Source organism: Cibotium barometz, chromosome 28 (genome assembly GCF_041138505.1).
Source record: "Cibotium barometz isolate CiBa-2024 chromosome 28, ASM4113850v1, whole genome shotgun sequence".
Lineage (NCBI taxonomy): Eukaryota > Viridiplantae > Streptophyta > Polypodiopsida > Cyatheales > Cibotiaceae > Cibotium > Cibotium barometz.
The window spans coordinates 53,677,933-53,750,021 of record NC_141073.1 but is presented as its reverse complement, the minus strand read 5'-3'; the positions used below and the strand labels follow the sequence as shown (position 1 = coordinate 53,750,021).

General features: G+C 42.2%; 1 protein-coding gene across 2 annotated transcripts; it reads right to left on the bottom strand.

Annotated features, from left to right (window-relative positions):
* Nucleotides 1-19,437: 19,437 nt before the first annotated feature.
* Nucleotides 19,438-51,149, bottom strand: LOC147622948 (beta-1,2-xylosyltransferase RCN11-like). Of its 2 annotated transcripts, XR_015269557.1 has the most exons (4): nucleotides 50,353-51,149; nucleotides 36,983-37,132; nucleotides 19,792-20,889; nucleotides 19,438-19,707 (listed from the first exon to the last, which is right to left on the bottom strand). XR_015269557.1 is itself a non-coding variant. In XM_086822558.1 (3 exons), the coding sequence occupies exons 1-3, from the start codon at nucleotides 51,124-51,126 to the stop codon at nucleotides 20,161-20,163; spliced, it is 1,653 nt and encodes a 550-aa protein (XP_086678684.1). In that variant the 5' UTR covers nucleotides 51,127-51,149; the 3' UTR covers nucleotides 19,438-20,160. The 2 variants fall into 2 exon arrangements, 1 of the variants encoding a protein (XP_086678684.1); XM_086822558.1 differs by having other exon boundaries at nucleotides 19,438-20,889.
* Nucleotides 51,150-72,089: the final 20,940 nt, after the last annotated feature.

The window sequence follows — 72,089 nt, the reverse complement described above, 5'->3', positions numbered from 1 at the left end:
AAATTAAAGAGAGTAAACAATAAGAAGAGTTTAATTAATCCTTTAGTTAATCTTTCTAAGATTGAGAAAGGTTGGAATGTAAAGAGGAGAAGGGGGTGGCCTTTTTTATCAAAGGCATAGCATTTGAATTTAATTCAACATCTGTAAAATATAAAAATTAAGAAAACCATAGATTCTTCATTAAACAAGCAAGAAAATTAGCTTACATAGAGCTTGTAAGCCCTCCTTTGGCTTGAGGGATTGAGGGTTCTACTCTTGTTGGAAGCAAGAGTGGCCACCAATTCACTTTGGAGAGGATTAGGCAAAAAACAATTGAATTATTAAAAATTTCAATGTAGACAGCTCAGAACAGGAGAGCAGAGTAACAGTGCATAAACACCATTAAGCTTTTCTTAAGGGGAAGGCTTCTATTTATAGGAAAAAGTGAGCCTCTAACCAAGGAAACTGATTCTAGAATTTTTCAGACCATTTTGGTCAATTTTTGACCATTTTTGGGTCAGTTCAGCTTACTTTTTGGATCTAGTTTTGAAATAGGAGAGAGGAGAAATGAAAATATCTCATTTTATTGATAAAGAATTAAGATAATGATGAGAAAAAGGTGCCTACTTCATGAGGGGATATTCCCACACTGAGGTGTCAAAATTTAGTTTTTTCATTCTTTTCTTTGGTCCTTAGTCCTCTCTTCATCTTATGTGAGCATTTACTCATTTTTGGGAGGTTTTTCGTTTATTCTTCAATTTATCTCCTCCATACATTTGGATTAATCTAATTGATCCATAGGAACCTTAATTAGACCATAATCTAAAAATTTCTGAAAATCTGGACCCTTAGTCTAAGGTCCTTAATACCTATTTTTAATTAATTCCAATTGCACATTGAAAAGTTCTTTTTGAATTTCTATTTCAAGGGAAACCATTTTAGACACTAGGAGGATTTTTATATCCAAAAATATCTTAATTTTGAATTATCTCTCTAGATATTTTCTCTCTCCAGGCCAAAAAAATGGTAAACAGGATCTTTCTTTTATTTCAGAGAGGAAAATAATTATAAGATCAGAAGGGGAGGTTCTTACACCTGCACACCTCAAAATCTGGAGGGAGGAATCTTACATCCTACCCCACTTAAAAAACGCGAGATGTTCTCATCTCCTCGCAAACTAGAGGACAACTCTTTCCCTTAAGATCCAGCTGATTCTGGGGTTCCTTATAGTCTGGTGAACCCAACAGAATCGTGGGATAAAGATCCCTTATATAGAACTCATCATCAGATAACAATTCATTCAGATCATATTATTCATATCCTTAACACAATAATGGTCCATTAGACCGAAATTTCCATCTGAGCATTCCTCCATGGGAATTTCAATTATATAGGTTTTTAATTTGTCATCCCTTAACTTGATCCACTGGGTCAAGTGTTAACAGTAGCAATCTGTCAGCACAATCCACTAATCTCATAGTGATTTGCTGAAGTCATTTTCGTCATTCCAACATCATCATAGGGACTCGTCCCATTCATCCTCATTGTGGTTTTGCTCAGCTTATCGCTTTTCAACCAAATTTCAAGAATCATCATTTTTTCAATCAGAATCCAATTCATCAGTTCTCAAAACCAGAATTTTAAAATCATATCAACCATATTCGAATTCATCATCTAGATAGCATTTTTGCTTATAATTTCAAGGTCTTAGATTTACTCGTATATACTGCCCGTATATACTGCCAGTAAAGAGCTGCAGTTATACCCTCGATATATACGGGTAGTCACGGTCCTTGGAATTATAAGGTAAATACCATCATGTCTAGGCCTCAAGCAAGTCAGGGATTCCATGCAATTGCGGTACTTCCATCTAAAGACCCAATTACTAATTTATGAATTTCAGTCTGAATATCAATTTGTATGAATTTCATCACACAATTACAATCTTTTACTGCTACTTCTTACTGCTACTTCATAAATTTTTGACATTTTTGGCTTCTCGGTTGATCCACTTTAGCTAATTTGCTCTGATACCAGCTGAAAGATCCCTGTCCCCCTCTGCGCAACGAATTCAGGGGTGCTAGCAGTGGAAGTAGTACTTCTGCGCAGGGCAGGGTCCCTCACTCGGGGCCTCGCCCACGGATATCCGAACAAGAGACTAATCCCTCGGTTCTTCCAAAACCGAACCCGAAAAAACTTCCCTCGCCTGGAAAGCACGGGCGATTCCTCCAGGATATTTTTACTCTAACGTATTCAAGAGCCTTAACTAACAGAACTGATCTGACTGAGTATCATAGTTAGATCAAGGAAAAGACTTGCACTTGGATCATAGAGACCAATGCTTTTTTCCTCATTGGCACAGTGGTTGATTCTTTTTCATAGAATAATTTTTATCTGGGATTTACTTCATCTATCGTACCATAACAAAATTAAGTCTCATTTTAGGAATCCATCAGTCCAGCCTAACCCCATCCAGTCCCTGGGGTTAGCCAACCGCCCAACCACTAGTGATGGGATCCATTTAAGAATTTGGTTAGGTTTTATCCCGGGTACCAAAGAAAAGAGTTCCCAGGTCCCCTAGCCAAATATTCATGCAAACTTAAAACTAGTTACACCACTTACACACCCAATATGAAATTGCCTTTTTCATAGATTCAACTGTCTTTAAAACAATCATTTAATGAAACTATAGTATCACTTATCATAATCCTCCAAAATTAATCTGGTTGAATCCTAATTTCTAATTTTTCCTTCATCGGTGTATCTATGGCATCATTGGTAACCAGAACGCTCACCACCTGTCCACTCAGGGGCCTTTTCCTAGCTCATAGTACCCGGCAATATATTCACTTATAAGAATCAAAATGGAATCTCCGTTGAAGATCACAGATCCATATAAAAGAGCCATGGACTACCGTTGAGAACCAGCAAGGTCAATCGACCAGATCCATGTCCGAATTCAGAAAACAACTCTTACTCCTTGTTCCAATATCTTCCACGATGTACGTGTGGGTATCTTCGGTGACCCAGAGCCCGAGCACCGTGTGGTTAGCACCCTCTAGGATCCTTCGTCGCGCAGGTCACCTAACGCTTCACTCATAGGCCGCTTCCTTGGTCCCTCATCCATCATACCCGGAAGCTCACTCCGTTGACTTTCCGTTAGCTGTTGCAACTTTATCAGTTAGGTCTCCACCACGACCTCATTCACAAGACGGTCAAAATGCTTCCCCAGTATTTTTGACATAAAATAGTCATTTAAAAACAGGCCATAAATATAGTTTCTATAACGAACTCTCGTCTTTCCATATTGTTCCACATCAATCCTCATTTATTTCATATGTATTCCCATTCTCATCACATTTATTTCATATGTATTCCCATTCTCATCACATCATTTTTCATCTCATCACATCTTTCCTCATTTATCCACATCAGATCTCATCCGCTCGCATCTACACATATCCACATCTCATCACATCATATTCATTCACATCACATATCACATCTATCTCTATTTACATCTCATCCATTCACATCGCATATCACATCTATCCCTATTTACATCTCATCCATTCACATCACATCTCATTCATTCACATCTATCCCGATTCATATCACATCACATCTATTCACGTCCATCCCATTCATTTACATCACATCCATTTACATCCATCACATCACATTCATTCATATCCATCACATTCATTCATTCATATCCACCACATTCATTTACATTCATTCATATCCATCACATTCATTCATTCATATCCACCACATTCATTCTCATAACCATCCCATCACATGCATTCTCATAACCATTCCATCACATGCATTCTATCCACATTATATCACATCACTTCTATCCACATCATATCTCGTTCATACACATCTGATCTCATTCATCCACATCTATCCAATCGTTCACATGTATGACTACTCACATCTATCCAATCGTTCACATGTATTACTACTCACATCTATCCATACATTCATATCTATCACTTCATATCCACATATTTTCATGTCACATCACATCTCTTTACATCACATCACCTTCTTTCACATACACATCCACATCCATTCATTCACATACACATTCACATCTATCCATTCACATACACATTCACATCTATCCATTCTTCACATTCACATCCACATCCATTCTTCACATACACATTCACATCTATCCATTCATTCACATCTATATGATTCACATCACATCTCATCACATCTACTTACATCACATTACATCCATCCACATACACATCCACATCCATTCTTCACATACACATTCACATCTATCCATTCATTCACATCTATATGATTCATATCACATCTCATCACATCTACTCACATCACATTACATCCATCCATTCATTCACATCTATATGATTCAAATCACATCTCATCACATCTATTCACATCACATCTCATTCCTATGCAAGTTTTCAGTTTGATTTTCCTTTGAATATACAAGGAGTATTTCTTGAATCAGTATCTCCAAAACTTCTTGATCAGAATTTTGAATTTCATACTAGAATCCCTCGAATTCTATAAACTTGATCCACATATTAATTCGAAGGGTCTCACACTTAGTTTCAGATTTGGCGGGAGTTTTGAGTGTATTTTTCTAAAGTGGTCACACCTTCTTTTCTCAAAACTGACAAAAGAGTTTGGTCTTGGTCATAGTCTGATTCAACGTTCGAGTCGGATAAGATTTTTCCTTATTTATCTTTCTCGAAAAGGTAATTCAGTTACTATTTTACTTTATTTCTTTCTTTGAATGTTCACTTAACTAATTTCTAAATTAGTTAGAAATTTCAATGAGAAATAGATTAATCATTTATCTGAATATTTCAATCTCGACAGATTTCTTGAATTCTCTTTTTACAATCCGTGTGAATATAAAACGATAGAAATTTCTCTCTTAGTATTCATTTATCAAATACTCATAGAATTTAAACATACAATTTAAGAGAATTCTAATTTTGATATAAAAATTCTTTATGCATCTATTTATGCATAAAAATCAACTTCAGTGAGAATAACTCTTTTATAAAAAAAATCCTTTTATGCATCTATTTATCCATAAAATCAAATTTAATGAGAATAACACTTTTGTAATAAAAAAATCCTTTATGCATCTTTCTAGGCATAAAAATCAAATTTAATGAGAATAATACTTTTGTAATTAAAAAAAATCTTTATGCATATTTCTATGCATCACCATAACCTCCTTTGTATGGCTGACCATTTCTCATTTTTATCATTCTTTATTTAACTTAAATTAACCCAATTTAGATTTATAGAACTCTAATCTATATAATTTTCTAAATTAAAGAGAGTAAACAATTAGAAGAGTTTAATTAATCCTTTAGTTAATCTTTCTAAAATTAAGAAAGGTTGGAATGTAAAGAGGAGAAGGGGGTGGCCTTTTTTATCAAAGGCATAACATTTGAATTTAATTCAACATCTGCAAAACATAAAAATTAAGAAAACCGCAGATTCTTCATTAAACAAGTAAGAAAATTAGCTTACATGGAGCTTGTAAGCTCTCCTTTGGCTTGAGGGATTAAGGGTTCTACTCTTGTTTGAAGCAAGAGTGGCCACCAATTCACTTTGGAGAGGATTAGGCCAAAAAATTTGAATTATTAAAAATTTCGATGTAGATGGCTCAGGACAGGAGCAGAGTCACAGTGCATAAACACCATTAAGCTTTTACAAAGGGGAAGGCTTCTATTTATAGGAAAAAGTGAGCCTCCAACCAAGCAAACTGATTCTAGAATTTTCCAGATCATTTTGGTCAATTTTTGACCATTTTTGGGTCAGTTCAGCTTACTTTTTGGATCTAGTTTTGAAATAGGAGAGAGGTCAAAATTTAGTTTTTTAATCCTTTTCTTTGGTCCTTAGTCCACTCTTCATCTTATGTGAGCATTTACTCATTTTTGGGGGGTTTTTCTTTTATTCTTCAATTTATCTCCTCCTTACATTTGGATTAATCTAATTGGTCCATAGGAACCTTAATTGGACCATAAGCCAAAAATTTCTGAAAATCTAGACCCTTAAGCTAAGGTCCTTTATAACTATTTTTAATTAATTCCAATTGCACATTGGAAAGTTCTTTTTCAATTTTTGTTTAGGGGAAACCATTTTAGACACTAGGAGGATTTTTATATTCAAAAATATCTTAATTTTGAATTACCTCCCTCTAGACATTTTCTCTCTCCATGCCAAAACAGGGTAAATCAGGATCTTTCTTTTATTTTAGAGAGGGGAATAATTATAAGATCAGAAGGGGAGGTTCTTACACCTGCACACCTCAAAAGCTGGAGGGAGGAATCTTACATGAAGTCAAGTCTGTTTAACCAAAGGCGTCAAAGCATTTCAGATCTCAATACGACCCATAATTCCATAGAACACCCAATGCTTTCCCCTAGAATCAGGTTTTTCCAGCCTAGGGATTGGCCATTCCAAGTATGTATACGCTTTGCTAGAGAATGAAAGAAATTTTTGGCTTGTGGATAGTGGATGAAGATGTGCAGGTCATCCTCTATCTCATGATATCTATAACATTTACCATCCCCAATGTTTATTCTAAGAGCTCTCTGATGGGTCCAAATAGCTCTGTACTACATAATCAACCAAGCCAGGCAGGCTTTTTTGGGCTCAACATACTTATTCCACAGCTTACCAAAGAGGAAATACCAATGTGATCTGTCCAATATAAAGCCCCATCTCTTGTTTAGTTTGCAGTGCATAGGGGGTCCTCAGTTTTTGGCTAGTATGGGTAGCAGGTTAGTTTGAGCCATCCACACTGGAAGGCTTTAGGGTATTGAAGATCTCTAATAGAGAGTAACCAGCAGCCTGTGTGGCTCCACAAGCTAATCCTCTCACCAATGAGATCTAGCTATGCATTAGGCACATTGTAGGTCCTTATTAATTCTGCTCTGGAAAGCCAAGCGTTATTATGAGTATCCCATACATCCCACTAACTGCAAATACCTTTCTTATGCATCATAAGAGCACTCTCAGCCTGAGTTTCATCCATTGGGGGAAGGGGCATACAAGGCCACCACATAGTCTCTACCATGGAGGCCCCACATGTTGCTAGGTTTTTTTCACATCACTAAGTTCCCTTTAACAACATTCCAAGCAGACCAAAAGGATGAGACCAGATGGTTGCTGCCAAACAGGTCTGATTTGGAAATGACTTACCATAATTGTAAGGGGGAGAAGATTCTTCCATTTGGGGATTTTTTTGAGTTGGAAATGGTTAGTATTCCTATTAATCAGCCAGGTGCCCATTCTTAAGAAGGGTGGAGAAAACTTCTCAAGATCCAACCTTGCCTTTTGACAGCTTCTATCCAACCTTGCCTTTCGACAAGCTCCCCGTGGGCATAGTTCTGCTATGTGAAATCCCCAGTGTTCCCCAGGTCACACAACCCAAATTGGTTTGATGTAATTTGCTAGGATTGCTTCTCTGCCCCTTTGATGGTTTTGTCCCAAGCCTTTGTACATATCTTCTCTAGATTCCACCATATTAAAATCTCCCATTAAGATGATTGGTTTAGGAACTACTCTCAAAGTCTTCCATGTTCTGGCTCTATTTGACTGGGCACCTACATCATAGATGCCAATAAAGGAAAATGTAGACAACTCAAAAGCTACTCACTGGTCATATAGATCAGCTTATACATTCTTCAACTCATTCTAGTGGTCAATGTGCATCCCTATTACTACTCCACCAGAGCCTTAAGTGTGGGCTGTGAAAATCTAGATATAATCTTTAGAGATGGTATTAAGCCTTCTCTCCAACTTAGTACCACTGACTTTGACTTCAGTTAATGCAATGAAGTCAAGTTTGCCTTGTTTTTTGTCCACTGTCTCACACACTAACTGGGCTTTGGAGGGGTCGGTTAGTTCCTTCACATTCAAAGTAGTGCATTTCATCTATAATGGGTTTGTCAAGATCCACTTCCACTAGAATTTGAGGATGCCAGGTAGGATTGTAGTCATTCTTGGGTCTCATGCCTAGGACTTTACCTATGGGGGAGAAAATCCTTTTCATCATCCAAGGGTAGAGGTAAAAGGGGAGTTGGGGAGTTCCACCCACACCAGGTAGCAGAGGGTTTGGGACCATTAGGATTGAAATATTTGGACCAACTGAAAAAACAAAAGGGGATGTTTCTGTACATCCATTGGCCAAAGCCCATGACTTTGAGGGCCATGTCAAAGTCCTTAAATAGAAATATGTAGTATCCATTGGGAGGGCATGGATGATTTCTACTTCAATACCAATAGGGTGTTGCCCTAAGCAGAGTGGGGGTACCCCTCCACTCGGTGCCCATGCACCCAAGGGGCATTGGGGGCACTATTGCACCTATGCAGTATGAAGGCCTTGAGAAACTACTTCAATACCAATAGGGTGTTGCCCTAAGCAGAGTGGGGGTACCCCTCCACTCGGTGCCCATGCACCCAAGGGGCATTGGGGGGGCGCTATTGCACCTATGCAGTATGAAGGCCTTGAGAAACTAAGGAGAGAGAGGAGAGGAGACAGACCCAGTTAAACCCTAGGTCCTTGCATGCATGCAAGATCTTGAACTCTGGTATGACTGCAGGCTAGGTTTCCTTTGTGTAAGGCCTTTAGGCTTTCTGACCCTCTAATTAAGGCTCCCAATTTTTCACGTTCAATTCTAGCATTGCTCAGTTATGTAAAGGACACACACATCGATTTAAGCACGATGAAAATCATGAAATCACTCTCTGAGCTCTCTCTTGAGTATTGACCACATATTAAAAATAGGAACACACATTTCAAAGGCCCTTTGGTCGTGTAATTAATCCAATTGGTTCATAATAATGCGCATTACGTCCTCTTTGTCGATACCTCTCTTGTCAGATTTCTCTCTATCAAGATCTCCCTGGCTCTCTCTACCCATCTCATCTCGTAGAAGGTGATGGTTGAACAAATTGTCCATTTACATCATTTTCTTACATATAAAATGTCCCCATACAAAGAAGACCATTCACATTCAATGCCTAAATGGACTTATTTACTCTTGTGCTGCTGACTCTTTTTGGTATTCACAGTACCTCAATGAAGATCTAGGTCACCTTTGCAACTTGTCCATTTATCGACATTCACATTTTTTGATGCCATGAACTATGTGTTCCTACGTGGTTGTATAACCTTGTCCATGAGTTAGACGTGGCATCACATTACACCTCCCTTGGAAACAAGGGTCTACTCATCGGGCTCGTACTTTGAGGATGGATGTGTCTTGAGCTCCTTTGCCACATCTTTGACTCAACCCCAACTCTTGAGGTTGATGCCTTAATGTTGATGTTCGCACACATCCCAAAATCACATGTAGTCTCCATCCAATCAAGTGCCACATTCTCTATGGAACTAACTCACAAGCTCTTCGCATCCTCTTTTATCTGAAGAAAAGTCCATTCTCTCTCTATAACAAAGCTATTTTCCACTAGCACATGTACACATTGGGGTTTCAGCACATAATAGGCTTTGGGCATGGGATAGTGTAGACACATTTTAGGATAAGTGGCTATATAAGTCACTTGGTGGACAATCATTATACCTTTTGATTATATTTTATGACCTTTATGACATTACACACTAGATCTTTAGCTTTCTTTCTATAATCCAAGCTAATCCAGGCTAATCTAGACTAAGCTAGGCTAATCTAGACTAATCTAGACTAACGTAGGCTAATCAAGGCTCATCTAGGTTAACTTCCTTTCAGTGGTATCAAATCTTTACTTTGATCTTGGTAGCTTTGATTTGATCTTAGTAGTTAGGCTTTGATCTTGGTAGTGATAAGACTTAATCATTTTTAGATTAAGTTTTACACAGTTTTTAAAGATTGTTGTTATCTTGATTTATGTGGATTAACATTGAGATTAGTGTTAATCATTTTTGAATCTATGCTGATCACTATTTTCAAAAATCCTATTCTTTGAGTTTAGTGACTTTCTGTGATTAAATATCCCTAGTTTTCTTCCACATTTGTCTAGTTTCTAGGGAATCTTGACAGTTTAGAGAGAACTGTTGGTTGTTGTGCAAATCTTGGTACAAAGTTTATCAAGAAAGTGTGATAATTACAGTTTTGTTATAAATTTGAGAAGATTTATGTGAAGATTGTATCTCTATAGAGAAAATTTAGCAGATCTATGTGAAGATTGCAATTATGTTGAAGATTTTGTGCAAACTTATTCCAGAAAGGAAGTGCATTTTCTGCTATGGCAAGCTTTGATGAAGAGAGAACAAAAACTTCGGAACAAAGAGTACCAGGTAGTCCTTCGAGGGCGGCAAACATGAGTGTGCATGACATGTTCCAGACGATGATGCAAGCAACGCATACCAACGCACCATATTGGAAGAGCAGAAGGCACAGATCTTGGCCCTGGAAGAAAGAACCCATTTTCCAGCCCCTTTTTCTTTGTCTCCTCCTCTTTCTCCTTCACACACACACAAAAGTAGACAAGCGCACAAGAGAGATGGATGGCTGAATTTTCTTCTATTCTCTTCTCTTATGCTCTCTACAACCATAACATAAAGAGATAAGAGTACATAATATAAGGGAAAGTACTCTCTTACTATTTGGTCCATAGTGTGAACTCGATTATATGAGTTGGTGCTATAACTATGCCATACTCTACTAATCCTCCAAATGTGGTTGTCACACAACCTATAACCACCATTGGCACATATCACCCATAATGTCACTAACCATGCTAGTGGCATACATACGGAGCTCTTATCATGGCATGTCACCAATGTCCATACTAGTTGAGCTCGATACAACTCTTGACCCAAGCAAAAAATAATAATTAGGAATTGACTTATGGTTATCACACTCACACAATCTGAATCACAATATTCAGTTAAAGACTTACCCATGGTGTAGGTAAACTTGCATCCTTGCCTTCCAGTGGTTGGGGTTGATTTGAGAACCTGCTTGATACACATTAGTAATGTTCGGCCATGTAGTCTGATAGCTGCACAAGAAGATTGATCTCTCCACCAACCTCTTATACACAAGTGGAGAAGTGTCTTCTGCTAATAACTTCACATCAACCTCCATCCCAACTGACTTGCAATTGGCCATTATACCAAATGCCTTCAGTATTCTTTTACATAGTTTTGGTAAAAAATGAAGATGTCATCCAGATCTTGCTAGACCTTAATTCCCAAACAAAAATACATAAGTCCAAGGTCTGTCATTTCAAACTTTGAACCTAGCATCTCATTAGTGTTCTAGATCTTCATCTCATGGTTCTTTCTCATGGTCCCCCATCTAAATGAGGTCATCCCCATAAAAGGTTGTGATCATGTACTTGCCATGTTCAGAGAAAATGTATAAAATTTGCATTTGTGACGACCGACAGGGGAGATTTGTCCATACCAGGCTCTAGGGGCTTGTTTCAGCCCATACAATGGCTTACAAGAAGGAGTTAATCTCAATGGAAAACAATTCTATTCCAAGAAGGAAATGATCTTAATGGAAAATAATCTATGAAAACAATCCGTGATAACCCTTAACATCCACAGCACAAAGATGTACCATTCTGTGAGATGAAGAGGATCCAACACTAAATTATCCCTATGCTCAACACAAAAGGCTAATGGCCTCTCTGAAGATGTGCCTTCTCCATCAAAACCCCTATCTGATAAAACCTCTATTCGTTAAACTCCACCCTCACTATCCATCTCCAACTTCACAACCCCATAATCGTTCGATAGGTATTCATGAAGATGTAACCTAATTGACACCAACAACGACTACCAAATCTTCCTTTGGCAAGGGTAACCCCAAACCTTGTAATGAGAACCCCTCTTGAAAATATCCATAAGTCGTCTCGCGATGACAATATTAAAGGTTGTCTCTACAATTGGCAAAGGTAAATTGATTGAAGTGACCTTGATGTTGACTTGGTATTTGGCCGCCCATATCATCCAATGGTCATATTTTCCCAAGTTTAGCACATAGACTTTACTTAGCATAACAAAGCATGGGGCTATGTCATTAGCTATAGAATTTACAAGATGTCACATCAAGAAGTGGTTTAGGAATAACATGTGTGAGGGTTACATGAGAGTGAAGATAAGAGGCCATGGAATCTGAAAGGTCACATCGACAAGGCTATTTAAAGGCCCTTTGTATGGAATGGAGAAGAGAATGAATACATTTTTTTTTCTCGTACCCCTACATGTGTGTTTTGTAATGAGATTCCCTTATTATGTGTTTCATTTAGTTCTTTAGCACCTTGTTTATGGGCTTAGCTAGTAAGCTATAAATATTTGGCGATCATATTAGGGACATAGTCTAATGAGAGTTATGGTGTGCCATGGAGGGAGCACAAGGAAGGTAGGGAGTGAGTGTAAGAGCACAAGGAAGGTAGGGAGTTATGGTGTGCCATGGAGGGAGCACAAGGAAGGTAGGGAGTGAGTGTAAGAGCAAGATGCCACATGAGCAAGCTAGAGTTATCCCACATGAGCTCTCAAAGCCAATATATACTCACCTCATATAAAAGGGGTCACCTCATATAAAAGGGGTCACTATCAAAGCAATCAAATCAAGCAAGCTCTCAAGTCTTTCTATGAGTACAAGTCTCAATCTTGTAACCTAGCTGAACTTGAGTCTTAGCTTTATTAGTGTTAATCTTTTATCATTATGTGTGTGCTTTGATTGCATCCACCTTAGATTAATGTTTCGCATCACCACATCATTCCATAGCTTGAGGTACTCATGTCTTTTAACTTGGTATCAGAGCTCCCCCTTTCTCCTTTTAAGCTTCACTAAATCACTCTATAGATATCCCACATCAAATTCCTCTCTGCATATTACAATCTCACCCTCATTAACACTAATCACCTTGTTAAACATCCTTATCTATAAGCTTATCCATACTTCCCTCTTATGGCTAAAATTGCAAAGCTTGGTTCTCCCAATCCTCTTCACCATTGGATAAACCCTTTTGGGAGGACATTTCTCTCACCTACATGCTCTAACCCACCACAGGAAATCAACAAAATTCAAAGAGCGCATTTTTAAAAATTCTACTAGTAGTTGCAAAGTGCCATTCTCCTTTTGTGGTTACAATTGGCCTAATCCCTTCTAGGGGAGGTTAGTATATGCCCTAAGCTACTTGCATATAAAAGCATCTTCCATTTTGTGTGGCAAAGAGATAGGGAGAAGTACATAACTAGTTGTAATTTTCAGGCGATTTGTGCAAAATTTGGGGGATCTTGAGCTGAATTTTTGGCTTGGGACACTCCTCCTCATCAAAGGCAATAAGTCTGCAAAAATACCCATCCAAAACCTACTTGATTTTCTCAATTAAACCCTCCAAGTTTGTAGGTTACTAATCTTTGTTTATAGCTCCTAATCACCATCATTAATGAGTAATTAGTAGAATTAAGCTAATTAAAGGTCAAACATAGAATCTTTGGGCTGCATTAGCCTTGTATGAGCATCAAATCTTATCATTTGGCATTTGAGTTATAGTCGAGATGCATTTGAGCTTATTTCATCAAAAATTTTTACCGTCGCATTGTAAGTGACTAGAGATTGCCCAAGTATAAACTTGGGTAAGACCTTTACAAACAGCATCAAAATCATAACAAGTCACATTGAGTTCACTGGGGAAGGTTTCCACACCTAGGCTACATAATTGAAGTACCTATTAATGCACAAAAGGCTATGGAAGATGGTTAAGGAAACTGCACCTATTAACAAAACTGATGAGTGGGTAGAGAAAGTCGAGCAAGCACTGTCACTTATTAGGTTTACATCTGGAGCCTAATCTCATTCACCGCAAGGATAATGCCAAAGATGTATGGAAAGAGTTAAACTCGGTGTTTGGAGCTAAAGCAAAAAGTCAAGAAATTCATCTCAAAATTGAATTCTATGGGCTAGAAATGAATTTTAGAGAATCACTAGTACAATTTTCTAGCAAGATAAAAAGCACAATGACACAACTAGATGGAATAGATGCGAATATAGGAGATAAAGATGCATTATCCATTCTCTTAAAAAGCATGCCAAAAGAGTACAATGCATTGGTGACTACACAAAAAATTGCCAAAACCAACCTTTGAGGGATGTGTCTCCTCTCTTCTTGAAGAAGAAAAAGAGCTAAAGCAAGGAAGAACAACTGTGTAACATGCGTTCTTCAACAAAACGACAAAGAAGTACTTTCACTATGGAAGGATGGGACATTACCAAAGTGAATTCAAACTCAAGCATAAGCCAAAGTGTGACCATTGCAAAGAAGCTGACCCACAAAGAAGAGGAATGCAGATTCAAGTACCAAGAAGCCAACTACATGGAGTCTTCATCGAGCAAAGAGGAGATTCTCAATGATAGACTCTTCTAAGGGCTACATCAACAAACCTCACTACCCAAGCCTACATTTTTGCCTACACGTTGTAAAAGGAGTCAACATATGATTAGACACCCATCTCATCTCATTTATGTTGTTTTCACCACACCTTACCACCTTAAGTAGCTATGTTGGCACTAGGTGGGGTGATGGCATGTTGTAACCAAACCTTACCATGTGAGAGTAGCAATCATATTGGAGTTATAAACCTCACATCCAACCACCTTGCAATAGCCTAAGAATATGGCACCAAGGGGGGGTGTTGAGAGATATGGTGCCATGGAGCACAAGGAAGGTATGCAGAAGAGAAGGTGGGAGTGAATGGTGAAGTTTTGAAGGCATTGATAAGTAAAGACCAAACAAAGAAACAATATCACTACTTCAAGCTATAAGCTACCAAGGGGTGGAGTTTAATAAATGCATGGGTTGCGGATAGGGAGAAATGACACAATGAAAGAAAAGTATCCCATGCTACTACGAGTGGCAGGAATTGCTATGATTCAATGTTGTAGCACCACTTCATGTGAGAGGGGATTTAGTGTTTAGAATCTCATCAAGACTAAGTTGAGAAATCACCTTCCCATCCTCGGTGGATTTGCAGAGCCTTCTATAAGCTAACCCCATGCTTGATATCCTTGATGGCACCCTCCCCCTACTGGGGGGGTAGCTCCATTGGTTTTATGATGATGATGGTCCAACTTTGTATCATATGGCTTGGATTTGACATTCCCAGCTCATAGCTCTACTCTTTGTTTTCTTTTGTACCATGATGAGATTACATGGACACTATTGTAGCACTTTTGGTCTCATAGGCCCACTAGGTCTTTTGAAGACGTTTAATATAACTCTCTCTCTCTCTCTCTCTCTCTCTCTCTCTCTCTCTCTCTCTCTCTCTCTCTCTCTCTCTCTCTCTCTCTCTCTCTCTCTCTAGCTTTTCAACTTTTATCATTTAGCTTTTACACTTTGTCTTTTTTATTTCTTCATTTAAGTTGCCTTTTCTGTACATTTGAAGTATTCTATACTATTTTTTAATTTTTTGTTTGCCACTACTGGTTTGTAGAGTGTCTTGCAGTAGTATTGTTTCTATATTATGTATGTATTCTTTATTTTCAATCTTTGTATTGGTATCTTATGAGTCTCCAAACCAATAATAGTGGTTGATGCAAATTGAGAAAGCTGGCCTATTGGGACGATATGTATTCTTTATTTTCAATCTTTGTATTGGTATCTTTATGATGTTGAATAAAAGAGTCTCCAAACCAATATTAGTGGTTGATATACAAGTTGAGAAAGCTGGCCTACTGGGACCATATTCTAAGTTGTTTATGTTTACTTTTCAGTTATGGAATCTATTTAGTTATATAGATGGTGACAATGAAGCCATGATAACGATAGAAGGCTCAACCAAGGGAGCTTAGCTTAGATAGGTAGAAAAGGAAGCCCTGATGAGGTTAAAATTAAAGATATTATTGGTCCCAATTCATAATTATTGATACATACCTTATAGTGCTTAGTTTATGCATATATACACACCACGCTCTCATCATGTACATGAATGTGTACATTAATGATGACAAGCAAATATAGGCTCTAGGCAGCTTGGATAGGAATCGGACAGCCATGATGGAGGTCACAAGGAAGCTTTGATCAGGTTAGAATTTAAGGTATTTTACTCTCAATATATAGTTAGGCCCACATGCATTGTTAAGTTTATACATGCATACACACCAAGCTCTCATTTATGAGAAAGCTTCTTTTATTTTGTACATAAGTAAACTTTATTTATGCTCTATCTCCTTGTATCAGGAGTTGGGCATGCCTTGGGAAAAGCTATTAATAGTATGATTATGTAAGCAACATCAACGCGATGGACTAAAGCAAACATTTCCACAACCAAGTAACCCAAATTTGGCTAGTCTCTGTCATCTTGTACATCGTATGATCTATCAATAAATATAATGGCTTTTTTGTGATTAGATGCAAAATCGATTGAGAATTCGTATAGTCTTGTGAAAATTAACTAACAAAATTTGTAGTCTTTAAAAACCAACTAAAGACTTTTGTAGTTAATCGATTTTCTAAAAAACTGGCTGAAATTGGGAGGAGGTTTTTCACTAGTTTTCAAAAAAAAGGTTTTTCTTTTACACTGCATCCCACCACTAGCCGCTTTTAGCCTCTCCTCTTTCTGCCACGTAGGCGCCAGGCACATATCCACATACTCAAGGTCAGCTGGATCTAATGTGTTATGCCTTCTCTTGCCATCCTAAGTGTGCTTTGCCATCTTACCCATGTGAATGATATTTCCCTAAAGTTGGCACATAGACTACTTAGATAATAAAGCATGTGATTATGTCATTAGCCATAGGAGTTACAAAAGGTGTCACATTAAGAAGTGGTTAGAAGTTACATGAGAGTGGAGATATGGGGCAAGATGTTGTTATGGAAGTTGAAAGGTCACATTCACAAGGCTATTTAAAGCTCCTTTGTATGGAATGGAGAAAGGAATGAAAATAATGTTTTTTTCTTACCCCTATAGGTGTGTTTTGTAATAAGAGTACCTTATTATGTGTTCCATTTAGTCCTTTAGCACCTTGTTTATGGTCTTAGCTAGTAGTAAGCCACCATAAACACTCAATATCAACAATCCTTTGTTGAAGACCTACTAAAGACCACTACCTAAACCTAGAAAACTAAGCGCTTCCTTGCAAGATATGCCAAGAAGGGTACCAAACCATTAGATCCACCAAAGAAGGTAAATCCACAATAAAAATCATTTTCAGACATTTACAAAGTTTCAAAGATAAAAGAGGTTGTTGGTAGCTAAAACCTCCTATGAGGGTAGCAATCCAATTTGGCTACCTCACCAAAGTAGGCATGATGTAGATATCAAAAGTTTAGAAACAAGTAACCTACCACCTCAAAAGTTATGGGCTCCACAGTACTTGTTGCAAGCTCATGTATACAATGAAGGTAATGTTAAGGTGTGGATTCTGAGAAACCTCTTCTAACTCAAAAGTTATGGGTTCCACAATACTTGTTGCAAGCTCATGGATACAATTAAGGTAATGTTAAGGTGTGGATTCCAAGAAAACCCACCTTCTAAGCTTACATAGCATAAGAAACCTCGATAGTAAAAGCGCCAATCCCCAATCTACAAGGTTCAAAAAAGATGGTGCCTATGCACCTACTGTATGCTCAAGAGTATTATGATGACAATTCTAACATATGGGTGCCTAAAGATATTAGAAAAAGTGAAGCCTTACCACCAACCTTAGTTACAAAAAGTTCACCACCAAAGTCTCAAATGGTGTGAAGGCCAAAGAAGCAGCAAGTAGACCATAGATCTCCCTCCTAAAAAAGGAGAAGCCAAAAGTACATGCTTTTTGTACAATCAATAAAGGTAAGCAACAAGTAACGTTGCTTGCTTCCTCAATTCATGAAAAGCTTTAAACCAAAGTTTCACTATCCACTTTAACAACAAAATCATTTGAGCACATAATGGCATGACTTGAAATTTGTGAAAGCTTAGTGGTAGACATAAGAACTTGCTCTTGCAAAAAGGAGGACATACACAAGAACATAATACACACAAGGAGGTAAAAATAACAACTAGGGAGACACAAGAACAATCTAACTAAAAAAAGGACCATCCTTTACAACAATCTACAAAGCCCTTAAACCATCTACAGTCAACCATATTAATGGGTAAGTTCATTTACTTACTATTCTTTTTTCAACTAACTAACTATTGTAGTAAACACAAATATTTAAGCATCCCGACTATCAAAAAATAAATGCAAAGTTTGTAGGCACCATAGCCTTGTAACATCCTCCAAGTGCATCTCTGGATTGGGGGGAAGGGGGGTAGGCATAGTGGGTGAAAGCCTAGTCCATGGTATGATCCATCGCTTGGATTTCCCTTGAAAGGTGCAAACCTAACAAGTTATCCTCTAACACCATTAAGCTATACCTATGACAACCCAAACCTCTAGCAACAACGAGGACCCGTCAACAAAACCCTCTCAATCATCCAATTTGGTTTGTGAGAAATTAACTTTTTGGTGGGAGCGCCAAATCTACCTGTCAAAAAGGGAAAAAAGTGGCTCTTTCTGCGGTTCACCAAATCTACCCTATCAAAAAGGGAAGAACGTGGCTCTTTTTGGGGCTTTCTCTAGCTTTGTTTGCGCACCTCACCCGATTTGGTGCAATAGTTTGCGGCTACGTATGAAAAGAAGATGCTATTACTTTTCATGCTTTTAGAGTAGTATATTTTTAATGATAGTTTTTGCTAATCAAGTGATGCCACATGGTTCAATGTGCTTGCAATAATCTAAAAAATGTTCTTATGCTACCTGACTAAAGACAATATTCCCAAAGCTCTCATGCTACTAAATCTTTTTAAAGACTACCTCTAGCACTAGAATATCTTCTATACTAGTACATGGTTGCTTTTCGACAGGTGCGGCGCATTTTCACCGTAAAACACTTGGAAAATTAGGAGATTGCCATAAAAAATTACACTAAAATAACCCCCCAAAAAAAAAATCACCAACCCTGTCAATTTTTAAGGATAAGGGTGCCCATCAAAATTCAAGGCTGCTAGTATGTATACTTGAGAGTCTACGTGCATGTAAGGGACCTTTTTTTTTCGACTTAGATGGACGTCGATAGAATTCAAAGTTTTTCACAACCTTCTTCAAAGTAAAACAAGCAGTAGACCCCCTTCTCACAACCTTCTTCAAGGTAAAACAAGCAGTAGACCCCCTACTCCTCCCTCAACTTGAGTATGAATGAAATTTATAAATTGCCAAAAACTGAGAGGAGTAAGCACTTGTACAAAGAGGTGGACATGGAACGATCTATGCATGCAATAACTAAACATGGCATCCAAATTTGCTGCAATTCAACCTGCCTCGTGTTTGGTACTTGTACATCTAGGCAAGTTCATGAAAGCTACTACCAAACAATTAGCATTAGAACCAATAATTTATACATAGGCCTTCCTGACCAGTATCCAATCGAGTTTATCATTAAGATGAAACTCGTATCTTCGAGAAATGAAGTTTTTATATTGCACAATTTACATGTCAAAGTGTTATAAACATCAAGAAACTGACCTTGATGTTTCAACTCTGATTTGTAATTACAACAAATGTATTGGATTAGCTCATAACCTACTTCATGACTCATGAACCACCTTAACTGAGCTAATGCTTATTAGCTTGAAGCATGCGGGGCCTAGAGAATGCCCAAGGGTTTCTCCATGGTTCTGAAACCTTCTAACCTTTCAAGCCTTCGCTTGTTGACCTACATGTTGCATATCTGCATGGCAGACAAAATTTAACGAATAGCATAGCTAATCCCAGAGAAAACATAGCCTTCAAGGAAACTTTGGCACAAACTTACTATTTCAGGACTAAGATCACCGTCTTCTTGAACTTATGGGAGAAGGTGCTGACTGATAAGGCTCGAGGGCATTGAGATGCCCTCTGTTTTTCCTCCATTCGCACATCTACTCAAGCCACATTCATTCTCATTCACACAAGTGGCATTGGTTCTCATTCACACATGCTACGAATTACCTTCAATTCTTGTATAATGCATTTCTTGCTTGACCTGCCAAGATAGCAATGCTACACCAGCCTGTCAATTCATTTTATTATTTTCCTATATAGCTTTTGCCAAAGCTGCAAGCGTTTGATTCACCTCGTAGGTTCCCCCAGTTTTCATGAAACCATGAACAACTTTGACATCGATTTCATTAAGAGGAGAAAATCACAAAAGGCTATCCAAAATGGTTGAGAGGTGCTCCAACACCTGTGTGCAGTCTGCCTCTGTACCTGCCATGTTAATTGAATGATACTCCAAACCCATCCATTGTGAAATATGGGCATAATGGGGCCGCAGAAAAAGTGGGCCCAGCAACTCTAAGATAACGGTCCCTGGCCGTGCAAACAGAATGTGAGTGAGACCTGCTCCATGGACTCCTATGATTATTGATGCATCATTCACCGCTTGAACCTGCTCTTTCATTTTCATATGGGCAAGTGTCCCATTGATGATCTGAACACTCCTTTTCTTGCTCCGACCATTATATTTTTTAGATTGAACCTGTGCCCACGTCTCCATTGAGTTGAAAAGTTCTTGCTCATTCTGCAGTCTAATTTCAGGCTTGCCAGTATGCCGGGGGTGAGCTAGGTAGCTTTCACGACGAACAAAGAGAATTTTGATGTCACTGCTGGTCCTCCTATTCAAGATCCCAAATGCAGCTTTAAACATCTCACCAAATTCCCGAAGCCTTGCAATCTTGGTGTTATCCTCTGCCTGCCTCAACTCACTTGCCGGACAACCTTTGCATGGTAATCCTGAGTTCAACCCTTTGAAGAGGGCTGTCTCATAGCCAAGCGGTGTAAAGATGACATGATCAAAGCAAACAGAGGTAGCGTAGTTCTTAACATACTTCACATTGCTAAACAGAGCTTCCCAGCCATCATCCATTGGAGACTGTTAATGAGGAAACATAGGCCATGTCAAAAACAAAACTTAGTAGCTATGTAGAAACACGAGGGTGATTATCTCTAAGTAAACATATGTTGTAAAGACATGCAACAGCAAATCAAAAGAAAACTCCACGAAACTTTAAGAAGATTGAACATTCAAATACGCAGAGTGCTAATGAAGCATGTCCTTCTCCTAGAAAACAAAAGATAACAAAGAAGAACAAGGAAAATTTCCAAAAAAGATGCCCTATGAGAACAAAGTACACTTCTCTCGGAGCAAATAGATGGTTTGAATGCCACTATAGTAGAGATGGAGGTGAAACTTCCACCTACACAAAAGTCATCAGCAGGTAGAGAGTAATAACAGGTTGATCCACACTATCATGATATGGGGTCACAGGTACTTCTGTGGCTACTATTTACTTGTATAGGTTGTGTCTTCCTATTGGAGTCAGAGATTGGGAATGCCTTTCAAAGCATCAAAGGTCTTCATATTATGCTGGGCTTTAGAGTCCCTAGGTCAGATGGCGTTGTGGAGATGGGTTTCAGGATGATGCTCCCAGGCAGGAGGTGTGGGTTCCTCACTCTTTTCATCTCCTGGTTCATATGTAATAAGTTTTTGTAGTAATATTTATATGTCAAGAAAAAAAAATGGAGAGAGACTGCGATGCCCCCTAGAGACCAGGACCCACACGCAAACTAAAATTTGTACTTTATATTCACTTCCTGATGTATTGCTATAATGTTCTCTAGCCCAGCCCTGGTCTGATGCAGAGCAGCTGCCATCGCTTATTTGAGGGTTTTTCTCCCTTTGTTCCACCATTCAGCATTCCAACACTAAGTAAAGACTTAGACACACAGTTGCAAGCTGCCAGCTGGGGATTTTAGCATCCTGCATTCCTCGAAAGCAAGAGGTTTGCTTTTTTTCATCAATTTCAGCATGAGTATAATTTGAAGCCAAGTGAACTCTCTGTAGATCTTTGGTTCATTTATATCAGCACTATATACACGGTACTGTAGATTGATTTATGTGTTTTGAGTGAGTTTGCAAGTATTACATTGTGTCCTCTGCTCTCACAAAGCTAGAGTGACAGTAGTCTTGCATTTCATATCAGAGCATAAGCGTCTCCTCAAGTTTTTCGTTTTTTGGCCACCAGTGAGCTGCCAAGCCCCGTGGCTTAAATGGGGTTGCAATGCAACCTTGCTTCTGCACAACTTTCTAGCAGACTACCTCCCTCAAGGATCAGCTATCCATGACCTCTCACCATTGTCATCCGAAAGGTCTGGGCCTTCTGCCCAAAACTCAGAGCAGCAACAGGCTGCAACCAACGAGGCATACTGCACAGACCACCTGGTTTTAAAGGCTCTCCCCACCATAATCATGACCATAACTCACCACATTCAATTCCAAGCAAGGCGGGCAGCTTCGTTGTTGACACCAAAAATAACATTCCCAAAGGCACTGCCCCAAGGCTTCTCTGCAGATGGGTAGAAGATAGTTGATCAGCAGAAAACCCTAAAACGCGGACAGAAACCCTAAAATGCAGGAAATCAGAAAAACAGCATCAAGCATATGAGCGGGCTCTGATACCATGTTGGTATCCACAGGATCTGAAGCTCAAGCTATGGAGGGTGGAAGATTTTCATGATGTGAGTGTAGGAGAGAGAGGAGGGTTCAAGGAGAGAGATGAAGTTCAATCCACGACAATGGTGAAGAAAGAAAGAAAGATATATTAAGCGTCTACTAAAGACCCAATGGGCCTATGAGACCAAAGTGATACAATAACGTCCATGGCATATTTCATCATGGAATGGAAAATAAAACAGAAAGAAAACATAACCATAGCTATCTCACTGGGGTGATACAAAACTGTCCATGGAAACTCATCATGGAATACTAAAAACATAGAAACATGAGAGCAACATCAGCTCCGAGTAGATGGTATACCACTCTCCAAAATATCAAGCATGGGGCTAATGAGTATGGCCGAGAGGTCTCCCTCACCTATGTCACGTGGAAAGGTAGCTCGATGGCGGTGGAGCATGTCCTGGATCTGGAGCTGATGAGGTGATCGTGGCTGACCGGGGGGTGGGGTGTTGGGGGGGGGGCACGCTGGAGTGCACAGAGGCTCGGTCCGAGGTAACTCCTCTCAGGCAAGGTAGGTCCATAGCTGCTCATGGAGGGTCCACAAGATCCACTATGTCAGTGTCCTCCACCTCCTGGGTCCGAAAGAAACTGGTGATAGTTGGCTGGCGAGGGAGGGGGCGGGGTGGCTAGAGCCGAAGCTCTCTCAAGAAGGTCTCCATGTGTCTGTAGAGCTCAAGCAGGAAGAGGCCTAGGCAACGCTAGTCCTGGAAGTCAATGATCCTAGAGAGTGGACCAAATCCCTCACGAAATAGACAGTGAAACCTCCTGCGGATCTCATAGTATACCATATGTAATGCTCTTCCGTCTCAACCTCTGTGTGGCATAGTCGGCAGATCCTCTCCTCTCTGGGTACTGAGAGTAACACTAAAAGAATATATCCATTAAAAAAAACAAACAAAGAGCCTCACGCTCTCGCATCAGCCAAGAATATCTTGCATAGGGCACTACAACATGGTACCCAATGTAGTGAGGCTGACAGGGTGGTCTTGGGGTGGTGGGAAATGATGGCTCCAATCCTCCTAAATGATGTGAGCGTGGGTAGTGGCCACTATGTCAGGGGCATCGGGCTTTGCATAGCTCGATGGCTCTGTCTAATGTCACTCCTCTCGGCCGGGCTCTTGCATCAGCCTGGAAGTCGGGGGGAGTGGGTAGATCTGCTGTCCGGGCTCTAGTCTGGAAGAAGTCAATGAGAGCTGTCTATGTTGGTCCTCAGGCCGGTGCAACTCATTTGGTATACCACAAGAGAGATGTGATATACCACAAGAGACGCAAGAGAGCGATGTATCATGTTGCACAACTCAAATGATATTCTTATTGTAATAAGAACCTCCCAAGTACATGCTTTTATAGGCTGGGACTCTTCCTACTAGAGCTTCATCGCCACAGAGACTTAATGATTAGGGAGTCCAGACCCCATGGGAGACATCCACCTCGGCCCCAAGCGACCATCACTCAGTTCTTCCGACCACGAGAGGACGCCCCACCAGCCATGGATGACATACCCACAGCCTCATCGAGCCACACATTCTTGAGTGCCCGACCCCCCGCCAGACCCCACTCTGGTGTGAATCTAGACCGGGCCACGGCACTCCAACGAGCCCAACTCCCTGGACCTCACCAGCAACACAGACATCATCCCGAGCTTGAGGAGATCTTAGAGAGGCATAGAGCCACCTTCCCACACTCGGCGGATCTGCAAAGCCTTCTACAAGCTAACCCCATGCTCAATATCCTCGATGGCCCCCTCCCCCTACCAAGGGTTAGCTCCATAGGTTGTATCATGATGATGGTCCCACTTTGTATCATTTGGCTCGGATTTGACATTCCCAGCTCATAGCTTTAGTCTTGGTTTTTCTTGTACCATGATGAGATTACATGGACACTTTTGTATCACTTATGGTCTCATAGACCCACTAGATCTTTTGAAGATGTTTAATATAACTTTCTTTCTTTCTCTACATCGAGTTGTGTGACATTAGACAGAGCCACTGAGCTGTGCGGAGCCTGATGCCCCCGAAATAGTGGCCCACCCACGCTCAGGTCACCTCAGGAGGATCAGAGCCATCATTTTCCACCACCGCAAGACTTTCTCCCGCCCTGTCAGCCTCACTGCCTTGGGTCCCATGTTGCAGCGCCCTATGCGAGATATTCTTGGCTGATGAGGATCTTTGTTCTTTTCATGGATATTTTCTTTTAGTTTTACTTTCAGTACCATGATGATGTATTCCATGGACATGATGTAACATTTTGGTCTCATAGGTCATTTTTGTTGGGTTTTATGCTGTGTATGCACCCAGAGGAGTGCTAGTGATCATCAGTAGATTACTGGGGCACTTTTTTCCCCCAGTTTAGCTTAGGTTCACTTATAAGCAATTTATAAGTGTTTTGGTCCACCCGGCACATTTTATGGCCGGACATGTGAACACATCTCTTTAGGTCACTTATTATGTGGCTATTGTACTTCACATTTTGATCATCTGGATATACAGCAGTCGTGTTCTCTCTCTGTTGCTCTCCACGCCTGTTTGCAGCATCTCCAAACCCTAACCCTAACACTCCATAGGCCTTCATTTGGTATCAGAGCCAAGTAGGCCTGCCTTAGCCCAGCCAGTACACGGTCGCCTTCAGTTTCTGTTGAGCCCGTACATCAGTACTTGTCCGTACCAGTTCGCCGACAGCAGCCATCAGTGCCGTACTGCAGCTTCTGTTCCTGTCAGCGCCGCCGTACTACAGCTTCCGTACCTGACAGCGCTGCCGTACTGCAGCTTCCGTACCTGACAGCGCCGTCGTACTGCAACTTCCGTACCTGTCAGCGCCGCCTTCCTCTGGTATCATACTGTACCAGCCCGTACACTGTCAGCGCTGACTGCACCTGTCAGCGCACGTCAACTGGCCTCGTACTGTACCTGCCTTCCTGCATACAGTCAACTGCACCAACTGTACCTGGTCGCCCTGCCCCGTACTGTGCTCAGTACAGTAAACGTACCTGCACACAGTAAACGTCTGCAGTCGCCTTCTGTTCCGTACAAGTCGACTGTACCTGCACAATACAGTCAACTGTACTTGTTCTTTTGGTGGACTGTACCTGCATATGTTCATTTGGTACCACAACCTACTCAGTCAACTTGTGGTAAGCATTACAAAGATGGTGGTTCTTCTCAGGATACCAAGAAAGGTGATGGACAGCCCAAGAAGAAAGGCAAATGTCATTACTGTAAGAAGCCAGGTCACTACATCACTGAATGTAGGAAGAGGATTGCCAAAGAGAAGGCAAAGGAAGCTGGGATGTCTATTAATGATGCTTCTAAAGCTCCTCCAGAGACTGCTTCTTTTGTTGAGGACAGGGATTACTGTTTTTATACATGCAGCTATGATGCCTCTTGGTCTTCACAGGCACTCAGTATGACAGAGCATGCATGTACTTGGTATTTTGATAGTGGTGCCTCAAAGCATATCACATCTCGCAGGGATTTGTTTTGTCATGTTGGCCCTGCCCCTGTTGGCAAAACTGTTCAGTGTGCCAACAATGCTTCATATCCAGTTCGTGGCATTGGGGAGATTCAGCTCACAGCCATTGATGGCTCTCTTCTCCGCCTTACAGATGCCTTATATGTACCAGGGATAAAGAAGAATTTGTTGTCCATTTCTTCTTTAGCACATTGTGGTATGCAAGTCCACTTTGATGATGATAAATGCATGGTCAGAGACAAAGCTAATGCTTTGACCTTGATGCTTACTGGTACATTATGTCATGGACTTTATTAGTTGGATGCATTTCAGCCAGTGGATCAGTCTGCTTATAATGCATTCACTCTTACTCCAGCTATGGTTGATGCGGAGTTATGGCATGCTCGCATGGGGCATGTAAATTTTGGTAGTCTTATGCTTATGCAGCGACATAACATGTTTAAAGAACTACCTCTCATGGAGAAGCCTCCAGATCACATTTGTGAAGGATGTATTTTGGAAAAAATGCATAGGTTTTCCTTCCCACGTGATCAGGCTCTACGAGCAACTGCAAAGTTGCAGCTTATACACAGTGATCTTTGTGGTCCCATGCAGACGAAGTCATTAGGTGGTTGCTTCTATTTTGCAACATTTATTGATGACTTCTCTCGTATATGCTGGGTCTATCCTTTGACACAGAAATACAGGTATATGATGCATTTTTGGGCTTTGTAGCACTTGCTGAGACAAAGTCAGGATGCAAGGTTAAGACTCTCCGTTCTGACCGAGGGGGGGAATATATGTCACACATGTTGAATTCCTTTCTTGAGAGTAGAGGTATAAAAAATCAGTATACTACTCCTTATACTCCACAGCAGAATGGGGTTGCAGAAAGGAAGAATCGGTCACTCATGGAAATGGCCAGATGTATGCTAAAGGCAAAGAGGCTACCACATATCTTTTGGGTGGAAGCTGTCATGTGTGCTTGTCATATTTTGAATCGATGTCCCACAAAGGCATTGGTTTCCATTACTCCTTTTGAGGCTTGGCATGGCCGCAAGCCTTCGGTATCACATTTTCGTATCTTTGGGTGTCTTGCATATGCCAAAGAGTTGAGGAGGAAGTTGGATGATAAAGCCACAAAATGCATTTTTGTTGGGTATAGCCGTGAGAGCAAGGGCTACCAGTTATATGACCCACTATCCAAGAAGATATTCACTAGTCGGGATGTGATTTTTGATGAAAGATCAGAAATATCCATGGCTGGTTCTATGGAGTTTCATTCCACAGTTGGTGATCCAACTCATGAGGGTACAGGACAGCCAGCAAATGATGAAGGTGGTGCAGAAATTCAGCAGCAAATTGAGCCAGAAGCTGAACCAAATATGGGGCAGCAGGCACCACAGGTTAGACACATACCTAGATGGTATTTGAGGACATTACAGGACAGCCATTTAGAGGGTCCTCTTGCTGGTCGTACTCGTAGGGAGACACGGACCAATGAGCATGCACACATCATGGATTTGAATCTGGTTATGGCAGCCAGTTTACAGGATGATGATGAGCCTGATTCATTTGTGGATGCACGAGATAATGTGCATTGGAACAAAGCCATGCAGGATGAGCTTGATTCTATTAAAAGGAATCAAACATGGGATTTGGTTGATCTGCCCAAAGGCAAGAAAGCAATTGGTACTAAATGGGTCTATAAGTTGAAAAGACATGCAGATGGATCCATTAACAGGTACAAAGCCCGTCTAGTTGCAAAGGGCTATGCACAGAAAAAGGGCATTGATTATGAGGAGACATTTGCTCCTACATCCCGTATGTCGACACAGGTGTGTCATTGCATTGGCTGCACATCGTGGTTGGGTTGTTCACCAGTTAGACATAAAGACTGCATTCCTACATGGGGACCTCGAGGAGGAAGTTTATGTATATCAGCCCATGGGTTTTGCAGAACATGGTCATGAGGGGAAAGTATGCAGGCTGAAAAAGGCCTTGCATGGTTTGAAACAAGCTCCACGAGCTTGGTATGCAAAAATAGATGCTTTCCTACTCACTCAGGGATTTGTGAACAGTCCATCAGAAGCCACTCTGTATGTAAAGAAAGAAGAGATAGATCTGCTGGTCATCAGTCTTTATGTGGATGATCTCTTGCTCATGGGATCAAATGATGACAAAATTGCAGCTTTTAAAAAGATACTGCAACAGACATTTGACATGTCTGACTTGGGGCTTGTACACTACTATTTGGGCATACAGTTTGTGCAGGATAACAAAGGCATTGGGTTGTTGCAATCACGGTATGTTGCTAAACTTCTGGAGAAGTTTAAATTTCAGGATTGCAAGCCTATTAGTACTCCTATGGAGCCTGGGATGAAACTGTCACTACAAGATGACAGTATTTCCTTTGATGCCACTACATATGCTCAGGCTGTTGGGTGCCTTATTTACTTGTGTAATACAAGGCCAGATATTCAGTATGCAGTCTCTCAGTTGAGCAGATTCATGCACAGCCCGCGGTTGTTACATTGGCAAGCTGTGAAGCGTGTATTCCGTTATTTGCAGGGTACCTTGTCTCTTGGATTGCTTTATCCTGAGGGGGGTGACATGCAGTTATACGCTTACAGTGATTCAGATTGGGCTGGTGATTTTGATACCAGACATTCCACTAGTGGAAATTGTTTCTTTCTTGGCTCTTCATGCATTTCTTGGCTAAGCAAGAAACAGACCATAGTGGCCACTTCGTCTTGTGAGGCAGAGTACAGAGCAACCTACACTACTACTGTTGAGTGTGTTTGGCTGCGTCGTCTCATGACTGATATGGATCTTTCAGTGGAGGAGCCTACACCTATCTATACTGATAGTCAAAGTGCCATTGCTGTGGCCAGGAATCCTGTGTTTCATGCTCGCACGAAACACATTGAGATTCACTATCATTTTGTTCGGGAGAGACTCCAGGCACGAGGTATCAGTCTGAGATCTACTGTCCTACAGATCAGAATATGGCAGACATCTTCACCAAGGCATTACCACGTCCGAAATTCGAAGCATTCCGCATTGCTTTGAATTTGTTTCCTTTTGGTGGATGATGTACAGTGATCACATATCACTCCAGGGGGGTTTGTTGGGTTTTATGCTGTGTATGCACCCAGAGGAGTGCTAGTGATCATCAGTAGATTACTGGGGCACTTTTTACTTCAGTTAGTGGAGGTTTTTTCCCCCAGTTTAGCTTAGGTTCACTTATAAGCAGTTTATAAGTGTTTTTTTTTCACCCGACACATTTTATGGCCGGACATGTGAACACATCTCTTTAGGTCACTTATTATGTGGCTATTGTACTTCACATTTTGATCATCTGGATATACAGCAGTCGTGTTCTCTCTCTGTTGCTCTCCACGCCTGTTTGCAGCATCTCCAAACCCTAACCCTAACACTCCATAGGCCTTCAATTTTGGCCTTCGGAAGACGTTAATACAACTCTCTCTCTCTCTCTCTCTCTCTCTCTCTCTCTCTCTCTCTCTCTCTCTCTCTCTCTCTCTCTCTCTCTCTCTCTCTCTCTCTACCCCATTGGGATGACAGAGGATACCCCAAACAGGTACACTGATTTGACTCATAGGCCGAGTTCAGTCTTTTGGAAGACGTTAATAAAATCTCTCTCTCTCTCTCTCTCTCTCTCTCTCTCTCTCTCTCTCTCTCTCTCGGAGCTGAGGTTGCTCCCATGTTTTTATGTTCTCAGTATTCCAAGACGAGTTTCCATAGACAGTTTTGTATCACCCCAGTGAGATATTTATGTTTTCATTCTGTTTTATTTTCCATTCCATGATGAGATATGCCATGGACATTATTGTATCACTTTGGTCTCATAGGCCCCTTGGATCTTTAGTAGACGCTTAATATATCTTTCTTTCTTTCTCTCTCTCTCTCTCCATCAAGAGTGTGTGTCTTACTTAGCTGGTCGAAGAGCCCTGTCTATTGCTGGTCGTACTGCCCTGGCTGCCCAGCGTAGGCAGCGAAAAGAGCACGCAGCTGAGCCAGTCGTGCCCAACCACAGCGTGGGCTGCTCAGCTGCTGCCTAGCAGCAGCCACGCTACCCAACCAGGCAGCCAACAGCTGCTGCTCAGCCAGGCGCACCACAGCGCAGCAGCAGCATCATAGCGCAGCCAGCTCCCAGCCTGCACAGCAGCAGCTCTCAGCTCGCAGCACCAAGTCCAGCAGCAGCTCCCTTCAACAGCCGTACAGCACACAGCAGCATCCGTACCTACACAGCAGCAGCAGCAGCAGCAGCACACGAGTCAGCAAATACGACGCCCCCCTTCCTGCAACAGAAATCAAGAAATTCAGTCTGCAAATCGCAAGAAATCAGAAATTTCAGAGGTATTTGCTTCAATTTTGGGATTTGCATGTCCATTATCATCAATTGAGCAGGTACAGGTCCTAATGGCTCAGATTTGAGCACAATTGGCAACATTGGGTGACATTGGTCACATTCCGGGTCAATTAGCAGAAAATTGGGCGTTAACATTTGGGGCTTTTGATGTAATTGTGCCATTGGGCATTCATACATGTTGTATGATGTGAGCAATCTCACATTCGGGGCTAAATTGCAGGAAATTGGAGTGCAAATCAAAGGGCTTTTGTGCCAATTGGGTTGATTTGCATGTAGGCACTGGCATTTGATGCTTTGGGCAATGTGTTGATGCCTGTCAAGCACTCAATGTGCCAGTAAATCAAGGGGCTTTTATGTATTGGATGTATATGTGGCCAGGGGGAAGCATTGTGAAGACTCTGGATGCCTTCATGTGCATTAATGTACCATTCATGATCAAAAATTGATCTTGAATCAAGGGGCTTTTCAAGATTTTGTGCTTGTTGAGCTTGGCAAAGCAGCAGGGAAGACTTTTATGCCTTGAACCCTCAGTAATCCATTGCAGTCAAGGGGCTTTTGCCCAATTTCTGTCCGGGACTGTTGTATGCAGTGGTGGGGATTGTCAAGGTCTGATTTTCACTCATTTGGACAGCCAAGAGAGCATTTATTGCTACTGTACTTGCTGGTACAGATTTGGTACAACTTTGTACAAGTTTTGGCATGGCTGTACATTGATTTGAGTGAGGAAAAGGCTCATTTTCAGTTGCTGTACTTGCCGGTACAGATTTGGTACATCATTGGTGAGCACTTAGTACTGTTGTACAGTATTTTGGAAGGGGAACAGAGCACATCTAAGGTGCTGTCATAAATCTGCAGCAACCAGATTTTGGTGATTTTATCACATTCAGTGGGAGGAGAGTTGCATTCGTGCTTCCGCAGTGGGAGATAAACTTTGGGAGAACAACTGTGAGCACTTTGTGTGCTTTGGTGCAGTGTTTGCACATCTTGCAGGGAGTCAGGCATTGACTGTGTCAAAGGTTGCATATTGCTATGGCAACCACAGGTGAGAGCTCTTCATTGCTTCACATCAAGAAGCTTGAAGGCTCACATAATTATGACATTTGGCAAACCCAGTGCTATAATGTGTTGCTCCAGAAGAAGCAGCACAAGCCCATCAAAGAAAGGGGTGTAATGCCTGCTTCTCTTACTGCTGAAGAATGGGAAGATATGGATGAGCTGGCAAGATCCACCATCACGTTGTCTGTGTCAGACTCTTTACTTTTCAGCATACGTGAAGAGAAGACAGCTTGGGGAATGTGGCAAAGATTGCAGGACTTGTATGCCCAGCAAAGTGCCTCAAGCAAAGTGTATTGGTTGAAGAAACTCATAGGTCTTCAAATGAAGGAAGGGGCGTCTATGACAGCCCATCTAAATGAGTTTAATGGTGTTGTCAGCCAAGTCATCAATCAAAAGTTGGCAATGGACGATGAGTTCAAAGCCACCTTTCTCTTATGCACTTTGCCAGAGAGTTGGAACACATTCAGGACAGCCACTAGCAATTCAAATGCTATGCTGTCATATGCAGATGTAGAGGGTGCTCTCCTTCAAGAGGAGATGAACAGGAAGAACAACTCTGTTGGAAAGTCCAATGCAATGAATGCACGTGGGAGATCCCAGCAAAGGGGTAAAAGCCAAGAACGGGGAAGGAGCAAGTCCCGCTCCAAAAAGGACTTGGAATGCCATTATTGTGGCAAGAAGGGACATTTCAAAAAGCAATGCTACAAATGGAAGAATGATCAAAAGGAAAAGGGCAAAGGCAAAGACAGACAAAGATGAAGCCAAAGATGCAAAGCCAAAGGGCAAAAGTGGAGTCAAGATTGAAGAAGTCAATGAGTCACATGCAGGTGACAGTGAGGATGAAGTCCTATTCATGTCTTCACTTGATGCCCATTCACTGCATGCAGGAGATGGTCATGGTATGCACTCATGGATCATTGATTCAGGCGCCTCCTTTCATGTCACAAGTTGCAAAGACTTGTTTGTCAGGTATACTGCTGGCAATGAAGGAGTAGTTTATTTGGGTGACAACCATGCATGCCAGATTCTTGGCAGAGGTGATGTGAGGCTTGTGTTTTCAGATGGCTCACAGCTTATGCTCCATGATGTCAGGCATGTGCCTGAGATCAAGAAGAACCTGCTTTCTACTGGACAGCTTGATGATGCTGGTTATGTTACCACATTTGGTAGCGGAAAGTGGAAGATTAGTAAGGGCTCACTGGTTGTTGCCAGAGGCTCTAAGGTGGACACTCTTTACTTCATGCATGCTGGTGTTTGTCACCATGCTAATGTAAATGCAACCGAGCTGCCGGAAATCTCTATGTGGCATAGCCGGTTGGGACACATGAGTGTCAAAGGAATGGAGCAATTGTCTCGTTTTGGTTACTTGCCTTCTCTAAAGTTCTCAAGTTTTCAGTTTTGTGAGCATTGTATATATGGCAGGCAACTCCAGTGCCCCCACAAGAAAGCTCTTGGACAGAAAGATGCTCAGTTAGAGCTTGTGCATACAGATGTATGTGAGATGCCTCAGCTTTCTTTGGGAGGGGCAAAATATTTTGTGTCTTTTATTGATGATGCCACATGCAAGGTGTGGGTTTATCCTCTCGTTTGAAGAGTGATACATTCTCAGTGTTTGAGAAGTTTGTTGCTCATGTTGAGAATCAAACTGGCAAAACACTGAAGGCTTTGCGTTCCGACAATGGTGGAGAGTATATGTCCAAACAGTTTCAAGACTTTTGTGATGCTAAAGGCATCAAGAGGGAGCTCTCTGCTCCTTATGATCCTCCACAAAACGGGACAGCAGAGAGGATGAACAGGACCATTCAGGAGAAGGTCCGTTCTATGTTGTCACATGCTGCGTTACCTCATGGTTTTTGGGCTGAAGCTGTTATGACAGCCGTTCATCTTATAAACAGGTCACCTAACACGAGGCTTGGTGGGAAAGTGCCAGAGGAAGTATGGACAGGGAAGCCTCCGTCCTACAAGCACTTGAGAATGTTTGGTTGCGTTGCGTACCTGCACATACGCAGGGAAATACGCACCAAACTTGATCCTAAGTCACACAAATGCATATTCCTAGGATATGGTGACAGAGGTGAAATGGGGTATAGACTTTGGGATCTAGTGAATAGAAAGATTATACGCAGCAATGATGTCATTTTTTGATGAAACATGCATGTATAAGGAGTCTGCCAGGCAACAGGAGCCTGGCAGAGTCATCTTTGATGATGATGGACATCATGGACAACAACCAAGGGCTGTAAATCAGCCATTACAGCAACAAAACCAGCCCTTAAATGGTGCTGAAAATGGTCCAAATGGACAGCCAGAGATGGCAGAAGATATCCCTATGGATATCCCACAGTTAGAGGAGATACCGGGCATGATCTTTCAACCTTATGGCATGGAACAGGAGCCACCAATAGGTGATATGCAGGCTGGACAGCAACCTGCAAATGATGATCATTGGGTACGGAGGTCCACAAGACCCTCCAGACCCCCTGACAGGTTTGTTCCAGGGGTTGACTACTTGATGCCCACTGACTGTGGGGAGCCCTCTTGTTATAAGGAGGCTTTACAGAGGGCAGACAAGGCTCTTTGGGAGCGTGCTATGAAGTCAGAGATGGATTCTCTGCACAAAAATGGAACATGGGAGTTGGTGCATTTGCCTACACGCAAGAAGGTTTTGCCATGCAAGTGGGTTTACAGGCTCAAAGTTGCACCTAATGCAAAGCCAAGATACAAAGCCAGGTTAGTGGCTAAGGGCTTCAAGCAGGAATATGGTGTGGACTTTGATGAGATCTTCTCTCCAGTGGTCAAAATGACCACACTTAGAGCTGTATTAGCTTTGGTTGCTCATGATGATCTGGATTTGATTCAGATGGATGTGACGACTGCTTTTCTTCACGGTGATCTCCATGAGGAGATATATATGCAACAGCCAGAGGGTTATGCAGTGAATGGAAAGGAGAAGCTTGTATGCAAGCTGAAAAAGAGTCTTTATGGGCTCAAACAGGCACCAAGGGAATGGTATCATAAATTTGATACATTCATGAAATCCCAGGATTTCAGGAGGAGTGACATAGATCACTGCTTATACACCAAGAAAGCTTTGGATGGCAGTCTATTGATCCTCATCTTGTATGTTGATGATATGTTGATTGCCGGAAAATCTTGTATAGAGATGGATGCCTTGAAGAAGAGGCTGCATCAGACCTTTGATATGAAGGATTTGGGTGATGCAAATCACATTTTGGGTACGGGATACTTCGGGACAGAAATCAGCATGTGTTGTATTTGTCTCAGAAGGAATACATTGGCAAAGTTTTGTAGAGGTTCAATATGGAGGGGGGGAAGAAGACTAGTACTCCTTTGCCTCCATATGTGAAACTCAGTGCTATGGACAGCCCACAGTCGGATAGTGACAGGGCTGATATGGCCAAGATTCCGTATGCTTCAGCTTGTGGCAGTCTCATGTATGCCATGGTTGCTACCAAGCCGGACATTGCATTTGCAGTGGGAGTGGTTATTACATACATGGCCAACCCTGGCAAGAAGCATTGGGAAGCAGTGAAAGGTGTGAGGAAACTGATCTTCCCCATCACAACGGGTCTTCAAGACGCCATATGTGATGGAAAAACTCAGCTGAAGCAAATAATACTTCCACATATACCATAAATTCTGTAGAACAATCCAGAAGGCTTCCCAGGTAGCACCACAAGTAACCATAACAAGTCGGGGTAGCACCAATAGAGCTGGTATAGCAGGTATAAAATCTGGAACAATAGGTATAGAATCTCGAATAAGGTGCATGCTTCATCTCTAAAAATATCTCAACTCATAGACCTCCTGTCAAATGTGCTTCAGCAAGTCCCCACATTTGCTTAGCTTATAGATGTATTGACGCGAATTGAATTCCCTTTGGGAGTTGTCCAAAAATAGTAACCCTCCTAGATTTTAGGAGCATGTTCCTTTGAATTCCACCTTATTAGAAATGTAAGTGAGCATCAAGTAGAAACATGTTTGAATGCTAGATCTCTCCCAAATCCTTGGCAGCTCGCCATTCCACTTGACACTTTAGCATTTGTGTGTCCAAGAAACCATCTCAGGGACCTAGACTAAGCTTCAAGTGCTTGATATTTTGTACTGGATAATCCCCCATTCCCAAAGCTTGTTCATTAATGCATATTTGGGCATCCCGGAATCCAACAAACCCCTTTTCATCTGCCCTATGTACGTCTATCACTTCCCTACCCCGGTAGCACCTCCAACAGCCCTAGCAAAGCCCTCTACTGCTTGGCGCTGCCCAGTTGAGTTGCCAGTTGCCAGTTGCCACAGTACCACTGTTGCAAGTTGCAGCCTCAGCTCCATACTGCCACAGCAACACCCGTTGCCACCTCTAAGCACTGCCCAGTCTACGTTTGGTGCTGCCCTATATACATTGGAGGGGAACTAGATTTGAAAACCCTTATCTACTGTTTTGACTGGTCCGATTTTCCTATTGTGTGGCATCCGGCAGAGGTTGCAACCTCTTGGGGATTCAACCTTTATAGAAACGAAGATTCCTTGCATAACCAGTCACTAAGGGAAAGAAGAGTAGGGAGAACCACGGCGTCTCTAGAATCTAGATTAGGATTGGCCGCCTCTTAGTGGGGATTCAGGAAATACCTTAAGATTTGGCTATTGGGGAGTTCAGTGATCCAGCCCTGCTGCCTCTAAGAGAGATTTGTCATCAACTTCATTATTCATTATTCATATTTGTTTCATCATAAAGTTGTATCTGGGAATCTGGCAGCCTTACAAGCCGCACTCAAACCTAGTACATAAATACTAGGGGGAGTCAGCCCCTTCCAGCCCTGGTGTTGTCACATTTCATTTGATGGTTATTGTGGATTGGTGTTGTGGTTGTTTTGAGACTTAATAAGGTCCATACTACACCTTTGCATATCATACCTGCATTGTCTTTGTTTTTTATTAAGTGAATTATTTATATCTTACAAGCCAAACCTGTTATAAAGGGCTAGTGAGAAAAAGACTGCTCAAGAAAAATATGGGCTGCCCCTCTTGTAGGGCGTATCTGCCCCTATTTCTCGTCGGTAATCTACATGATCCAACAGCCAGAAAAATGCACAAGTACAACATTTTTTACTACCCAATGAGCATCTTGCCGGGGCACCAGCTTCCTTTACCTACACACAAATGGGATGCTGAAAATTGCTGGCTACTGAGCACATGTTATAATGTTCTTCATCCAGCTCCTTTGGTATTCATCTGCATGGTCTGCTCAGTCTGTTTGCACCCCCCAACTGTCATTGTCTAATGCTGTCAGGGATTCTTGGTAGTGCAAAAAGAGAGTTCATATAGCTGGCAATCATCCAGCCAATAAAAACCATCTGTGTTCTAGTGATAATAGACCACAGCTGTGGATCACAGAAGATGTATTTGAGCTATCGTAAGCAGGTGACTTAAGCAAGTACAATGTGCAGTCAAGAAGAAGTTACTGAAGTTAGTTAAACCTTGAACTGAATCTTACTAACAAAAGAAGGTACCAATGTGATTCGTAGAATAAAGTACCTGACAATGTCCATCAACAAAAACCACATTTGGGGAGTGTGGCAAGTCCAGCACCCGAGATGCAACATAAGCATTATACCAATCAGTGGCAGTGTGGAAGAGGTTTGCATATTCATATCGTGTGACAAGTAATGTCGACTCTGTAACTTCCTGCAAGCTTAAGCATATTAATAAGAGCAAGATGTATTCAATCTCACACAGCACTTAGAAAAGGCAGAAAAGAGAAACACAAAAGAAGCTCATTGGCCCCAACCATTGTGTAGGAAGTTCATGTCTACAATAAGTAAGCCAACAAGATTTGTCTTTAAACAACATTTGGACAGCCCTACAGCCCAAGCACCCACTGACCGGCTATGCCCTCCTCAACCCAACTGCACCTCTTCCGGCATCCACCTTAGCATCAAGTACCACGTCATCAACAAAACTAGGGACCCTCCAAAAATCAAATGAAAACAGCAAATTAGGATTTCTCCACACTTCGGTTTTCAAAAAATTGGGGCAGATTGGCCAAATTGATGCCCTTCCATCATTAGAAATTTGGGGCTTTCTTGATTTTTACCCTCTGCATCAAAATTGAAGCCTCTGCATAAAACAAAATTTGGGGCTTTTTGTCAAATCCCCATAGGATCTCCTTGTGGAACGCTCCTGGTACAAGACTCGAAACCTACAAACAAACCAAACAAACAAGACGGGGGTGCAAGCCCGACTCACCACCCAACCTCGACAGCCGTGGGCAACCCCACAAAACTTGGCTGTCCCCACCGAGCCACGAGCTGAGCTAACTAGATGGACGTACCGACCAATCTCTACCTCGTGACGTCCCATACCGCCACGAAGCTACCCTAGCAGGCATCGAGACTGCTGCCGGCCTTGGCTCCATGATGCAGGTGCACATCTGCACTAGATCCAGGCTCCTGACCATAGAGCTCTCACAAAGTCGCGCGAGACTCTCTATGACTAATGACTAACCTTGGCCAGCCTTTTATAGGCTTTTGGCCGGTCATCGGGCGTCCACACTTGGGCGCCCGCCCGTTAGTCTATCCCTAACTCAGCTCGCTAATCAACCTGCCTAGCTCCAAGCTTCCCCAACCTCGAAGCTAGTCTTGTGTGCGTCTAGCACATGGTAGATACACACTGTGCACATGACATACTCCCCTTCCTCTAAGAGCTCACTCCTGAGCTCACTAAAAAGCCAGGGTAATCTCTCTGAAGAGTAGTCAATGTCTCCCATGTAGCGTCCTCCTCAACACGATCCTTCCACTTGATCTTGTATTCCATGATAAGCGTATTACGCAATCTTCTTTCACAAAATCCAAGAATCTTTTCAGGTTTGTGTGGAACAAATGTCATGTCCTTGACATCTATGATTTCTTGAGGAGTAACTAACTGGTCTGTTCCACCTAGTACTTCCTTAAGTCTACTGACATGAAATACAGGATGAACTTTTACATGAGAAGGCAAATCCAATTCATATGCGACTGATCCAATCCGTCGTGTAATACGAAATGGTCCACAGTATCTAGGGGATAATTTCGGGGATCGACCTGTCCATAAAGTCTCGGAATCTTTCGGAACTCGCAAATACACCATCGCTCCTTGAGAGAACTCTCTGGGTGAACGATGTCTATTAGAATGAAATCTGTCCCGATCTTGGGCAATTCTAATAGATTCCTTCGCAACTTGTAACATTTCTTGCATATCTTGCAAAAAATTACGTGCTGCATCATGCTGAAGTCCTGAGAATCCTACTGTAACAGGTGATCTAGGTTGAAAACCATACATAAGCATTAAAGGACTAAAACCTGTACTCGTAACTTAGTACTATTATATGCAAATTCTAACATAGGAAGATAATCCTCCCATGAACTCTCTCTTTTGGATACATATGCTCGAAGTATATCCTCCAAAATCTAATTCACTCTTTCAGTCTGGCCATCAGATTGATGATGATCTGAGGAACTAAAATTCAAAGTTGTTTCCAACTTCTCAAAAACAAGTTTCCAAAAATCACTCGTAAACTTAGAGTCCCTATCACTGACTATGTCCTGCGGTAACCCATACAGTCTAAACAATTACTCGTCGATAAACTGCCTTGCTAATTGCATAGCTGTAATGGTCTTCCGGGTTGGTAAAAATCTAGCCATTTTTGTCAAGCGATCTACCACAACCCAAATAGAATCGTGGCCTTGACGTGTTCTTGGCAATCTGGTAATAAAATCCATGGAACTTTCCCATTTATTACCTGGGATTTGCAAAGGATGCAACAACCCAGCCTGTCTAAAGCGTTCAGCTTTATTTGCTTGATAAACTTGACACTTGAGAACATAATCTTCTACATACCCTTTCATCTTTGGCCAATAAAAAGTGTGTTTCACTAACGATAATGTCCTGTGTACCCCAGGGTGTCCAGCAGAAGGGGCATTGTGACATTTCTTAAGAATCTTGGACCGAATGTCCGGGATCTATGGTACACAAATTTTGTCATTACGGAATAGTAAAACATTCCGAATCATCCACTGGCCTCCTGCAGCCTGAATCGTAGGCTGCTCAGTCATCGAGTCTTGGTCAATCAATGAGCTCCCGTCCTGGATCTTCTGCCAAAATGAACCAAAATAACTATCAGTCCTGCAAAGCCCTCTCAATGACTGAAATAAGTCAGTAGAAATCTTGGTGAACGACAAAGTATTCACCTCTCTAATTCGACTAAGCGCATCTGCAACACTATTCATGGACCCTTTTCTATAACGAATCTCAAATCAAAATCTTGCATTAATTCAGCCCATCGAGCTTTCCTTCCTCTCAAATCGTCCGCATCACACACATACTTGATTGACTGATGATCTATCAATACCACAAACTTGGAGCCATATAAATAATGTCTCCAAACCTTGAGAGCGTGAATCACAGTGTAACTCGCGGCGGGTGCCCGGGGAACTAGGGTCTTTGAGACACTTGTTGATACCATCAATGCATGTTAAAACACTTAAACATGGCCACAGCCTTAACACATATCCATCATCACTTTGCATAAAACATAAAGCTGGACAAAACATCCACAAATGCTGAAAATGGAGCTTGCACGTGTGACACCGCATAGAGACCGGAATGGACCGACCCCCCCCCTTGGAGTATTTTATTACCCAAGGAGAATAATATCATGTACAAGCTTTGAGGGCCTTACTCTCCCCACGGGAGATGCCGGATTATCCATATACAAATGCCATAACACAGCCCAACACAAGGCTACCAAGCCGGAACATAGGCTATAGAAATGCCGAGCCAACAATATAATCCATATACCTCCGTGTGGGTACTGATTCTTCCCCAAAAACCATGGGTCTTCATGCAATAGAGCTGGTACAACAAGTACAACTCTCCATTCAACCGGTACAGCAAGTACAATGGTTGGTATAGCAAGTACATGTTAGAAGTCATCTCCTGTCTATTTGTATACACCAGGGCCTCTGTTGTGGGTGTGCCCGCCCGTATATCATTTTTCCACACTCCCCGTATTTTTTCCCTATTTTTTCCATTTTTTCCTAGTGGTGGGAGGGCTGCCAGATGATGCCAGGAGCACCCCAATGCTGGCCGACTGGATCTTCTTCAGGTGTGGGCATCAGGGCTGCTGGCCGACTGCTTTTTCATCAGTCGTGGGCATCAGGATGCTGGCCAACTGCATTTATGCAGTCGTGGGTCTTTTCTCCGGTCGTGGGCACTCTCTGCTGCTGGCCGACTGCCCTCTAGGAGTTGTATATATTGCCCCTCAGCCCCCACCACTTTCTCATTCAGTTTTTCCGGGATCTTGTGTATAGAGAAGAGTTTACACACCTATCTCTCTGTGGTTCTTGTGCTGATTATTTTCTGCAGTCTACTTGCTCTTGTCTACCCAAGTTTGGTTATCATTTCCGTTGCATATTTTGACATGGTATCAGAGCCCTAGGCTCTAGGAGATCTTGGGCGTTTTTCTGAGCAAGAGGGGGAGCAACAGGTTGCTGATTGGTGGACTGTTTCGGGCTGAACGGGAAGAGAAGGTGCAAGAGGAAGGCGGGCAAAGGTGCTGGACAGCCACTTGCAGATTTTCAGATTTTTTTTTCCCCACCCACCCACCCTTTCAGGTTACTCTCCGCGATGGCAGATTTACTAGAGATGGCTGAGAAGAACGTGAAGATTCCGACTCTCCCCACGTTCCCAGTGGATCGTCAGTTGGACGGGTCCAATTATGACATCTGGAAGGTCATGATGGACTCAGTTCTGGAGTCATATGATCTTGCTGATTTTATTATCAAAGGGGTGCCACGGCCGGAAGCTGAGGAAGGGGAGTTATTATCGACAAGGAAGGACCGAGAGGCACCGGCACACATGTGGGATTCTGTCAACGTCAGGGTCCGGTCGTTTATTTTCTCAATTGCACACCATAGGTGATCAACCATGTGAAGCACATGACGCTGGGGAGAGGCATATGGGAGCACTTGGCTTCTTTGTATAACAGGGTGTCACCCATGAAGCGGATATCCTTGGAAGTGCAGATGCGGGTTATGAACCCTGCAAAGTCTTCGACGATGCGGGAACACATTAACAAGCTGCAGGCCCTTCAGCAGGAAGTCCTTCAAGCTGGGAAAGAGATATCATCCGAAGATATGGCCATCATGTTACTTTCCCACTTGCCTGGTCAGTATTCCGCTTTCTATTCCTCGTTGATCACGAGTGGCAGGCTCAGCACCATTACTTGGGAGGAGCTTGTGCCAATGGTCTTGGACCAGGAGGAACGTTTCACGAACCCTCCTCACGGTGGAGGTTCGGAGGCCTTAATTGGCCAACGGTCGAAAGGCCGTAATACCAACAAAGGCAAAGGGAAGGCTTCACCGGAGAAGTCTTCTGAGAAGAAGCCTGATCCAGAACGAGAGAAGCTGAAGACCGAAAGATCTTGTAATGATTGTAGCGAGAAAGGCCACTACTAGAGGAAGTGCCCTAAGCGGACAGGGAAGAGTGCTGATTCCTCAACCTCAGCTGCGAAGACTCCGGCATTTGTGCACTTAGAGATGGTGGACTCCGATGCTTCATCATCTTCGAGCAAGGAGGCAGTTGGCTTCACCGCGAAGGATACCCGGGAATGGATTCTCGACAGTGGTGCTTCCAGGCACATGACTCCATCCTGTGACTTCTTTCTGGATCTGAAACGGCAGTCAGGTCGTATCTTTATTGGCGATAACTCCACTATTCCGATACATAGTGAGGGCCGGATGGAGATTATTCCCGACGGCAAGGGGAGCAAGCATGCTTCCCGTGTTCTTTATGTCCCTGCTCTGGGTTTTCATCTTCTGTCAGTGCATGAAGTATGCAAGACTGGCTTTCGGGTGGAATCTGAGGAGCATTCAGTTGCTCTAAGGGACCGTGAGACAGGCAAAGTTGTTTGGGAAGGCGGTGTGGAGAATGGCATCTACAAGCTCTCTGCACTCTCCTCATTGACAGGCTCTCACGTCGGAGACTTGTGGCACTTTCGTTTTGGCCACTTAAATGTGGATGCTTTGCGGCGCGCCTTCCGGGACCAGATGGTGGTTGGCTTGCCAGATGTTGGTAATAGGCAAGGACGCTGCAGTTCTTGCATATGTGGTAAGCAGCACAGGGAATCCTTTCCGAAGCAGGCTTCTAGGCGGGCTTCGAAACCATTGGAGTTGATTCACACTGACTTGTGTGGACCACAGCAGATACCATCCTTGGGAGGATCTCTCTACTTCATGCTACTGCTTGATGATTGTACCAGATTCACGTGGGTCTACTTTCTTTCGCAGAAGGACCAAGCTTTTGCTCGGTTCAAGGATTGGCACGTGATGGTGGAGAAAGAGTCTGGATTTCAGGTCAAGACTCTCAGGGCTGAAAAAGGAGGTGAATTCTCCTCGACTGTATTTTTCCGGTTCTGTGCAGACCATGGCATCAAGAGGGAATTGGCCAATACCGGATCGCCTTCGGAGAATGGAGTTGTTGAACGTAAGAACAGGACTGTGGTGGAGATGGTGAGGACCATGCTGGAGCATTGTGAACTTCCTCGTCCACTTTGGGGTGAGGCTGTGGCAACGGCTGTCCATACCATTAACCGCTCTCCGACGACTTCTGTACCCCATATGACTCCATTTGAGGCATATTTTGGCAGGAAACCCGATATCTCGCACTTCCGTGTCTTTGGGAGTGACGCGTATGTACATATTCCGAAGAAGCAGAGGGGGAAGCTTGACTCCAAGTCCCGCAAGCTGGTATTTGTGGGGTATAACTCTCTTTCCAAGGGATACAGGTTGTATGATCCAGAGAGGAACGAGATTGTTGTCAGCCGGGATGTGGTCTTTGACGAGCATGTTCCAGCATCCACTGTCGAGGAGCCGCCACTTCTTGGAGATCCAGAGGAGTCTGATGATGATTCCCAGTCTACTACTCCACTTGATCCACCTCAGTCATCATCACACGAGGTTGAGCCCGCAGCTGGAGTTGAGCCCCCGCGACCACAGGAGGCTCCACGATCTGTTCGAGTACCTAGGTGGTTGTTAGACACCCTTCGGGAGTCAGGTGTCACGGAGCTACCCTCCGAGTGGACCACAGAGGACGGCCCTCGAAGATCACATCGAGTCCGAGATAAAAGCAACACGGTGGAGCTTCTTCAGGTGAACTATGCTCTGATGTCTCGTATCATGCGGGATAAAAAGCCCACTTCCGTAAAGGAAGCCCTTTCACAGGATACTTGGAGGAAAGCCATGCAGGTGGAACTTGATGCCATCGAGAAGAACAACACTTGGGAGTTGGTACCGAGGCCGTCGAAGCGGTCAGTCATTGGTGTCAAATGGGTCTTTAAGACCAAGTACGCGTCTGATGGGTCGGTGGACAAACACAAAGCCAGGCTTGTGGCTAAAGGTTATGCTCAGCGGCCAGGCATCGACTACGAGGATATCTTTGCACCGACAGTGCGGATGACCACGATTCGGACCGTTCTTGCCCTTGCTTCTTCTCAGAGGTGGCCCGTGTACCAGATGGATGTAAAATCTGCGTTCCTTACTGGTGACCTGCAGGAGGAGGTGTATGTTGAGCAGCCTCCAGGCTTTATTGTTCCAGGATCAAAAGGGATGGTTTACAGGTTACGTAAGGCCTTGTATGGTCTTAAGCAGGCTCCCAGGGCTTGGAATCAGAAGATTGATTCCTTCTTTATTCAGACTGGATTTCAGAGATCAGTTGCAGATCCGAACCTGTATCTCTTTCGAGAACGCGGCATGGTCACGCTTATCATACTTTATGTGGATGATCTCATTCTCACCGGCGGTCATGTGGAGCACATTGGAGTGACAAAGGCTGCCTTGTCAAAGGAGTTTGAGATGACCGATTTAGGCTTACTCCACTTCTTCTTGGGATTGGAGATCTGGCAGACCCGGAGGGGGTTTTTCGTCTCTCAGCAGCGGTATGTTCATGAGTTGCTTGAGGCCTTTGGGATGGAGAACTGCAAGCCTATTACTTCGCCGATGGACCCGAACACAAAGTTAACCGTTACAGATCCTTGTGAGCCAGTTGATGCCTCGCAGTACTGGAAGTTGGTTGGTTCATTGATCTGGTTGCTGAACACCAGATTGGACTTGAGCTTCTCCGTGGGGCTGTTGAGCTCTTTTATGCAGACGCCATTGAAGACTCATTGGGACGCAGGATTGCGGATCTTGCGGTATCTGCAGAGTACGAAGGATCTGGGACTCTTTTACACAGGAGGGAATGGAGTCAAGCTCCAAGGTTGGAGTGACTCGGATTGGGGAGGAGATCCAGACACGAGGAGATCTACTTCAGGATACACTTTTACCCTCGGCTCAGGAGCAGTTTCTTGGAGCAGCAAGAAGCAGCCAACTATTGCCCTTTCTTCGACAGAGGCAGAGTATCGGGCTGCTTGTGGTGCTGCTTGTGAGGTTGTATGGTTGCGGAGGCTGCTAGGCGAGATTGGGTTTCCACAAAGGGAGCCCACAGTCATCCAGTGTGATAACCAGAGTTGTATAGCTATTGCTCGGAACCCGGTTTTCCATGCCCGGACCAAGCATATAGAGATACAGTATCACTTTGTACGTGAGAAGATCTTGGCGGGTGACATCTTGCCACTTTATTGTTCGACGGAGGACAATGCGGCGGACATCTTCACGAAGTCTCTACCTCAGGCCACGCTCAGGCGGCACTCCAGCTCCCTTGGGTTGGTTTCACAGCCAGGAGCTGAGAGGGGGTGTTAGAAGTCATCTCCTGTCTATTTGTATACACCAGGGCTTCTGTTGTGGGTGTGCCCGCCCGTATATCATTTTTCCACACTCCCCGTATTTTTTTCCTATTTTTTCCATTTTTTCCTAGTGGTGGGAGGGCTGCCAGATGATGCCAGGAGCACCCCAATGCTGGCCAACTGGATCTTCTTCAGGCGTGGGCATCAGGGCTGCTGGCCGACTGCTTTTTCATCAGTCGTGGGCATCAGGATGCTGGCCGACTGCATTTATGCAGTCGTGGGTCTTTTCTCCAGTCGTGGGCACTCTCTGCTGCTGCTGGCCGACTACCCTCTAGGAGTTGTATATATTGCCCCTCAGTCCCCACCACTTTCTCATTCAGTTTTTCCAGGATCTTGTGTATAGAGAAGAGTTTACACACCTATCTCTCTGTGTTTCTTGTGCTGATTATTTTCTGCAGTCTACTTGCTCTTGTCTACCCAAGTTTGGTTATCATTTCCGCTGCATATTTTGACAGTACAATGGCTGGTACAGCAAGTACAATGGCTGGTGCAATCGGTACGGTGGCTGGTACAACATGTACAACAAGTATAAATGCTGGTACAGCAAGTACAATGACTAGTACAATAGGTACAATGGCTGGTACAACCGGTACGATGGCTGGTACAACAGGTACAGCAAGTACAAATGTTGGTACAACAAGTACAATGGCTAGAAATCATGATAAATGATTGAATACCCTTGCCTTCAGTATTTCTTCGCGATAGAAGCCTCCAAAACAGTCCCCAACAGCCGGTATTCTTCATGGGCAGCCTTCAAGAGAGAGAGAAAGAGAGTAGCCATCATTAGGGCAGCCTGTAACGGTGGTAGAGGCTAGTGTGCAGCAAGAGAGCCTCTATTAATGAAGAGAGAGGGCTCCAATTTATAGATTTGGGCCTCCCATGGGCTAAAATGGCAAGAGAAGGCTGCGATGACAAGTGGAGAGCCACACAATAGCTGAAGTGACAAGTGTGAGGCCACTTGTCTCACTTTGATCCACTTTCTAACAAATGTCAGGCCACTTGTCTCACTTTGGTCCACTTTCTTGCCACATGTCCCAATCTAAGAGATGGGTCCTTCCATAAACTTTATCTCTAAGAATATCCCAACTGGTAGACATTCTGTCATAGGCACTTTGCCAACTCTTGGTATCTCCTCAATTCCAAATGTAATGACGCGAACAGAATTTCCATCGGAGTCGGGCCAAAAATAGCAACTCTCCTAAGTTTTAGGAGTGTGGTCCTTTGTATGCTAGGATAATCCCCCATTCCCAAAGCTTGTACTTTCCAAATATTTAAACATCCTGGAGTCCACCAGACCCCTTTCAGACTGGGAAATGTCCAAGCTGGTGACACACAGCATAAAGCTCCTTCTCAAGGGTTGGCCAACGAGATTGAGTGTCGTCTAACTTTTTATTTTCAAAAGCAACAGGTCTACCATCTTGAAATAGAGCAGCTCATACCTTGGAGTCACTTTTACGGACCCCAAGTTTTGCATGACCACAGCTGCCACCGTAACCAACTTGCAGGGGGACATGCCTCTCTTGCCCATCTAGAGAGAGTGTTTTCAGGCACATTTCCACGAGCCCCATACTAAGTGTTGACTCTTTGACACTTTAGTATGACCAGCAACTATGTATGATACAAACTTTTCAGGACCAAACCCAGGAAAAGATGTCACGTGCACAAGCTGTGGACATGATATATTCTCAGTATATATTCAGTAATCCATGTGGTTAGGCTTAGCTTAGGATGTCGTAGTATCTAGTCCATACTATGCATGAAGGAGTTGATGGTTTATTGCATAGTTACATGGGACGCGAAATGGGACGGAAAAGATTGAGAATGGCCATTCTCTGTGACTATAGAGTAACATGGGACGGGAATGGGAACGGAAAGATGTTGCCATACCCAACATTCCTAAGACTAAAAATGCCCATTCCCTGTGACTATGGTTTATTGTCTTGTGGATGACTACCATGAGGTTATAAATTGCACTTTCTTATATAAGGTGAATTTGGGCATGTTCCTGGATTCATCTAGGTATATATATATATTAGCTTAGGTACCATTCAAGTCAGTCGGCAGCACCCAAAGGATTCACACACGTGAAAATGTCAGCATTAAATGCTGAATTTCATCAATTGTGGACAAGATAAACACGTCGACAGCAGTAAAGGTGGCCGACCAGCTCTGATGGGGTCTATATAAAGCATTAGTCATCATTGTATAAAATCATCTCTTCCCTCTTTGGGATTAGGTCATCCTCATGTAGGTAGTAGAAGTGCATCAGTCAACTTTTGGGTAGACCAAAGGCCTCATGAAGTTGTAAAGTCATGCATCTTTTTGTAACATAGTATTATACTGAATACCTACAGCCATCTCTCTCTCTCTCTCTCTCTCTCTCTCTCTCTCTCTCTCTCTCTCGTAATAGCCCCAAGTAAGGCCGAGCACAATCTTGTCACACACTTGAACTATTTATACTATTGAACAAGATGAAATGGTACAAAACCAAATGAGATAGCAATGTTGAAATTTAAATGAAATTGCAATAGGGCCGGAAAGGGCCGACCCCCCTTGTAATATGTTTGTATTATCAAGGATTTCTCAAGATACAAGCCTCATGGGCATCACATGCAGATTTCCAATGACATCCATGCAATGAAAACATTTGCAAACATGTTTTGTCAAAGTAGAGGTTGATTCCACCGCTTTTGTCGCAAAGAACGTCACTCCCCAATCCCCAGTGTCTTGCCACAAGTGGATATGCTCCATTGGCATCCATATACAAGCATGCGTGTGCCAAGCTGAGCCATAGAAGACCTTAATGGTCAAGCACGCAGATGTAGAGCAGGAAGAGAGAATTTGTGAAAGCTCTTATCACTGAATTTTCTGGTTTTCAGAGAAGAAATCAGCTTTTGATCAAATTGTCAACGATAGAATGCTCCAAAGCATTTTCAGCATGTACATCTTTAAGAGAAAGCAGTTGAAAAGGAATCCTAGGGACTGGACAGCAATGTAGCACTCATTTGCCGACTATTCCAAGAGTTGGAAAAGCAAGAGACCATGCCAAAAAGTAAGTGTATGGACTGGCTATGCTAAAAATTGTCTTCACTTATCTCCTCATGAAGTAGGCACCTAATTCCCATGAAGGGAGGGAGAGGATAAGCCTTTCCAAATGAATAGTGGGTGGCCGTTGGGCCACCTCAACCAAAGCCAACCTCTCCCATAAGTGGGGTCTTTCGTAGACATTAATATTTCTCTCTCTCTCTCTCTCTCTCTCTCTCTCTCTCTCTCTCTCAGAGAGTGGAGATAGGAGGATCATGGTATTCACAGATGATAGTGGCTCACTCAGCATGGTCTCGAGAGTCAACATAGATCACTTGCCACCTTTCCAGTATGATATACATGCACCACACATCCAACTCTCTCACAGTGAGAGGAACACAGTCCTTCGACAGGATTTATGGCAACGATACACTCAAGAGACTTGGATTACACCCAATCAGCCTCTACCGCCGAAGATGCTATACTACAGAGATCAGTTTATGCGTATCTCAACGGATGGATTCATACAGAGACCTGGATACATGGATGTGTACATGCCTCACAATGCCTGAGTGACGATTAGTCAGCTCAGAGTGTCATCACACTAGCTTGAGATTGAGGCAGATAGGGCAGCACGGATCCCCAGAGCAGAGAGGATATGCAGACTATGCAAGGAGGAGGTTGAGAGTGAGGAGCATTATGTATGCAGATGCAGAGCATATAGTGTCATTAGAGAGAGATACACCACCATCTTCAGTGGACATCCCTCACTCCGCCAGATCATGGAGTCCACAGACCAACGCAGATTTGGCCAATTCTTGCTAGAGACACAGCACCACAGAGAGACACTGCTACGGACTCATACCACAAGGAGAGGTGGGCGACAACTCCAGCTCACTGATTTCTTCCAGAGATCTATCCCAGTGCCTACCCTGACATGGTTACACAACAGCGCGCTGCAGACCTCCGAGCCAGACGGAGACCAAGAGCACCAGGCTACCAGACTCCCAGACTACATCAGAGGGAGATCACAGAGATACAGGCTCGACATCAACACCATATCCAAGAGCAGCTAGCTCACTTACACTCACACCCAGAGATCATGCTCCGAGGTATTTTTGCCTCGCCATCGCCTATGTATCACATATTACACTCCCATTATGGTACTAGACAGATCTGCATTGCATTCTTGTATACCCTACGCATATAGGTTGCATACTAGCCTCTAGCAGGAGTGCTCCATCCATCACCCCCCCCCCACTAGCTCAGTACTTTCATAGTTTATTTCATGTTCATTTTGTCCTTTTTTTTCTGGACGAAGACATTGACAGTTGTACATTGATTTGTCTCATAGGTCGAGTTCGGCCTCTAGTAGACGTTAAAACAGCTTTCTTTCTTTCTCTCTCTCTCTCAACACCTGGTTATAGATCATATTTGATCTCTTGGGATTGTTCCTACGATGTTTAAAAAAGCTACTTCTTCTTCTTCTCCCTCCCTCCCTCGCTCCCTCCCTCCCTCTCTCTCTCTCTCTCTCTCTCTCACACACGTTGATGTGCACACCCAAAGTGCAATGTACTGAATTGATGTAATTGGTTTTGTCCCATATGCCTTCGAGGCATTCCGTGGACGTTAATATGACTCTCTCTGTGCTCTAGTTCTTGAAATCTCTTGAAAGTTGTCTTCTCTTGTCATACGTGATTGGTATATAAAAATGAGTTCATGTGTGTCTTGTGTCTTAGAATCTCTTGCATTATTGGGATCTCCTTTAATCCATTGGGCTCTTAGAATTTCTTGGAATCTCCTGAACCTCTTAAAACCTTGTCCTGACATGTCAAAATTTAAGAACGCTGTGGATGCCAATGAGGTGATTTAGTGCAACACGTTGATGAATGTACCTGAGAGAATCCACTAGAAGGAGTGTATATGTGCAACAACAGGAACAAAAGTGTACACTGCGATTAAGCAGGTTTTGGTAAGGAGTTTGAATCTCTAGGCAGATATCCGATGTCCGTGTTCATGATGTTGTCTTTCTCTCCAGAAAAACAAAATTAAAAAAACATCTTACCTGAGAGCAGCTGATTTCATCTGAGCTTACAGTCCGGATGCTGTTGAACAGAGAGCGCAGTTTATGGTCGTGTATCTGACCCTGAGGCAGAACAACGTCCAGGAGCTTCCCAGCAATGCGCCAGTCTGCGGCTCCGGCAAAGCTGTCGGACGAGACAACGATCTCGAAAGCACCAGGCGAGAAGGACGGTAGTTCCTCGGCGTCCGTCCGTCCAATGACGGAATCGAGGGCCTCGCCGCCGACGGACACGTGGATCCGTCCAGGATGCATTACGATCTTCCGGCCTTCGCAGATAGAAGTGCGCAGAGTCTCGCTGTAGAAGCAGTGCAAAGCAGGCTTGTCTCTGTCACTTTGAGAACTGCTGGGCTTAAGGGGGGAGGACCTTGCCTTGTCAGAGAAGACGTCGATTCGCTCCGTGAAGCCGTTTCCGAAGTAGGCTTCGCATGAGCGCGGGGGCAGATTGGGGCGGGGGAGCCATGGAAGGAAAGAAGGGAGAGAGGGCCATGGCTTTCCTTTGGATGGAGAAGATGATCTGCGATTGTCGTCGTCGTCTGCAGCATCTATCAGTGGGTGAGACTCCCGGAAAGAGATTGGATGGGGGCCGCGCTCTCTGGACCTGAGCGAAGGGTTGGCTGGCAGGTCTAAGTAGGCGATGCGAATGAGGTTGAGGAGCAGCATTATGGAACCCGCTGTGCCCACAAGGAATACCTGCTTGGAGATCGCCATTGGCTCAATAGAGTAAGACTGAATACGAAGGTGCGCAATGTGCATCATATAGAGTTGTGCACAGAGATGGCGGGTGCAAATTTGACATCTAAAAAAAAGAGACATATATAGAGCAATGCTCTCTACACACACTTTAGGGGTGTCAAAAAGAAATGAATGCATTTCTCTCTCTTTTTTGCTCCCATTGAATTTTTTTTAACCAATATATATATATATTACTCAAAAAGCATTACATCCTTTCAGCCCTACCACAAGCAACCAACAACAGCTAATTTATCACAGCAAGTTACAAATCAGCTTCCATCTATCATCCTCAAATGCAAAGGATGGTTTTTCCCAAGAAATCTGGTAACCAAGCAACGAGGCTCAATTTTTTGAGTTGGCAACGAGGCTTCCTCTTTATTTGCTGAGCTAAATCTGCTTGTTGCAAGGTTTGATGCCTTCACTTTTAAGAGAAAATATTCTTCATCATGAAATTTAATAAACAAATAATTTCGTTATACCAGCCATATTCATTCAATCCCCTCATCCTGAAGTTCAAATTATCATAAATCATCATATAATCCTTCATGAATCAATTTTCTATTATCAACCCCAAGGTCATACCAATGGAGCTCCAAAAAACATCATAAATTCTATGGACAACTATGTGAGAGTGTAAATTTTCCAAGAGTGTACATAGTAATCAAGGAGCTCTTCACCATCATGCATGAGTAACAATGAAGCATCCAGAGAACGATAAAGAAGTCAGTGCATAGGAGCTCTTGGGATAAGGCCATATTAGGGTGGCTTACACATCTTCTTTCTTTAATATATTATTGGGGAGCTTCCATGAAGCTGGTCTATTGGGTGAGAGTCTTTGTCCCCTAAAAACTCCTCCTCCTTTAAGAGGAAATATGGCTGGTGGGTTGGGCTGATGGTAGATTATTTCTCCAGCTGATAATAGAGTGAATGGACATGTCTCCTCCACTAAGTGTAGCTGCTCCACAAACACCACATCTCGATTGGTGATTATCTTCTTCACCTCTGGATCATAGAGTCGATAAGCCTTTGATGCTTAACTGTATCCAAGAAAGATACACTTCTTACTTTTGACGTCAAGTTTCTTCCTGGATGCATCTAGTATATGCACATAACATTCACATCCAAATGTTCTAAAATGAGACACTGAAGGTTTCTTACCAGAGTAGGCCTCTTACGGTGTGATACCCATGAGCACCTTTGTGTAGCTCCGATTAAGGATGTAAATTGATGTGCTCATTGCTTCAACCCAAAAAGTGTCTGGTAACCCTTTCCCTTTTAGATCGAGCCATCTCCACAATGGTCCGAGTATGGCATTCTACAACATCATTTTAATGAGGTGTGTGAGTAGTGGTGGGTTGGTGCTTGATGCCATTCTCCTTGTAGTAGCTATCAAATTTCATTGAAAGAAATTATCCTCCTCAATCTGTACGAAACTTTTTCACCTTCTTTCCTATCTCATTCTCCACAAGCTTATGCCACTGTTTAAACTTGCCAAAAGCTTCATACTTATCCCAAAGGAAATAAACCCACATCTTCTTACTGTATTCATTGACTAATAGCATCAAGTAAGAAGATCTCCCCAATGCAGTAATAGATGTCTTACCATAGAGATCAACATATACCAGCTCTAGAGGAGTCTTTGCCCTATTGATGCTCTCATGTGGAAATGCCTTATGTTGTTGCTTGCCCATCGTGCAAGCCTCACATGGTTCTATAATTCATTGGATGTATTTTTTTGGTGAGCATTTTTTAGCGAGTGCTTTTTGGTGTTGAGGTGAGCAATTTCTCTCTCTACCCTTCTTGTATCTGTCTACTCCTCTCCCTCTACTGTCACACCTTGAGCACTAGACACCATGGGCCACTGTCATTGTTGCAACTCATTTACAAAGACACCATATTGTGATCTAAAACTTCCATTAAATTTCAAATCAAATTTACAAGACCATAGCATTACATGACAAACACCTACGAGATATTGAACACACACAACAATATATGAAAACATGTGTGTACACAATGTTCTTTACTTCCATGGGCCACTATCATTGCAACTCATTTACAAAGATACCATATTATGATCTAAAACTTCCATTGTATTCCAAAGCAAATTTACAAGACCACAACATTACATGACAAACTCTGGCCGAGATGTTGAACACACGAAACAACACATGGAAGCATGTGTGTATACAATAATTTTTACTGTGCCACTATCATTGCTACTTCTTCACAAAGACACCATATAGAGATGCAACACCTATGAGATGTTGAACATATGCAGCAATATATGAAAGCAATAGAGAGATGCAACACGTATGAGATGATGAACATATGCAACAATATATAAAAGCATTTTGGGCCTTAACTATCATCTTGGCCTTCTCCGTCTACCCTAAATTTGCAATGAAGGTGGCAAATTCTCCTCAAAGAGGAGCCTCTTTTGTCTCTCTTGAATGATGCCAAAAGTTCTCCATATCCCAATTCTCCTCAAAGAGGAGCCTCTTTTGTCTCTCTTGAATGATGCCAAAAGTTCTCCATATCCCAATGGGTGTTGTTGCTTTCACCTCTAGCATGTTCTTGTCTGCAAGGTCTACCACTTTCTTTGTTATGAGCTTCTTGTAGAGCTTGTGCACGTCAAACGTTGTTGTCCATTGTTATAGGAATATATTTTAAGCCCTCTTAAAAATATTATTCTACCCTCTTAGATAATTTGGGGACGCTTGGATTATCTTTGTGTCATGCCAAATTATGTTAATAGCATGGGTGATACCATTATAAATATTAATATGTTTGGTGAATATTGACGTATGCTTGGGGTCTCCAATGTTTGTTTCAATTGGTTCGTATGTAGGGGTGATTCCCGAGTTACTTACGCCAAGCAAACATGTGTGTGATGATGGTTTGTATGCTTATGGAATATTTATTTCACCAATTTATTGTTGGTTATTTTATAGGTGAAGAGAATTCTGAGGATTGAGGAGAAGTCACACTAATTTATTACTTTGGCACACCATTTTGTAAACAAGCTTTGTGAATACATGTGCTAGTTTGTGCACATTTTGATTTATTTTGTAAAAGCCATAGTTTATCAAGCATAGACTTGATCTTTAATATTTGGTAAAGCGTGATATGCTTTAAACCCAAGCCTGTGGACACTCTATTTTTGAAGATAAGGGAGTGTCGTGTAAGAAAAGCACCCTTTTTGTATTTTTGGAGGCTATGGTCTAAATTGGAATAAAGTATCTCGTAAATACTCATGTGTGGGGAAAAATAAGCCATATACACATGAGCGGGGATGATTGCACCCAATATTGGAGCCGAATCTTTGTTTGCTAAGTATTTTCATTTGTTTTTGAATATTTTAATCATGGTCATGTGATGTTTGATGAATTGTTGAATTTAAATCAATTTCTTGCAATTATTTGATTTCTATCTCCCTAGAAATTTAGATCGTGTGACATTGGTATGAGAGCTAGACACCACCTAGGGATAAGGGGATAAAATTGAGTGGTAAAAAGGCTAAATTCAAAGGTTTTTATTGCCTCTATTAACCAAAGGGTAATAACCAAAGGTTAAGAGGAGGGTGGTAAACCATTTTCAAAAAACCATGAAACCACTCTGAAATTGAAAAGCAATTTTGCTAGATTCTTGACCTCTTTCTGATCCATCTGTATGGATGAATTCTAAAATTGAGAGCAAATCCGGCTTAGCTTTTAGGTTGCTAAACCACTAGGTGTGCACTTTTGTAAAATTTTCCTTCTTTTTTCATGCCTTCCATCTTTTCGCTTTTCCCTTCTCCACCTTGCAGCACGCGAACGGGCCTCGAAACGCACCCAAAACAGCCTGGAAGCTTGAAAAATTCTGTTTACTACATAAACAAATTGTTTACTATGTAAAAAACACACTTTACCTAGACCTATCTCCAGCCAGGAGGATGAGAAAAGACCTACATCGGGAGGATAGAGGTGGTGAAGCTTGAGGTGTAGTAGCCTGCTCTGATACCAAATGTTGGAATTAGGGTTGTGAGAATGCACACACACACACACACACACCATGAAAGAGCTTGAAGAAGCAAAAGCTCAAGAGCACACAACACCGAAGTAGTATTACTTAGTGTGCAAGTACAAAGATTAGGAAACCCTAGAGTGAAGGGTATATATACATGCACGGGCGAAAAAACCTCCTATAGAAGGAAAAAGTGCCCCGGCGGTCCTAAGTGTATTCACACACATCACTTCCATAATATGGTAACATTTGTGCTGAGATTGCATATGTCATCTCTCCCAAAGTCATACGTATGTGAAGCATGTATTTTGGAAAAAATGCATCATTTTTCTTTTCCTAAAGATGGAAGTGTGCAAGTTTCTCATAAGCTCCATTTGATTCACATTGATGTATGTGGGCCGATGGCTACATTGTCATACTTGGTCTTTAAATAATTTTGTACTTTCATTGATGATTACATACGTCTTGCTTGGGTTTATCCATTGAAGCAAAAATCTGATGTATTGGATATGTTTATTTGTTGCACGTGCGGAATCGAAAACTAGATGTAAGGTTGAAACTTGACAAAGTGACAAACAGGGTGTGAGGAAGGAGAGGATGCATGACCTACACCAAGAAGGAAGACTCACAAAAGTACACCACCCTGCCATAGAGAGTGGCTATATATAACATAGCCCTAACCCTAGCTGGTGTATGTCCACACATGTCTGTTTGGATGCCATAGGCATTTGGGCACTTTGACTCCTGTACCCTAACATCTATGTGCAAAGCCCCCCTTCTAGGCATACTTTCACACCTAGTTAGATGCTAGTCGATTTTGCTCCTGCACTATGGTTCCCATAACATTATCTCCCCCTCAAAGAAGAGTTTTTGTCCGTGAAAACCATATGTGGGTGGCTATTGATGATGGAACTAAAATGCTTCCAAGTTGAGGCTTCCTCCGGTCTATTCTTCCACTTGACTAAACATTCATGATAAATTGTGTTCTTAGTAATAATAGTAGGAGCTATGGGTTGGTTAAAGCTCGTGTAGTAACTCTAAAGTTGAATGTTGATGCGTAAGTGCATTGGAGTCCATTCTTAGAGGTACTATAATGTGATTTGGAGAATTAATTTCCTTTCCAATGGTCAACCTAGTCCTAATCATACATCATTAGAGGTGTAAGAGATTAAGATGGTCTCATCTAGGTTACAACTCTCTTATTTAAAGGGATTGGGAAAAGGCCAAGGGCCTAGTAGCTCCAAAAAACGAGGCAAGTAAATGATTTTGATTATAGAATAGACAAGCTTGATTAGTAGCTTTAAGTTGGTACCGCACAAAAAAGAATTGGGCTAGTTTGGCACCCAATTTATCAGTGAGTCTAGTACTGAACTAGGTGCTCAAGGACTCTGCCTCTCTTGAGTCATAGTACTCAGTACTTAATGAGCTTAGGACAATGCTGCAATGTCCAGGGTCAGGCTCTTCACCACCTGGGGTGCTAAAGTCGTTGCCTTGATGAGGGTTATTCTATAGAGTAGAGAATATATCTTAAGACTAAAACTTTTGGGCCCAAGTCATATCAGGTCATAATAGTCGTAATGTTGGTCATCTAGGTTTGCACAAGACCTACGCACCAATAATGATATGCAAAGTTTAGTTTAAGGATGAGCACAAATCAAATCATTTGTTGGCTAGTGTATCCTTATGAATGAGGCTAAAGCATCTCTTTAGAGATGGATGAGGTTATCTCATAGATATTTTTCTTAAATTTTACACCACTTGCAATAAGATACCATTACTCATATGAAATTAAGATTAAATCTTGATTTGGGTAATAAAAAGTTAACAAACTTTCTTTGAAATAGTTGCATCACAAGGTTTGTTAAGTACATTTTCTATCAATGTAGGATCTACCCACCTGCATAGTCTTGGTGGAGATATGTATTGTTCAACAATTGCTTTTGTCTGTATTCTAAAGGTTGAACATCATTTTTGTATCTTGAACGAATTGGTATTGTAAAAAAGTCTCTTTATGGATGCAGGTTGCATTAGCATAAAGTTTCTACACATCAAGATTGTGTGCTATTCACAATCAAGGGGGGGGAAGAAAGTACTACTTGTAGTATTTTGCTAAGTGCTTATGTCCATCTAAATTTCTAGTCTCATGATTTGAGAAGTAAGGGCATAACAACAAACAATTTGATTGTTTGCAAATCACTGAAGTCCTAGTATCATCTTTTCTTATCATAAAGAATTTTGGTGTGACCAAAATCAGTTCCTATTGTACTAATGGATCAGATAAGGATTTTCATGGGTTATCTATTCAGTATAGCTATTTAGAATGCTTGCTAGTTAGTCTTTTGGCTATAGTTTTTGAAGACAAAAACTCTTAATTGAATATTGTTAGACCCCTGTAACACATATCGTACGAGCCTATTATATCCAATATTCAAGAAGTGAGCATTTGGTGCCGGGGTGAAAGCCAAAATATTTAGTTGAGATGAGACCCAACCAATTACTTAAGAAACTAAGATTATGCTTACACATCTTGTCTTGGTGTCCCATACCACCAAGGTTGTAATAACAATTGAAAACATTTAATGTCCCATACCATTAAATATTATGAGCCATCATTGTAATGCATAAGAATATACTTCATTCCAATGAAACTGTAGAAAAGGAAATTACAAAGAAATGCATCTTGGTACTACCTGCCACCATCAAAATCGGCACACTGGTTACCATTAAACATACCATAGATGGCCATCAAGTTCAAACAATACCATAAAGGAATTGAAGCTATAGTAAAGTAAAGTGTACACTTAAAATAAATCCAATGGTGGTATTCTTACTAGACAATCCAAATTTGAACATTCATAACTAGAATGTCCAAGGGACGAACGAGCACAACTTTGAGCAATGTGCCAAATACTAGATTGTGCATTGAAACCATGACATCTTGAGTTCAAATTTAAGGATCAGCTAATTGTTTGTAAACCTAAGAGCTCACCACTAGGACATTTTGCTTTGCAACAAAAGACCAAGAACACGGTAGGTAGTTGTTCATTCCTCACAACACCACCTTGCATGACGTAAGTGCATCCAAAGGCAATTTGGGTAGCTAACTTTGAAAGTGAGACAAAATCATGTTGTATTTTTCGATACACCAAAGGAACGTGATGGGCTTGTACTAAGACCATTGAGGACTTATCCCATCACACAAAAGTAATTGAACAAATTGGAGGTGAATAGAATAGTGTTCTCAACGCTTGCTTACCATAATACAAGTGAATTTCCTAATATGCTAGTTGATTCAGAACAACCATACTTTAAAATTTACGTTGCTCTTGTTTGTTGTTATACACACAGGATCACTGGCAACACTTACAAAACAAAAACATGTGTACTGCTATGGCACAATATGTGTGACATATGTGCAAATGGACACACAAAATAGACATGATGTGCTTTGAATGACTAATCTAACAAAAAGGTTCCTCTAGATTAACACTTGTCATTTCCATCCAAAAGTAGTAATACTTGCCTTCTATTTGTCGTACTAGACCCATTGGATCTGCAAACAGAACTTACATACACTTAAAAACCAGGGATTACCCAACTCCCTGTGGAGAATAATATTACCTCACCTCTATGTGGCAATCACCAATAAGAGCTGCCAAACATAAAGATAAAAATATTCAACCTAGTTGCAAGCCTTGTGATCCATTAAACATAATTCCAAGCAAGAAAATCTTGTGAAAAGTAACAAAAATTGAATAAGTGCATGTCAGTACACAAGCAACTACTACGGGAAATATGTCACCATTGGAAATATGTTGTATTTTGATAGACATACAAGCAAATGACAAAAAAATGTTGAAGAAAGCAATAAAATTTGTTTATTTGGGGCATCATAGCATAGCATGTGCTCCACCAACAACACTCTCGAATGGATGGTCAATAAGTGGATCTCATATCTCAGCTAGGCCATGGAGGCATTCCACTAATGGTGAGAGAACTCAATGATAGAAGGATAAAAAAGTGGACTCTCGAGTTAGCAAAGAAGCTAGTAGAGAAGAGATATCATAGATCAACAATCCCTCACTACTCCTCCTTGATCTATTACTCTCAACCACTCAACATGCAAATATGAGGGGCATCGACAAGCTTCTTTCATCCACACACACACACACACACACACATACTCCTCTTTTTAAACATACACACATGGATTAGATGAGATTAGTGTGTACTAATCAAATCAAACTAAGATCCATGCAAAATGACAAAAAGAGACTTGCCAAATGGAAAATACTATCCAATCGCTACCCAAAGGCATCAAATGGAGGCTAACCAAGAAGCATTGCAATCCAAATGTCATTTAATACGGGCCTAATTGACTAATTCATCTATGAACACCTATCTCTAATCTTATCAACATATAGAATGCAAGGAATGGAGTAGTATACACATGCATAGGAAAGAAACATGCACTCTTAAGCATTTGTCAACACAAGTAATGCAAACACACATAGAAGCATGGTGTATGAGAGCCATTAGAGAAGACGAATAAGCCCTTACATTGATTAGAAAATCTCTCAAGCTATGCCAAAGCTCAAGGGTCTCTCTATCTTCTTTACAAGCACTCAAAGAGAGTTTTCTAAGAGTGACCTCAAAGAAAGTTCTCTAAGAGTGCCTCAAAGAATGAAGTTCACACTTTTATACCTATAATCTAGGAGTTGCATTGCCGCTTAGGCACACTATTATGCAACTTGGAACTCTCATAGAGCCCAATTCCATAATTACATCATCACATTGCGAGAAAATATACATGGAAATTTAATTAAATGCGGGATTTTTGATGACCATTTTGGCATTGCTAGCCACTTGTAGTCCATATGTCAACGCTTCCTCTTGTAGTCAAACTCCCTTTTCGACATTACCCCTCCCTTTTTGGCACTACTAGAACACCCCCCTTTCCTATTTTGCGCACATCCTCAACCGCTTATTAGGAAGAAAATAGCAACATCAATGGGTGGTGGAAGGAGTTAGGGGGTTTGTGCACTCGATTTCTTTGTTATGATTAAGGTATTTTGATGTACCAATGTGTTGCACAAAATTGCATTATTTTTGTTTGAATGTAGATTGATTGGAGGCTGAAGGAGTTCTAGAGACTCCTTGAGTTGGCTTTTGGTAAAGTTGATGAAGAATTGTGGATGTGATAAAGACTTTGTAGTTGGAGGTTCATCAATGGCCATTATTGGTGGGCTTTGCTGCTGCTAAGGTTTGTTGCTTGCATTGTTGCAACTTAATCTCAAACCCTAGATGTGGTTTCTTCATGTTTTGCACTTGAGGCCTAGAATGACGGCTTGAAAATAAAGAAAAGAAATTAAAATAAAATAGTTTGGGTGCAAAACATCGTATTTGGCCAAGGAAGAAAAAAAAAGTTTTGGTGCAAAACACCGTATTTGGCCAAGGAAGAAAAACCCAATGGGAGAAAGATTGCCTTGGCTTATGGTTCTTATTGTTGAAGTGAAGGGAGTGATGCGAAAGCAGACCTGCGAGGTGGGAGCAAGCATGAGAGAGAGAGAGTGCAAGAGACACAGAGTGGGTGAGGGAGAGACTTGCCCTCTTTTTCTATTGTATGAATGTACAACATCTATACACTTGTGGGTTAGTGAGCAGGCACCTGGCCAACATGGCTAGCAACCCAACATTTCTCCCACTTGATGGTCAATGTGGTAGGCCAACAACAAAAAATGAGTTAGTTGGTTAGTGAAGATGAATAGCATTGTCACGTTACACCCATCAACTCATGATAGTGCTGAAACCGATCACGGGGGAGGCTCATTGTGAGTGCATTTGCAGCTTTCTCTGATGTGTGAATCTTCACCAAGTCAAGTCTCTAATTTGCCAGGCATTCACAAACAGTGATGGACGGACATCAATGTGTTTTGTTCTCGTATGAAACACCGGATTCTTAGCCAAGGCAATAGCATTGTGACTGTCACAGTGAAGAATTGGCAACTTCTATTTCAGTCCAAGATCTCCCACTAGACGAGTAAGCCAAATAGCTTCCTTGCAAGCCTCACTAGCTTCAACATACTCTGCCTCTAAAGTGAAAATGGACGTACAATCCTAAAATATTGATCTCCAAGATATAGTAGAGCTAGCAAATGTGTAGACGCAACCGGTAGTAGATCTACGATTATCAACACAACCTACATAGACACTGTCCACATATCCATGCAAGGATAACTCTCCACGGCCATAGCATAACTGTTTATCAGTTATGCCACTCAAGTATTTGAGAATCCATTTAACAGCTTCCCAATGCTTCTTTCTAGGATTGGAGATGATGTGCCTAATTCCTTTGAGGTCGAGGACGACCTAGATATAGTTGTGCAGGACATGTCTGCAGTTGCAGAGGTAGAGCGTCTTTGCGCTAGTGAGTCACAATAGAGTATCGTAGAGTCCATGCCAGAGAGTGGTTGCAGTGGTGCTGCTTTGTTGGTTTTGCAGTCATTCTCTGATATGCTTATGCTAGATGCTGCTTTGTCGGTTTCGCAGTCATTCTCTGATATGCTTATGCTAGATGCTGATACAGAGTTGCCAGGACATTTGGGGGAGAAGCTGAGTACCCCACGGTTGATAGATTTAACGGGTTCTGATGATGATGCATAGGTTTTGTTGGCATTTGGGTGTCTCATGTATGACCTTCTACGGTCGAGACCCCACGTAGCAGCTGCACTGGGAGCATTTATAGTTGGTCTTGTTAGTCGTATAGTGATTGATGCATGAGTAAGAAGCATGGCAGGTTATTTCCACATACGTGCATAAGGTGCATGTATGCTCTAGCACAGCAGGGTTGCTCATGTTTTGTGGTCTCGCTGGAGTGCATACAGGTGCATGCATAGGCTTTGAGTGAGTCTGTGGTCATTGCTTGAGAGTTGTCTTCTCTCACCATCTCTTGTACAATTCTAGTGTAGGATTTTCTCGCCACTTGTCGGCACATAGCCTTTAGTGAGAGAATGTTGGGTAAAGCAGTGTGCCTATGCCTAGAGTCCGCCCACCACGGCCGCCCACATGTGTACATGTCACATTCCTTATTCTCTCATACATATAGAATAGGAGCTCACTCTCATACCACTTGGTAGAGCTCCACCCGCGTATGTGTCTACTTCTCTCTTCTCTCTCTTGCGCTCTCTCGTGTGTTTCTCTTCCACCTTGCTGTTTCATGCTTCTGCTTTTGCCACAACTCCCTTCATGAAGTACCTATTGGAGTGTTTTGTAGAGAATAGTTTGAACACACTTAGGACCGCCGGGGCACTTTTTCCCTCACTAGGAGGTTTTTTCCCCCGTGCATTGTATATACGCCCATTATCTTCTAGGGCTTGTTATCTTTCATTTTTGGCACTCATAATACACTACTGTGTTGTGCTCAAGCTTCCTCATCTTCTTGAAGTTGTGTGTGCATTCCTGCAACCCTAATTCCAACAATTGGTATCAGAGCAGGCTTCCTCCTCCCGGGCAGCATCACCGGCACCTGCCGCTTCATCTCCTCCGATTGCGACGAGGTTTCACGAGCGTCTGCAGGTTAGTATATGCCGTGGGAAAGCCCGTAGGGCTTGGTCGTTTCAGAATTTTGATCTGAAGTCATTTCGCCCTCCGTTTTTGCATTCCAAGTACAGCGCAGGCAATATCGTCCTACTGTGCAGATTTTCTGTCAAGATTGAAATCTGCAGGACAGGTGCCCATTCGTCTGTTTTGGGCTGTGCTACATAGCACAGGTCGATTTTATACAGGTTTACCTCTTACAGACAGCATTTACATCTAGTAGTACAGTCATTGGCCATGGCTGACAACAATGATGTATTCCGCATGTTGGCTGCTGAGGATAAGTTGGATGGCACCAACTATCCATTGTGGGCATATATGATGCGACATGTATTGGTAGCAAAGGGGTTATGGAACATTGTGCAGGGTATTGATGCACGTCCTATTGTGGCTGGGAATGCTGCAAACACGTCAGAAACAGGTACTGTTGATGATGGTGCAGGCACAAGTGCTGTAGCAGCTGTTCGAGAACCACCACTTTCAGCAGAGCAGATTCGTTGGGATGGTAGAGATGCGCAGGCTCATGCCTTGATTGCGCTGTCTGTCAAACGTACCATTATCCCACATATTCGCTCCTGCAGGACTTCTAAGGATGCTTGGGATGTACTTGCCACATTGTATCAGGCAAGAAATGAGGCTCGTGTTGCTTATCTCCGAAAACAGTTGGAGAGTGAGCATATGAACGAAGGTGATTCTATGGATAGCTTTTTGACAAAGATCAAGGATTTCAAAGAGCAGCTCATTTCTGCAGATGAAATCCTGTCTGACAGTTCACTTGTGCAGACTGTTTTGAATGGTCTACCAGATTCTTATCAAGGTTTTGCTTCCACTCTTCGCTTGATGATGAAAGGCAATCCCAATGCCTTATCATTTGAGGAGTTAGTTTCTGTTTTGCTGCAAGAAGACCAGTCAAGGCAAAACAGGAATATTATGCGTGTCGCAGATCAAGCTTTCGTTGCTAGTCAGAGAAGCGGCAAAGGTAAAGCTGTCTTTTCTTCTAGTAAGCAGAAATCTGCAAATGCTGCGCAACCAAAGAAGGAGGACAAAGATGAGAAGAAGGGTGACAAACAGAAGACATTTTGCAAGTACTGTAAGGGAAATGATCATGTCATCAAAGCGTGTCCTAAGCTGGCTGCGAAAGAGGCTAAGAAGAAAGAGGCTGGTATGGCTGTTGCAGATGCCTCTCCTTCTAACAATGAATCTGCTAATGTTGTGCTAGATACAGAATGGGCATTCAATGCGCAGTGCAGTTATGACCCATCTTTGCATGACACATGTATGTCTGCAGTAGATTCAGATGTATGGTACTTTGACAGTGGTGCCACTAAGCATATCACCTCGCAGCGCAGTTTATTCACTTTCCTTGAGTCTGCTCCCACAGGGAATACTGTCACTTGTGCCAATAACTCCTCTTATCCCGTTAAAGGAGTTGGACAGATTGTGCTGAATGTTGCAAATGGCAACACCTTTACACTTTTTGATGCATTGTATGTGCCAGGGATCAAAAAGAATCTGCTGTCAGTCTCCGCATTTGCCAAAACAGGTTTGGTTGTAAAATTTGTGGATGACAGATGTACTGTTCATGATCTCTCTTGTGGTGACATCATTGTAGCATCTGGTTCACTATGTCGAGGGCTGTATAAGCTCAATATGGATGGCAAATGTGTAGAGGATTCAGCATGTGCTATTATGGATACGCAGGCTATTTCAAATGCAAAACTGTGGCATGCACGTTTTGGTCATCTGAATTTTGCAAGTTTGCTGCGCTTGCAGAAATCTGAAATGGTGTCTTCTTTGCCTAAGCTTGAGGCACCTGTCAAGCATGTTTGTGAGGGCTGCATATTGGGTAAAATGCAGCGTGCTTCCTTTCCCAAAGATGGATCAGTGAGAGCTGAACGCAGATTGCAGCTTGTTCACAGTGATGTTTGTGGTCCCATGCAAACTCCATCATTTGGAAACTACCTTTACTTCGTGACTTTCATTGATGATTTTACCAGGCATGCATGGGTATATCCTTTGAAGGCAAAGTACGAAGTGTTTTTGTGCTTCAAACAGTTTTTGGTTATGGCTGAAAATGTGTCAGAAAGTAAGATGGGCACCCTCCGTTCAGATCGAGGGGGGGAGTATATGTCTTCAGAATTTAATGCATTTCTGGCTGAGCGTGGGATAAAACACCAATGTACAGTGCCGTATACACCACAGCAAAATGGTGTGGCTGAGAGAAAAAATAGGTCTCTCATGGAAATGGCAAGATGTATGGTTAAGAGTCAAAGTCTACCACATGGTTTTTGGCTTGAGGCTGTCATGTGTGCCACTTATGTACTAAACAGGTGTCCCACCAAAGCATTACAGGTTGTCACTCCATATGAGGCTTGGCATGGCCGCAAGCCATCTGTTGGCCATTTACGTGTTTTTGGTTGCCTGGCATATGCATTAGTGCCTGTGCAACATCGCAGAAAATTGGATGACAAAGCTGTCAAATGTATTTTTGTTGGATATAGTGCTGAGAGCAAAGGCTATCGTTTGTATCATCCACAGACAAAGCGCATTTTGGTTAGCCGTGATGTTGTATTTGTGGAAGATGCAGTTCAGCCCTTGGTTTCATGTACTAAGGAGACAGATATCAGCTCACGTGATGTCTATGATACATTGTTGCCTCTTTTCAGTGGTGCACAGTCAAGTGCAATACCTCTTGAGGCAGTTTTTCAGCCTATGCAGGTTTTAAATGATGGCACAGATCAGCCTATATCCGATGCAGATGTGCATGATGCACTTGAGGATGAGAGACAAGAGATTGAGGGCTCTAGGAACATGCCTAGATGGCTGGTGCAGACTTTGCGTGACAGCAAGTTGGATGCCCCTTTGTCTAGTCGCACTCGTTCTGGCTCTCATGGTGCCTCTTATGCGTCAGATTGTTATGCATTGGCTGTTTCTAGTATGTGCGATGAAAGTGAGCCTGTTTCATTTGATGAGGCACAAAGTTCAGAAAATTGGATGGCTGCTATGCAAGCAGAATACGATGCTATTATGAAGAATGGTACATGGTCTTTATGTGACTTGCCCCCTGGCAAGAAGGCCATTGGCACTAAGTGGGTATACAAATTGAAGTGTAAGCCTGATGGCACAGTGGATCGCCATAAGGCTAGGCTTGTTGCAAAAGGTTATGCTCAAGAGAAGGGCATTGATTTTGATGAGACTTTTGCTCCCACATGTCGTATGACCACTGTTCGTAGCATCTGTGCATTAGCAGCTCATAATGGTTGGAATGTACATCAGCTGGACATAAAGACTGCGTTCTTAAATGGAGATTTGCATGAGGAGGTGTATGTATCGCAGCCTCGTGGTTTTGTTCAAAGAGGGCATGAAAACAAAGTGTGCAGGTTAAAAAAGGCTTTATATGGTTTAAAGCAAGCTCCACGAGCTTGGTATGAAAAAATACATGCATATTTGACTGCACATGGGTTTCAGAATAGTCCAACAGAAAGCACTTTGTATGTTAAACGTGTGGATGGTGTACATCTAATCATTGCTCTCTATGTCGATGACATGCTGCTCACAGGACCAAATGAGAGTCATATTGCTGATTTTAAGGCTGATTTGAATGCCTCTTTTGAGATGTCAGATTTGGGGCATTTGCATCATTATTTGGGGATACAATTTAAGCAGTGTGATGGAGGTATTGCTTTGTGTCAAACAAAGTATATTGAAACATTGTTGCGGAGATTTGGCCTTGAAGACTGCAAGCCTATTGCTACTCCAATGGAGACAGGTTTGAAGTTGAGTCTTCATGATGCTGGAGATCACTTTGATGTCACACTCTATCAGACAGCTGTTGGTTGCCTCATTTATGTATGCATTACGAGGCCAGACATTCAGTTTGCAGTCTCACAGGTGAGCAGATTTATGCATAGCCCAGGCATTAAGCATTGGCAGGCAGTGAAGCGTATCTTTCGCTATTTGAGTGGTACTCGGCATCTTAAGTTGTTTTATCCCAAGGGGGGATCATTGCCGCCAGATTTACATGCTTTTTCAGATTCTGACTGGGCTGGTTGTTATGACACACGCGTGTCCACGAGTGGTTTTTGCTTCATGCTTGGAAGCTCATGCATATCATGGTTGAGCAAGAAGCAGCCTACTGTGGCCACTTCTAGTTGTGAAGCTGAGTACAGGGCAGCTTTCACAGCTACGGTTGAGTGTGTGTGGCTCAGACGCCTTATGGCTGATTTGGGTGTTGGGCAGCCATCTGCCACCACCATCTTCACTGACAGTCAGAGCGCATTGGCAGTTGTGCGGAACCCAGTGTTCCATGCTCGTACGAAGCACATTGAGGTGCACTACCATTATGTCAGGGAGAGACTCTCTGCAGGAGAGATCAGTTTGGCTTATGTGCCAACACAGGATAACCTTGCAGACCTTTTCACAAAGGCTCTGCCTCGTGAGAAGTTCGAAGCTTTTCGCAAAGCTTTGGGCTTACTCCCTTTTGTGGATTCGTCCACATAGCTAGACACTTCCCTATACATGAGTGCTAGCTCTTGTTCACCGCATCACTCCAGGGGGGATTTGTTACCATATTATAGTAGTGATGTGTGTGAACACACTTAGGACCGCCGGGGCACTTTTTCCCTCACTAGGAGGTTTTTTCCCCCGTGCATTGTATATACGCCCATTATCTTCTAGGGCTTGTTATCTTTCATTTTTGGCACTCATAATACACTACTGTGTTGTGCTCAAGCTTCCTCATCTTCTTGAAGTTGTGTGTGCATTCCTGCAACCCTAATTCCAACATTCACGTGGTAGTAGTGCCTAGGTTGAAGCAAAAAAGTTGCCTAATGCATGTCCAAGAATGGGATATCCGTTATGTATACATAGAAAATGCAATCTAAACAATATAGTTTGCAAGAGAAGAGTTCTGAGGGGTTCTTTTAGAAATAAAATTAGCACATGTAGCACTTAGAAGCACTCCAATAGCTTCTATCATTTCCAAAATGGTTTTTGCTAAAATGAGGTTTCTCCACTCTCCTCACCTTGCATTTGTGCATGAGTGTAGGACTCTCCATTGCTCCACTGATACTTACAATAGTAGACTTAGACTCTTATGTTCACCTCCTCTAGCATGAGCAACACGATTTAGTTAGCTCAACTCTCCAACTTGAGAAATACCCTAATAGCTACGAATCATATTCAAAGAGCTCATAGTAGGACTTGAGGCACTGGGACTGATGCCTTGCTCATTTAGTGGCTTGGCTGCCCCCAGCTCTTGACTATATGCTAAAGGCATTTTTGCACCTTAACAACTTGAATTTCATTTGAAAGCTACCTAGCTTAGTGCCAATGTAGGCGTTAAGATTAGGTTTACCTTGTAGCTTTCAAAGAAACCTATTTTGTGTCTTGAAGTACACAAATGGAAGAACTATTGTACCTTATTGGAAAAGCCCTTTCGATAAAAAGTGGCTTTAGTTTTTTGGAAGTGTTGTAGGGGATTCAATTTGGAAGTTTCTTTCTTGCTTCAAGATATTGTTCATGAATCCTGACTGTAAGCTTCCTTACTCTTCCATGAAAATCCATGAGCACTTGTGCTATTGCTTTGGTAAATTCTACGTTGTCTTAACATCTTTGTACTTTGTTGATTGAAGCTTCCTTGTGTGCTCCAAATAAGTTGAAGATAAATTAACACCCCACTGACAAAGTATTTCATCCACCATTTGGTCAACATCAAGCAAACAGTGCTTAAGAATCCACTTGTTGCTTGTAGTGGGAGTTGACGTTGAAGAGGATGTTGAAACCTTGCCAACATTTGGCTTTGAAGGACTTTTCGGGTTATTGTGGTTACATTTTTTTTTTAATGAGAGGTCTTTGACACCCAACATTAACATGTTTCTTTACTTGGGTTTAGCTTTGTTGTATAACCACATGGTTGCCCTTGACGGATGTGTCCTAAAGATCAAGGTTGTTCTACTCTTGTGGAAGGTATCCCTATTGGTTTAGGCATCAAGGTTTTTGGTAGTCAAATTTGTGACTAACCCTCATAGTAACCTTGTGCTAAAAGGAGAGCTTGTGGAACAATCCACTCTATGTAGGCCCTCGTGTTGTAGCTTTGCACACGCTTCCCAATGAGGTTTTGTTTGTTTGCATCAATATTTGCAAACGGGTTTGCTTAGGGACCCATTGTTACACTTGGTTTTCCTATTTTCAAAATATGTTGGGTTGTGAATCTCTTTTATGGCTACTCATTCTTTGCTTTGATTGCCTTTGTTGTTGCCTTTGTGACTTTTGTGAAATGGCTCTCCTTCTTTGTTGTTGTTGATGCAGACACTTCACTTTAGACTGCACCTTGAAAGCTAGAGATTTTGGCTTTGGTAGCCCACAAATCCCTATTTCCTTCATTATACCCTTGTGCTTCTAATTACTTTCACATCAAAAGCCATCCACTTGACTCAACATTTTGTGCTGCTTGGCATTCTATCCATCGATGTAATCTTCATTCTTTTTGCAACATTTATTTGGGTACAAAAACTTGTCTTGGTTGTCGTTGACGTGCTCGCCGCCGTGATGGTTATTTTGGTTGGTAGATTCTTCTACATTGATGGTTCCTTGGTTGCATCCCTATTATCCCTATTGGTGTTGTTGAAGCTTGGCATTGCTCCACAATAGGCTGATTTGAGAAGTTTCCTGAAGGGTTTGCTAAGGTTGAGGCCAAAGTCATCTTTGACATGCCATGGCATCCTTAGCTTTGGACTTTCCTTTGTCAAAGTATGTGCTTCCCTTGTATTTGCATCAGATGTTACCTTCTAGAGTAGAAAGTACCACATTGGTCCTTCCATGATAGCATCTTCTTTGGGACATCGAATATTGGCTGAGAACGACTTTTTCTTCTAAATGCCATGGAGCCATGACAAGAAATCTTGCACACTCGGGTGAGAATATATGCTCAAAGAGACATTTAGAGCCAATAAATTGGCAATATTCCATTAAATAATCGCAAACTTGGAAGCAAAATCAAGATACAACTTATCGAGCATGGTCCAAGTTTGATGGGACATCATGTTCTTTACCTTGCCTTGATCAAGCAATGCTATACTTTGAATGGACTTAGCATTCTCACCCTAAAGATCAATGACAATCCTCCTTGCGGTGGTATGGTCACTTTGACAATCTCATTTGCAATGTTAGCACCCTGTTGTTGGTTTCATTGTGCAAGCTATTTACACCTTGGTGAGTTTGAATTAGTCAAGGATGAGCTCGCACTTCAGTCCTCTAAATATATATCTAAACTCGAGTTTGAGTGCATAGATGGACTTTTTGGAAAGTCACTACCACTTGATGTGCTCTCTTTTTCTTGATTATTAGAATTGTCTATTGTACCTATTTCAACAAATTTACAAGGTTGTGCACAAATTTCAATAAACACAACTGGTATCTCTAGATCCTTGTTGTTGGGGTTAACCATTGAACCAGAATCAAAGCTTTTTGTGGTCTCCATTGCTTAAGCACTATGGCAATTGGCACTTTTAACTTGCTTAATCTCTACATTTTTATCCACCATAGCATTGATAAATGAGTTTTCATTGGAGGTTTCCTTGTTCTCTGCTAGAGCTATGTGATAGTTATCACTCCTAGCTTGCTTTACCTTTGCATTTGTCTCCTGATCCTTCATGACTTGAGATCTAATGAGATCCATAGTCATCCATGGCAAAATGTGTCGCTTGTGGAGGGAGGTGATTTAGGAGGTGAATTTGCTTTAGGCACTATCAACACATTTTGAGCTTGGTCTTCATCACAGGCTTGTTGTGCTTATGGTTGCACTAAATTTGCATTCAATGGATAGTGCTTGACATAATGCTCAATGTCACACTTTTGGCAAATTCTTCTTGATGTTCGCTGAATTGTTGGATCAAGCACTATGGGAGAATTGTGATTTGTGTTCACAATGCTTGATTGCATGCTTTCAGACATTAGCATACCCACATTGGTTGTAAGCTTGACTTTTTGACTAAATGTTCCATGGTACGATTGGTACTCATTGCCCCCGCGATCTTTGTACAAGTAAGTGAGGTGACCCACATGTAAGTACTTGTACATTAACGTAGTCTTAGGAATTTGACTCTGATTAATCTCTCTATCGATACTCAATGAGACTAACTGGAAATGTAGTCCCATTCCAATCACATAAAGGCAACAATTGTATACACTTGATTGCATGTTCGTGAGAAAATACATGTCCACCTTCATATACTCTTGCAATTTTCATTACGTGTAGCGACTGGAGTCATTGGCTCGACACCAGGCCATCATGGTTTGATCTCTCAACTTGAGGCGCAATGCTCAAATTCTATGCTCATTGACTCAAGCCTACTAAACTTTTTGAGGGACTAAAGTCAAGTGGGGCTTTAATAGGTCCACATCTAACTGGGTTTTCTCGCACTTGAGTTACATCTATGGCTTGCACGAGAGACAAGGTCTTTTTGGCACTCAATTTTGGCAAGATTTCTTGCTTTGACAGAGCCTATCTAACTTGCAAAGGCACTGAATTCACTATGATTTCAAACCTAGGTGGGACTCCCCCCTTCCTAGGGTTGGTCATACCTTGAGTAGGTATCCGCGGTGGTGCTCTCTTGTACACATTTCCAATTCCATCTATGAAACTTTCAAGGCCAGTGTTGGGATCTATTTGTAGTGTAGCCATAGCTTCTACTAGTGGAGCTAAGTACCCAGTTATCTTCTTGATGATGGTGAAAACTTGCCCTTTCTCATTCTCATACTTGTAGTACCCTAAAGGAGAGCTATAGACAAGCTTCAGCACGTGCAGTTGATAGCTAGCCATTAGTGTTTGCCATGCTACTGTGGTCTCAAGTGGCATTTAAAGCATGGAATTTATGCTTGGCAAAACATAAGAACTTAGGTTTGCTTTAGGGAAACTTGTGTCAGTCAAAGCTTCTATCCAAGACTGGTTTTCTTCAGTTTTGTACTTGTGTGCTCATCTCTTGATCACTAGCCTTGCTATGGTATGATCACTCTTGTTGTCCAAGTTTGTTGGATTCAATGTGCTATTGTCACTCACTTTTAGCAAGCTTGTCCGCAGCTCAATCATCTCAAGCTTGAACACTTTCCAAAGTAGACATATTGGTCATAGCCCATGAATTTGAAAGTTTGGGTTGACTTTTTGTGACTAGATTATCATCTGCATGATTAGTTTCTTGCATAGGGCCTTGAATGTCTAGCCCAAGCAATGTATCATGTGCAGGATGGGTAGCTCTAGAAAATCTCTCAAGATTCTCTAATGGGCATGCTAGGTTGTGTTGGTAAATGGCACCAAAAGCATTGGCATAGATTTTCCACTCATTGTTGATTGACATGACTACAATACGCTCCTAATTGGGCTTAGATGC

Bases quoted from the DNA above. Each gene is read 5' to 3' on its own strand.
- LOC147622948 (XM_086822558.1), bottom strand. From the start codon at position 51,126: ATGATGCACATTGCGCACCTTCGTATTCAGTCTTACTCTATTGAGCCA. The intron at 37,133-50,352 runs GTAAGATGTTTT...TTAAGCTTGCAG, and splicing joins ATGAAATCAGCTGCTCTCAG to GAAGTTACAGAGTCGACATT. The intron at 20,890-36,982 runs GTACTTTATTCT...CCTCATTAACAG, and splicing joins TTGTTGATGGACATTGTCAG to TCTCCAATGGATGATGGCTG.